Source organism: Varanus komodoensis, unplaced genomic scaffold (genome assembly GCF_004798865.1).
Source record: "Varanus komodoensis strain SLA01 unplaced genomic scaffold, ASM479886v1 scaffold44_3, whole genome shotgun sequence".
Classification (NCBI taxonomy): domain Eukaryota; kingdom Metazoa; phylum Chordata; class Lepidosauria; order Squamata; family Varanidae; genus Varanus; species Varanus komodoensis.
Window position 1 is genome coordinate 3,277,659 of NW_025336010.1, and position 68,536 is coordinate 3,346,194.

General features: G+C 54.6%; 4 protein-coding genes across 5 annotated transcripts in view; 1 reads left to right on the plus strand and 3 right to left on the minus strand.

Annotated features, from left to right (window-relative positions):
* P2RX2 (purinergic receptor P2X 2) overlaps positions 1 to 6,683 on the minus strand; it is a 12,182-nt gene extending 5,499 nt beyond the window's left edge. The window contains exons 1-7 of the mRNA XM_044444190.1: positions 6,562 to 6,683; positions 4,881 to 5,016; positions 3,804 to 3,875; positions 2,646 to 2,712; positions 2,410 to 2,503; positions 1,945 to 2,025; positions 1,580 to 1,718 (exon numbers count right to left, since the gene is read on the minus strand). Coding sequence (XP_044300125.1) covers positions 1,580 to 1,718; positions 1,945 to 2,025; positions 2,410 to 2,503; positions 2,646 to 2,712; positions 3,804 to 3,875; positions 4,881 to 5,016; positions 6,562 to 6,683 — 711 coding nt within the window. The remainder of the gene's footprint in view (positions 1 to 1,579; positions 1,719 to 1,944; positions 2,026 to 2,409; positions 2,504 to 2,645; positions 2,713 to 3,803; positions 3,876 to 4,880; positions 5,017 to 6,561) is intronic.
* A 3,242-nt stretch (positions 6,684 to 9,925) lies between these two features.
* LOC123030338 (polyubiquitin-like) lies at positions 9,926 to 12,422 on the minus strand. Its single transcript, XM_044444191.1, has 2 exons — positions 12,258 to 12,422; positions 9,926 to 10,859 (listed from the first exon to the last, which is right to left on the minus strand). The coding sequence occupies exons 1-2, from the start codon at positions 12,420 to 12,422 to the stop codon at positions 10,389 to 10,391; spliced, it is 636 nt and encodes a 211-aa protein (XP_044300126.1). The 3' UTR covers positions 9,926 to 10,388.
* A 12,774-nt stretch (positions 12,423 to 25,196) lies between these two features.
* LOC123030418 (2'-5'-oligoadenylate synthase 1-like) lies at positions 25,197 to 34,782 on the minus strand. Of its 2 annotated transcripts, XM_044444323.1 has the most exons (6): positions 34,527 to 34,780; positions 31,812 to 32,094; positions 29,514 to 29,692; positions 27,383 to 27,609; positions 26,394 to 26,541; positions 25,452 to 25,607 (listed from the first exon to the last, which is right to left on the minus strand). In XM_044444323.1, the coding sequence occupies exons 1-6, from the start codon at positions 34,746 to 34,748 to the stop codon at positions 25,563 to 25,565; spliced, it is 1,104 nt and encodes a 367-aa protein (XP_044300258.1). In that variant the 5' UTR covers positions 34,749 to 34,780; the 3' UTR covers positions 25,452 to 25,562. The 2 variants fall into 2 exon arrangements, with proteins under 2 accessions (XP_044300259.1, XP_044300258.1); XM_044444324.1 differs by lacking the exon at positions 26,394 to 26,541 and having other exon boundaries at positions 25,197 to 25,607; positions 34,527 to 34,782.
* A 26,207-nt stretch (positions 34,783 to 60,989) lies between these two features.
* Positions 60,990 to 66,845, plus strand: PLA2G3 (phospholipase A2 group III). The gene is made up of 5 exons (XM_044444354.1): positions 60,990 to 61,065; positions 62,953 to 63,085; positions 64,049 to 64,186; positions 64,475 to 64,656; positions 66,820 to 66,845. Exons 1-5 carry the CDS (start codon positions 61,008 to 61,010, stop codon positions 66,843 to 66,845), a joined length of 537 nt encoding a protein of 178 aa, XP_044300289.1. The 5' UTR covers positions 60,990 to 61,007.
* Positions 66,846 to 68,536: the final 1,691 nt, after the last annotated feature.

Genomic DNA, 68,536 nt, shown 5'->3' on the forward strand with positions numbered 1-68,536 from the left:
TGCCTCACCACTCTTCCAGAACCTCTCCCCTCCCCTCCCCTCCCCTCCCTTCCTATACCACCACATAGCCGAAGGTCTCTGGGTTGTTTACAAAAAAATGCAAGTATCATAAAACCACAGCGTTCAAATAAATTTAAAATAGCTAAAATATACAGTAAAACTGATCTGTGAAAGGGAAAGCAAAACAATCAAGGTTTGGCAATCCCCTCCAGCCCCGGGGGAGCTCAGCACATCTTTACGAGCAGTGGCATGAAGACCGAGATGAGGAATGTGCTGCCAGGAAGGCCTCAGTGGAGAGGTCTTTCCATAGACGGGGCCATCACAGAGAAGCCCCCGCCTTGGTATCATCCTCTGAGCCTTCCTCAGAGTTGGCGCTCAGAGAATGGTCCCAGAGGCTGAGTGCAGCGCCTGAGCAGATCGTGGCCGGGAGAAGCACCCCCACAGGGAGGGCACTCCCAAGCACTGTGAGGCATCTGCTGCCCCCTGGAACCACCCAGCACTCTGAACCAGCAATGCTGGGAAGGAAAGGGCAATTTTCAGCAGTAGATAAAGCACATCAAGGTTCTTTTCCTATGGAAAAGTTTCCACCCGCCTCATTGCATTGACTCCTCACAGCTGGTGGATATGCCGCTGAGCACATGCGCACACGCGTGTGCATGCACACGAGAGAAAAGCATGTGGCCCTTGCAGCAGCAGCAGCAGAAGCGGCAGCTCGCAGTCCGGCTCTCCGGGCTGTTCGAGCAAATCCCAAGAGCCCCCGGGTGTGGCTCCTGTCCGTCACGGGACTTCGGATGCCAGGACGGCAGACGGGCCCACCTGTGCTCAGTCCCTGAAGGGCTATAAAGGTGGATGGATGGGGAAAGGCAGGCACTTACGCGAGCCGACGATGCGCAACGGACACCGGCGGCCCCCGCGGCTGGGCAACGCTCAAAGTCCGACGCTGCTGACGCAATGCGGTGCCATGCAGGGGGGAAGAAACGGGCAGCCTCTGAAGCAGGGACCGGGGCCTTTCTGCACAACTTCAGCCAGAGATTTCAAACAGTGAGGGTGGACCTAGTGCTCAACTTGATGAACGCGCCAGAAGCCCCTGCCCACACCACAAGGGGGTCTCCAGAGGCCCTTCTCTGGGTGCTCCCCTGGGGTGTGGTGTCTTGCGGAGACTACGAGTCCAAGGGGCTTTTTGGTGGTAGCAGCCGATCCAGGGAACGCCCCCCCCCCCCCGCAACCGGCCTGCCTGGTGCCTGGAGTGCCCTTCTGGTGCCAAGCAGAGACCTCATTATTTCCCCATGGCTGTCAAGTCCATCTGAGCCTGGAGGTGCTTTCTGCGCCGCTCCCCATGCCCCCCTTTGCAGGGCTCATCCAAGGTGGCAGCTGCGGGGCCTGAAGGCGGCCCCCCTGGAAGCCTTTTGTGGCAGGGAGCCCCCTTAAACCTGCTAGTGTCAAGCAGTCCCACTGCAAACCCAGCTGGTTCATGCACTGGTCACGTCCTTTCTCAAAGCCATCCAAGCGCACTGCTCTGCTGCCGTGAAAGGGAAGGCAAGCAGGAGGGCTGGAGCCGGCGCTGCAGCTGAACTGTTACCTTCTCGGCCAGCGCAGAGAAGTTCTCGCCCGCCTGCGCCACAATGAAGCCCAGCTTGAAAATGGGGCAGTAGAGGTCCGTGGTCTCATTGAAGATGCAGGTCCTCAGGTACCCGTCTCTGCTGTCCTTTATGTTCCCTCTAAGTGGGTGGATGGGGGAGCAACGCAATAATTAGAAGCACACACCTGATCGCATTGGCACAGCGGAAGAGGGCGCTGGGGTCATTGGCGGGCACCACTCAGCCTGCCTCCAGGTCTTTGGCCAGATGAGGTTTCCTGACCTCTTTTGCAGCTTCCACCACAAGCGGACGACCAGTTGCTTTGGTCCAGCAATCACCCTCCCTTCGGCCTCCCCAGAGATCTTACTTGGAAAAGCGGAAGCGGGGGAAATGGATGCTGTTCTTGATCAGAATGGTGAACTCGGGTGCCATCTTCGCCAAATTCTCACTAGCAAGCAAGAAAGCCGGTGCCAAGATCAGGCTGGGCTGGAAAGGGTGCACGTGCACGCGCGCGCGCACCCCTCCCTCCCAGGATTGCGCGACCGGTTCGGCGGAGCCACGCGCTCGGCCCGCCTCCGCGCTGTCCTGCGGCGCGTGACCCCGGCGCGGTCCGGGCTGGACGGCAGGGCGCCGTGCGCGGCCGCGAGGTCGACGGCTGCCCAGGCCAACGGGCGTGCCTTTCCGCGCCGGGATCCCCTTCCTCGGGCGGCGGCGGCGCCCCCGCAAAACCGCGCGCGAGCCCGAGGAGCGCCGCGCAAGCACCGTCGCGCCCACCGCCTGCGCGGGCCGGGCGGCCTGCCCCCCCCCCCACTCCGCTGCGCGTCCCTCGCACCTGGCAGCGGCCGCCTCCTCCACCGGGCACCAGGCCACGATCTCGCAGGTCTTCCTGGTGCGGTTGTAGGGGACGCAGCGCCCGGTCTTCTCTCCTGGGGGGGGGAGCGGTCGGCGCTCAGGCCGGGCGGCCCCCCCCCCCCGCGCCCTCCCGCTGCGGCCCGAGGCCGAGGGAGCGGCGGCTGCCCCGCACCGCCGGCCGAAGCAGGCGAGCCCCGCGCGCCCCGCGGCACTCACCGTGGCCCAGCGGGTCCACCTCGCCCGCGGCACAGTCGCGCTCGGAGCGGCACAGGGCGCGCGCGTTCTGCGGAGGGCAAGCGCGCACGCTGGTTAGGCGTCCCTCCGGGCCCCGATCCCCGGGGCAGGCGGGGCTCCAAGGCGGCGGCAACGGGAGCGCCCTGGGGCGGGCAGGGCGGCTGGCTCTTGGGACCCCTGCCGTCCGCCGCCGCCCCCCCACCCCCCTTTTATTTGCATTTTAGTCTGGCTGAGGGAGCAACTCGCTCCGTTTCTTAGCCTTGTCTCGTGGCGCCCGGTGTTCAGGCGTGAGGTCTGGTGGCAGGTCACCTGATTCTAGCTGAAGAAGGCAAAGTCATCCTTGTCTTCCTCTTTGCTTATTTTGCCTATTACCCAGGAGGGCGGTTTGCAACTAGGTTTATCGGACATGTCGCAGCAGTAGCCCGACTGCCTATGGTCCTGGCAGCGAGGACTTCTCTCCCCAAGGTCTTCACACAGACGCTTGTGGGTCCCGTACACAATGCCACGAGCTGCAGGGGCTGGCCCTGAGCTTTGCCAGCATCTCCCCAGAAAGCCTGTTGTTATCTTGAGAATCGCCTTGTGGCTCCTCCATGCCGTGGCACCATGCAAGGGCTGTGAGATGGGACATGTAAAGGGGCAGCAAAGCATTCCCCTCCCCACCCCAAAACTTCTGTCCCACAAAGGATCAGAAGCCTTGGTAAAGTAATGGGTTAAACGCTTCTTGTAAGGAAGCCCTAAAGCTGCTCTCTGCTTAGGTAAGCTTCACCTCCCAAAGAGGCAAGGGGCATCAGACAAAGCACCCAGCAAGACTGGTTCTTGTGCGGACTGGCTCCACCCTGCTCTCCGCAGAGGGGAATCGCTCACACACAGACCTGGATTGGGTCTGGAACTGGGGCCGTGCAACGTCCCAGACAGGAGGGAGGCCTGAACGCCTTCTAGGCGCCTTCCGCCCTGCTCTGCAGGCACTCCCTGTGTGCAGGTGCCAGCAGCACAGCCGCTCTGCACGCCGATCCTAGAGGAGGTTGGCCGGCCGGCCGGCTGGCTGGCCAGCAGGTGCTGCTCGCCTGCTTGGGAGGGGAACTTTGGAGTGGGGTTTTACAGGCATCCAAGCAGAGAGAAAATGGGTCTCAACCTTCCTACCTCAGCACAAGTCCCCTGCGTCTGCGAGGGGGTGACTTGGACGCGAGTGATGATGCTGAAGACGCTGCCTCCCTGCAAGAGAAGGAGGCAAGAGGAGAAGGCAAGCAGCCAGCTGGCCTGGGAGTGCCCAGCTGCCGTAAGACCGAACCCTTGTACCCAGTCTCCCTAAAGCTTTGAAATGGGCTATTGCCGGAGCCAGAGCAAAGCCGCGGCTCTCGTCTCCCCAGAGAACGGACTGGCCAGAGGCACTTGCAGGATCCTCTGCCTCGGAGGTGGTGGTAGGGGTGGCCCAGTAGGGCTTCCAGACGTCTGGAAGGCCTTCTGCCCCACTCCCCTGCTGCACTGGCACTTGTTGCAATTAAGGTCCAGGGGCCCTGATGGCCTCTGCTGAATTGGAACCCCCTAGATTTGCCAGCTTTTCACCCACATGCACTGCCCCCCTGCTGCCCCCTTTCAGTCTTTCTGCCTGAGGGTTCTCCTCCTCTCCCCTGTCCACGCATCCCTTTCTATGGAGGGTTATCCGTGGGAGACGCGGTCCTTTAAAGACCCCACACACTAGCATTTGTAGAGTGGATGCAAATTTGTGCTTGCTTGCTTGCTTTGGTCCTGTGGACCTGAGCCCTGGATCTTCCCAGTTGCCTGGAGAGGAAAGGAGAGAAAGAACTTGCATTTCCCATTCTTCATTTTCAGCAGTCTAATTTGTGAGAGATTTAAGTTAGTCCTGAGCAACAGGGGTTGCTGGTCTTGAGTATTTCTTTTCCAAGGATTGGACTGTCCTCTTGTATAAGAACTCAGAGCCAGAAGTACACATTGGTCGTTCAGTCCTAGGAAAATGACCCCCCTCCCCACTTCATCCCCCTGGTGGGTTTGGGTAAAAGTCTGCGCTCAGCCCAAAGCCACCTCCCCGGCTGCTTGGCCAAGTGGGGCTTGAAGCCAGGGCTCCCCCGGCCACGTCCAGCACACTCACCTCAGCTAACCAACTGCATATCACAGAGGTGTCTACCTGGGGAGCACAACTCACAGGCTCCCCAGCCCTGCCTTCCTGTCCGCCCAGGGAAGGCACTTTCGTGTCCTCACCTCCGGCGGTTTGACGTATTCTTCCACGTCCCAGACCTTGTGCTGTGAGCGGGTGACCCCTTTCACCTTGGTGATGACGGAGCTCTCGGGGCCGGACTCACTTTCCTGGTAGCCCTTCTGAACGATGAACACGTACCTGGGGCAAAACCGAGGAAGCGTCCACAAACCTGAGTGATGGACAGAGGCACTCCAGCCTGAGGCGTCCTGGGCCCACGGCCTGCTTGGCCAGACTCAGCCAGAGATCAGGCAGGAGGCACACGGCACAGCACAGCCAAACCCCCTCGTCGGCCACTGAAGGGCCGTGGCTCAGCCCCATCAGGAGAGCAATGCCCGTTGCCCCTCCTCACAGTGCATTTCTGCTTGTTCCACTCTGAGGCTAAGGATCAGATTCAGCAAACAGTCACGAAAGCAGTCTTCATCCCAAGAAGGCATTCTGCGTGTGCCTGCAAGAACTCTCATCCAGCCAGCCTCCCAGTGCTCTCGGGATGGGCAGTTCATCCCAACAGACGCTTGCCTTGGAAGGGCAGCAGCAGAGCCCCAGGCCGGCTTCTGGAAGCAGTGCCCCAGCGTGCCAGTGGGCCAGCGTCCCCAGTGCTGCGCAGGGCTCAGTCCTCTGCTTCTGCACAGGCAGCTGCCCGGCGGCACACGGCCAGAGGGAGCCCAGGAGGACGAGCCTTTGCAAGAACCAGCCTCAGGGACAAAGTCTGCTCAGGCGTCCTGTACCTTCTGGTGGCACACACATATCCCGGGTGGAAAGGTGTGGCTGGGAAGCAGGGTTGCCGTCACCTTTCGCCCCACATTCCAAGGGGGTGCGGCACTCTCTGGGTCCAGGGAGGTCATGCAGGGCCTCAGACTGCCCTTTCAGTGGGGCGGAGGGACAGGGGCTTTGGTCCACCCCTGCTCTAGTCCTGGCATGGCTGGGAAGTGGCACTGGCTGGCTGGCACAGGCCTGGGGCCCGGGTCTCACTGCAGAGGGTGACTGTATTGCGCATTTTGGGACTGGCAGGCTTTGCAGCTCAAGCGTGTGACATCACAACATACTTTCCCTTCGGGTTGCAGGGAACTGTGGATTATTCTTTTAAATGCTATGCAAAGGGCTCACGGGGTCCCTTGCTCACAGGAAAGCAAGCGCACCCTTGGTCGGTAGCCTGCAATCCAGACTGTATTCTCCATGGGGCAGGGATTTCACTCTATTACGTATGTTTTTCTCTAGTTTGCCGGTGCTGAGGACAGGCACAGCGCAGTGGTGAGAGTGCCGGGCTGGGACTCAAGACCTGGGTTCTGGCCCAGACGTGGCCACGGAGCTCCCTGGGTGACCCCAGGCCAGTCCCTGCCCCTCAGCCTGACCTACCTCATGGGGCTGTGGCTGTGAGGACAAACTGGAAATGGGGAGAAACTTGTAGGTTGCCCTGGGTTCCTTGCAAGAGGGAGACATCCAGGATATCATGCAATGCAATGCTAATATAAATATAAACCATTAATTAAGATGAGTCCATGCTGGATATCAGCTCTGCACAACGCCTGCACACACGCACATGTTGCTTTCATGTGCAAAGTTTCCTTGTGATGTGCCTGGGTAAGGCAAACATGAGAGTTGCGGGCATTGGCCACCCCAGGGGTCTCTGGAGCCCTCCCCCCCCAGATCCCCCATATCGACTAGTACATTGGTGGCGTCACTTACCAAATGAAGTAGACCAAGATAAGGAGCTGGACCAGTCGGTAGGTGATGCCAAGGTTCCGGTTCTTCACCACCATCACTTTGGGGGTCTCATAGCTCCAGACGTAATCCCCGAAAGCCCCCATGGCCCTTCCCCGTGCTGAGAACCGCACAGGGACTGGAGGCGACTGTGGCCCACCTGGAGACCGTCGCCCTAGAGGGGTGGGAAGGGCATGGCGCTGGGGGCCAGCGGGGCTGCTCCCTCTCCCTGGCCCTGCCGCCAGCGTGGGCTCTGTCGGCTCGCTGTCCTCACAGCACTCGCACGGAGCGCTTCGCGCCGCTGCCACGCTCTGCTTCCCAAGCCAGGGGACTCCCGGAGCTGCCGGAGAAGCGCCGCCGGCCGCCTTTGCTCCCGCGGCGCGCAAGACAATAGCCGCCGGCCCTGTGGCGGCGCCGCTCCCTGCGGCCACAGGGGGGCGGTGCGCGCCGGCCCCCGCCCGGTCCCCTCCCTGCGCGCGCGGCCCTCGCCCTCGCCTGGCCCGGCCCGGCCCGGCCCGGCCCGGCTCTTCCGCCCGCGCCGAGAGTTCGCGCAGCCGGGAGGACGGGCCTGGGCCCCCCCAGTTCCCCAGGGTAGGCACCCCCCCCGGCGGGGGCCCTCCAGAAGCTTTTTCCTACAACACCTGGCAGCCTGACCATTGGCAATGCTGCCTGGGGCTGATGGGGCTTGAAGCCCAAGACATCTGGAGGCTACACTCCTGACACTACCCGGCGCCGCGGGGGGCGTCGGGCTTTATGTGTTTATTTTATCACACACACACACACACACACACACACACACACATTTTTACCCTGGTTCTTTCCGCTTTTTGCTTTTCTTGGCTGCTCCCTCAGCCAGTGATGCAAATCGTGTACACCTCACCTCCATTTTTATCCCGCCACTCCTCCCTTTATCTCACAACAACCTTTCAGTGCTGCTTAGTCCGAGAAAGGATAACTACCGATCCAAGACCACGACCGAGTGGGAGTCTGAACTGGGCATCTTGGCCCTGAGCCCCATGCCTAACCTAGCCCTACACCACACGGCCTGAGTAAGGCCAGTGTTTATATCTCTCTCTCTCTCTCTCTCTCTCTCTCTCTCTGTCTCTCTCTCTCTCTCTCTCTCTCTCTCTCACACACACACACACACACACACACACACACACACACACACACCATTTGGGGCCAGGAAAGGCTTCCCTGCCCAGCTCACCCTCCTGTGGACTCTGCCGCTTCGCAGCTTGCAGCTTGCTGTGCCTGCATGCATCTTGGAAGCCCCTTTCCAAAGCGCTCCGCTCTCTGCCCCATATACTTTGCACCCTGGATTGGGGGCAGCAGTGGCAAGTTCCCCCCGAGGCTGTGCTTGCTCTGAGAAGATCGTCTCGACCCAAGATGCACTGAACGTTCGAGAAAAGCCAAAGAAGATCCTGCGGCTCAGCCAAGGACTCCTGACCAGGCCTCTTTGCCCTGGCTCCTGTCAGCAAAGTGGCCAGCCAGCGAGAGGCTTCCAGGGATGCCCCACGCCCTCCTCGTTCTCTGCCCTGGCCTTAGTATTCGGGGCTAAACTGGGCCTGAAGACTGACCTTCCACCTCCCCAGTGCTACGGTCAGGCACCTCCCTTCCTTTCCAAAGCTGTTTCACCCCAGGATGGAGCATGCACACGCACACACCCATGCGCGTGTGCGCACGTGCGCACACGCACACACACACGGAGCTGCCGCTGCAGGCCTGGCCCTGGGAAGCAGCAGGGCCAGGCCAGGCCCCACAGCTGGGTCTGGCAGTCACGGGAGAGCCTCCACGCTGCAGGGAAGGGGCATCCCTCACGCCACGGGCTGAGGCGGGGGGGCCCGGAGAGTCGGTGAGGCCAAAGAGGCTGGCCTCGTGTCTAAGGCATGGGCCGCTGCACCTCTGGGCTCCTCTCGCAGCACGACAGCCTTGCCACTCACTCAGCTCCCGAGGACTCGCACTCCGTCGCCAGAGCATGTCACAGGCCTCTGCTCCACCCACAGGCCCGGGCCTTCGGCGAGTTGCCAGCAGCTCCCCTCGGCGCACACGCAAGGCAACGCAGCGCTGGCCTCCCCGCAGCCCAAGGCAACCCAACGCCAGCCACACACTTTCCCTGCAGCACGCAGGCCTTCTGCAAAGAGATGCTCCCAGGCCCGGCCTCCCGCCTGGGCGTTACCTGCCTGGCACCGGCTCCAGACCTGGGGATTTGCGAAGCAGCTGACAGCGGAATGATTCAGGGAGCTGTGGAGCTGGAAGAGGCCTCGGGGGTCATCTAGCCCGGCCCCACCACTTGCTCAAAGCGGAGGAAAGGGCTCTTCACGGAAGGTGTGCTCTGCATGGCGCCACTGGTGGGCAGGGTGCTCCAGGCCTCCCCCCACCCCCCATCAGGATGGGGCTGCGGGAATGGGAATTCAGGAAGTGGAGAGCAGGAGGCAGGCACAAGCGGCAGCCCCTCTACCTGGGGAACAGCTCAGCATCCCCTTTTAATGAGGGGCAAGTGCCCTTTAATAATCAAATCCACCCCCCTCAGGCATGTCTTGGGCATTTCTCGTGCTTGGCCCTGCCAGCTGCTCCAGACCCTGACCGAGCGGGATCTCCCAAGGAAGCAAACACATCAGCTTCCGCGCATGGAATGCCACATTTCGATGCTGGGCAAGGCCTTGAGTCGCTTTCTTTTTATTCCCAAAGCCATCAGGAGCAGAGGAGCCAGGCCACAAGGACATGTGGCGGCCCTATTGCTGAAGTGGGTGGGGGGCACAATTCTGCAGAGAAGTTGTGCTATTTCGCTGCCAAAACACGGGAGTGGGGAATCCAGCTATCCTCTGTTCCTTATGGCTTAAATGCCTGGAGAAGCATCAGGAGCATGGCAGGGCATGGATCCAGCAGGCTGATCAGTGAGATCGCAGGACGCCCAAGTGGCCAAGACTCCAGGTGCCTCTAGTCACTCCTCATCGGCCGGGCCTGAAATAAGCCGCAAAAAACCAGGCTCTGCAAGCTGAGTAAAATTGCAGAACACAGGTTGCAGAATCAGAACTATTTTAGCGCAGCATATTCTCTCTGGTTTGCATTTCTCCCACCCGCCAGAGAGCACAGCGCAGCACAGACAGGTCGCTGCCATTTGCCTTCACAACAATCTTGTGAAGGAGGCTAGGCTGAGGGACCCAAAGGCACCCGGAAGCATTGCAGCTGAACAAGGTTCAAGCCACATCTCACAGGCACGCGAAGCTCTGCAGCACGAGGAACCCCAACAGTCTGCCAACTGCCCCAAAGCCCCAAGATGACCCCCCGTGACAGAATTCTGCAATGCCAAACACACAGAGATGCTTTTCAGGACAAAGAGCACCAGCCAGTTTGTATTTTCTTTATTAAGCAAAGAATAATGTGTTGTATCATTTAACAATTGTCGAAAAGCATGCTAAGAATATGTAAAAGTTGAGCCAAAGACAGGCAAAACCACTAGCAGAACTACACTCTTCCACCAAAAGGTTCCTTGTGCCACAAGACTGTTCCTGCCTCCGTGCTAACACTTCAAGGAGGCAACATGCAACGACAGAAGGATGAGAAGCGGGCGGAGGCCTAGCAAAGCTCCAGATGCTAGTTGGCGTTGCAGGATTCTTCTCTCGGCCAGCTACGGGAACAGGTCAAAGAGGGGGCGATGGAATGGCTGCTCCTAGATGGATACACCGCTGTAAGACTTGTGCTGGACTGGGAGGGAATGGGGGCAGCCCCAGTTGGGTATAGGAGAAGGGACACATGCAGAAGCACTGGTCTAAGGTCAGGGGGCCCCTTGCTGATCCGTCCACCAGATCTCAGCCCCCACGGAGGTACAGGTTCAAGTAGATGGTGCCGTGGGGTGCGATGGTGTAGTCTGACAGCCTGTGGCCGTTCTCCAAAGTCCTCCCTTCATAGTTCAGGTAGAACTGCTCCGTCCGGATCTGCTCCTGTTCCTGAACCCGGGCTTTGAAGTGGTCCACCAGGTCTGAAGGCAGAACTTGGTAGGATCTGCTTCCACCTTTGGGGTTCCGCACAAAGATGGTGATGGATTCCTCCTGCTTGACTATCAGCAAGATGGTGTCCCCCGACTGCAGCCCGTACTCGGAGAGCTGCGTGCCATCTCGCAGGTCCACGTGGGCCCTGCTCTGGCAAGCCAGCTTTAGCTGGTAGGGGGACACCCCAGCCTGATGCCCGACCTGGACTTTGAAGTCCCAGACGGTCCTGCTGGCCAGGATGTCCAGGGAGTGCAGCTTCCCGGTCAGGAACTTCACGTTCAAATGCAGAGCCTGCGGAAGGAGAGGACAAAGAACCGAGTCACACACAGTGGGGAGGCGTGGCTGCCCCCTCCCCTTGCAGGGCTGCGCGGCTGCATCCCTTCAGGGGTGTTCAACCAGGGACAGAGTGTCCCAGTTAGCAGCACGCCCCTGAATGTGGATTAATGGGAGGTTGGGGTGGGGAGGCAGCCCCCCCCCTCCGATGTCATTGAATTCCAGCTCCTACCAGTCCCAGCCAAGATGCCCAATGGGAAGACTGGTCCTACAAAATTGGGAAGCCCACATCTTCCCAGTCCCTGGGATGAACCAGTTAAGACTGAAGTTTGGCTGCCTCCTCTTTCTCCTTCTAAATTGCCTTCTCCCCCAGGCACGGCCAGAGCCACACGTAGCCCTGCCTTCCCTATCCTGTGCTGTCCTGATGCCTTGGACTGCCATGATCATTATCCACCAGGATGGGCATCGTAGTGCAACAACTCCAGAGGGAACTAGCTCGAGGAGGGCTGACACTGAAGGAGCAATCCAAGCAGTTCCGGGAGCTGCCTTCTGAGGCAGCTCTGCTGCAAGCCAGCCTCAAACGCCAGGCAGCGTCTGGCGCATCCTGGGAACGGCGGTGGAGGCAGCTGCAGGGCAGCGCAGAACCACATTTCCAGAGTTGCTCGGGCAGAGAATTCAGGTGGCTCTTATTGCTATTTTAATTTCTATACTTCCTGAAGCCAGAACTCCCTGGATGGTTTAGAAGAAAGTTATCAACTGAATCCTGTCACACCCTTCCAAGAACCATACCCTCTTCTGAGGGTAGGACTGTACCATTGCAGAGATCCACACACTGGTTGCCAAAAAGGAATCCTTCGTGTGCAAAGTACTCACATTAGCATCTTTCTCTGCAGGAGGGGCTGGTTGGCAGCCCTCCCTGACCAGCTGCCCCCTTGATCTGTGGTTACTACAATGCCCATCATCCACATGGGGACATCCAGCCGGGCAGGGCTGTCAGCTACCGCATCTGGGAGAACAGATCCCAGCCGTGTCTGTACCAGGGTCAGCCCCATCTTCGGTCCCGAGCCCAGAGCCCACCGATGTCTCTTGCCCGGGTCACGGTCCAGCCTCACCCGGGAGAAAACTGCCTTCCCCCCCCCAGCACAACGGGGCGCTCCCTTCCGCGCAGGAGGGGCGAGCCGGGACCCCTTCTGGCGGCAGCCCCGACGGGCAGCAGGCTCCCCGCGCGGCGGCGCCTGCCCCGGGCGACCCAGTCCGCCCCTGACCAGAGCGGGCTGGAAGCGCCTGCCCAGCGGGCCGTCCGCGAAGCGGCTCCCCGGGCAGGGGACGCCCGGCGGGGACGGCGCGCGCGCGCGCACGCAGAGAGCAAGAGCCCGCGCACCGCCCCTGCCGAGAGCGGCCCCTCGCCAGCCTTACCATGGCAGCGTCCAGCCTCGCCCGTACCGATCCCGCAGAGTCGCGCCGTCTGCGCTCGGCGCCCTGCGCGCTCGCCCTTATAGCCGCGCTGCTGCGCACGGGTCTCCCGGAGGAGGCGCCTCGCGGGAAACAGAAGCGGTCGGCGCGCCGCCGGGCAGTTCCCATTTCCCTGCGCCGCCAAGCAAGAGGAAACCAAAACCGAAACCGAAAGCTCGCGGTGCTCGGGAAGGCGCGCCGGGAGCCGGAGCGCGGCAGACTGGCACGGCCGGCCGCGCTTTGCCGGGCCCCTGCCCATGACAGACGTATGTTTGGGGTCTGCGAGGCAGCCCTTCCCAAGCCAGCGGCCTCCAGATATCTTGGACTACAACCCCCATCACCTCGGCCAGCGTGAAAAGTCACACGCATAACGAATATACAGTGAAACGGAGGAGTTGTTTTACGTGGAGCCACACCCCTGTGCAAGCTCAAGCTTGGCTTTAGGGCTGTCCTAACCTTGCACAGGTTTGTGCCCTTGTTAAACTCCGACCCAGAATGCGCTTCCAGGCACAGTGTGGCCTGTGGAGGAAGGTTAAAATCCAGGCTGGGCCCCGCAGCAACTCTGGGTTATAAATGGAAGAGGAGGAAAGGCAAAGCTGCCGCTGGGGATCGTTCTGTCCGTTTTGGCCCATCCTTTGGGATTTCCCGGATCGCAATTCCCAGATACCTGCTCAGGGTCCCTTCTCCAGATGCGCCCACACCCTTTCTGTGGTTTCACAGTCCTAAGCATCTTTGCCCGTGTGAGAAATGAAATGTTACTAAGTGTTAAGGGTGAAAAACAGGAATAGGGCAGGATCATTGAAGTCTCTTAAGGCAAAAAAAAAAAAAAGCCTGAGAAGCAAAACATGTAAATGGCTGTTCTAAGAGTCATAATGTTTCTTATATAAAAAGTTCCAAAAAATACCAGAGAGGGTAAAAGTGGAGGGGGGGGCAGTGGTCAAACTGTCGCCTTCAGTGGAGGAGAGCAGGGAATCGATTACTGTACAACTGGAGATAATGAGCCTGGAGGAAGGCCTGTTCTCATTATCTCATCCTCCCCACAAGATTTAAGAAACATTTTGGCCTCTAGAAGAATTCTCAAGGCCAAGCTGTCCTGTTGAACTTTTAGGCACAGAGCGCAAGCGTAATAAGTTTATGAATGGTAAATGACACACCTCTCATAGGCTCATTAGCATGAACATGGGATGTATGAGCGGGAGGGGGGAACATATGAAGGAGTCGTATGATGTAGGCGGATGGGGAAGATTGTGACCTCTCAGTAACCAGCCAATGGCGAAGGGGGAGAGTGTTGAGCATGGGGAAAGGAATGCATAAAATCTCTTGTAAACAGTAAAAGATTGCTCTTTGTTTCTCAGACTACTGAGGCCTTGAGCCAGCCTTTGCCGACACTTTTTGTATGGAATAAACTGCTTGTACCCACTCGAATCCTGTCTCAAGGCGTTTTAAATCTCACACTCAGAAACAAGCCTGACCCCACTCTGCTCCTTTCTAACTCACCGTGACTGAAGCTTTTGCAGTCATTTTTTAAAGGAAGCTGGTTAATTATTGACCTTTGGGTCAATTTAGCAATCCATCAGATGTACACCAACTCTTCATATTAGCCAGGCATCAGTACAGAAACTTGTGTAGGTGTGGATTCTGTTTATTATCATGTTTATCCTATTTTGGACTACCCTGATTTTTAGCCAAGACTAACTCTCAGAGTGGCTTATAACTACTGGCCATACGAAGCAAAGGCACAGTGGAACCGGGACTCTGTTGGGAGGGGGGCAGTCCTTCGCCCTCCTTCCTGGCCGGTTTGGAATGGAATATAGTTCTGAAAAGTGACGACCCAGGAGACAAAGTAGCAAGCAGCACTGGTTCAGTAGGTTCTTGCAAGAGCGGGCGCGCACCTCGGCGCCATTTTCACAAAAGGCATAGCCTCGTATTCCCCTTCCCCATTCGCAAGTTCCCTCCTCCCCTCACCTACTGGCTGGGCTACGAGGAGGTCACAATCGTCTCCATCCACCCCTGTTCTGCTCCCTGGCATGTTCCCGACCCACTCAAGCATCCCATGTCCGTGCTAATGAGCCCATTACCTATGAGAGGCGTGTCAGTTATTATTCATAAGCCTATTAAGCGTGCGCACTGCTCACTACAAGTTCACTAGTTCATCTTGATCTTACTCAGTTTTGCCCTGTGACCCCCCCCCCCCCCGGTCTCATAAACTACTGGGAAAATGAGAAAGGAAGTGGCAAACTTTCTTCCGAGCCAATTACAGTGGTGCCTTGGCTCACGAACTTAATCCGTTCCAGGACTCTGGTCGTGACCCAAGTCAAATTTCCCCATAAGGGTCAATGTAAATGAGGTCAATCTGTTCTGCAACTGTTTTTTTTTTTTTTTTTTTTACTCACAAACATTTGAAGCAAACTGACAAAGAACAACAACGATCGCGGCCATCTCACCCCCCCCCCAGCGATCGTGCAGGGGGGGTGGAGGGAGATGGGCGTGATCGCGGGCCCACTTGGGGGGGGAGCAGGCACGCTCGGGCAGGGAAGGCGGGCGCACTCGTGATCCTCACCTGATGCAGAGTTTGCGACCTGTGGCAAACATTTTATGAAATTTCTGTTCGCAACCCAATTTAGTCGTGAACAGAGGCATTCGTGAGCCAAGGTACCACTATATCTTTTTCTCCCCTCCACATTTCTTCTTGTTTTCTTTGAGAATAGCCAGCTGCAAAAAGATAATTACCTGCCATTTTCTGCAAAAGCAGCAGTTTAACTATTTCCTACAGGAGGAAGAAGCTGAGGGTGCCCTCTGGGCTGGCTGATGGCGACCCTGAGCAGCCCGTCGCTTGGCGGCAGCCCCTTTGCCCCCGAGCCCCTTCACCTGCGGGCCAAGCCCATGCCCCGGGCTCAGAGGAGGATGGCAAATGAAACAGCGGGGCCAAGCTGCCCCGGGAGGCCTCTTCCAGCAAGCGCCGATCCAAAACCAACACTCGAGTGTGCATTTGGATGGGAAGGGTTAGCAAAGGGCAGGCAGAAGAGAAGCTGCCACGGCTGCGTTGGAGCAGCCACCGAGCCTGCAGTTTCCAGTGTCCAGGTGTGGAGTTGTGTTGCCGGCGAAGCCACACAGGTGCCACCCACACTTGAGGGGGCAGTGGCAGGCTTGGGGGGCCCTGGGCATGGCTAGAGGTCAGCCAGGGTCAGCACAAAGACCCTGGGGGGGACTCCATGCCCAGCCTGGTGAGGGCAGTGTGCTTGGGAGGTACTAGAATGCTGACAGATTCCTGGCGGTGGGGAGAGAACTGGAAATGGGGGGGGGGGGGGCTGGAATGTGGTACGGGCATCCCAGGCATCTTATCGCCACTTGTGCTCGATAATTTCTTCCCCTCCTTGGTGCAGTTCATACACAAGTCCCAGAAGAGTCCAGAAAGCAGGAAGTCTGCTGTTAAGTTGCAGACCAGTTCCTTAAAACTGGGCTCTACTGATAGACGGTGTAATCTTCTTGGGATTCCTTAGAACTCCTCGGCGAGCAGTTAAGGAATTGTGGATGAGCTTCCCTGGAATGGAGCGTGCCTGCCAGCAGCCGACCCACTGCAGCAGGTGGCCGTGAGGGTTCCTGGCACGTTCTCTGCCCGTGTGCCGGGACAGGGCGCAGGCTGCCTGGCCGGGCCCCGAATCCTCTGCGCTGGGCCAGGCATCCCCGCTAGGGCCACGGGGCTTCTGAACTGGGGTGCGGAGTTGCCAGCCGGCCCCTTCCCAGTGCTGCTAAAGACACTGTTCACAGAGCACTCGTGCGTGGGGTTCCCCCTGGAACGGAAGCTGCTGCGCCCACATTCCTGCTGGGAGGAGGCGCTTCCCCCACTGATGGTTGCTGCTGCTCACCGGCTCTTAAGCGCAGAAGCCCTGGTGGCCCGGTCAGTTGGCAGCCATGCTTGCTAAATGCAGCACGGATTCTGCAAGGGAGGTAGCCAGGCAGCAGTGGGAGGCAACCTTCCGTGTGGATGGCTGTGTGTGCATTCCCGGCCAGCCTCTCTCATTTTCAATGGGTGCTGTTTATAATACCAAACAAATCCACTGCTGGAAGACTGAGGAGTGTTGATTTCGGTTTCCATTTCGCTTTCACTTCCCCTTTTGCTGTTGTGTGTTGTCTGTGCTTTGCTATGACCAAGCAGTTCTAAACAGCCCTGCTGTAACGGGGCCTGTGTCATGATTGACTCGCCAGCGCCTCCACGCCCCCTAAATGAGCCCCAGGAGGGAGCTTGCACGGGCAAGGAAGTCAGAAGCCGAAGTGGGAAGGGCACGCGCAGCCGATCAGCTGCGACTGCCGCGTGTGACGGGGAATGGCCCACCGCCTGCCTGCCCCAGCCTGGGCTCCACAGATGTTCAGCACTCCCATCTGTGCCAGCCTGCATGGCTGACCCTCGGAAGCATAGTCCAGGACATCTGGGGGGCACCAGTTTGGGGGGAGTGGAAGTGGAGGCAGGCCCAAGCGATCCTTCTGGAGCATGCATGACTTCATGGGCTTCATCCCGCTTGCTTTACTGAAGTGTCTTTGGCTTAGTTTGCAGGAGAAAAATGCCCCCTTGGCAAGGTTTTCCCCAGGGGTTGGATTTCTCGGCCTTCCTACACACTCTGATCCATCCACAAAGAATGGGGACTGGCTACTGCTCACGAGGGCTCCTGGAGCAAAGCCCTGAAGCACCCTGCAGGTTGTCCTGGGGCTGAGGCCTGACCCAGACAGGCTTTTCCCTGGATGCATTCCATCACGCTTGTGTGGACAACAGGTTTGCCCCTCTTCTGCATAAGCCTTGTGCTCCATCAGGAGCTGGATCTTGGAACATCAGGAACAGGAACTTGGTGGGCATGTCACAAGCCGGAGTCAAGGGTTAGACTAGGTGGCCTGGGAGACCCCTTCTGACTCGCTCTGTTTCTATGGATCTGGAAGCTCGAGAAATGCTCAGCCAGCTTTGCCCCTGTACGTGGACCCACTGAGCCCAGTCCTCCATGGATGAAAGTGTTTGGAATGGAAGACGCAGGCCCTGGGCCATGTTGCCCTAGCGGCCCATTATCAGAGCACCTCAGAAGACGACGAGGGGCTGGCAAGTCCCTTTACAAGACCCATGATGTTTCCCATGGGGCTCACATTAAAATTAAAGTGAGGCAATGAGGCTCAAACCATACATTAAGCCGGGCCCAAAAGGCACTATACAACAATGTTTAATACTGTATACCTACACACATGCAGACAGATTCTCTCTCTCAGTGCCTGTAGTTACTTTATTCTTTCTGTATTATCATCATTTATTAGATTTATAGGCTGCTGAATAATCTGACAGGGTTCTCTAAGGGGCACACAATCATAAAATGTAGGCCAACATCACAATGCCTAGTGCGGTGGTCATGGGGGGACTACTGGTGGTAGAAGGCGCCCTTACAGACAATTGGTTGCTAACATCAGGTCTCAAAATGCCTGCAAAAGAGGTATTCGGTTTTCACCCAGCACGGAGTCGAAAGCAGTGGCAGCACTTGCCAGGCCTCTCTAGGAAGCCCTTTGCAAAGGTGGGCAGCAGCCACCGAGGCGGCTCTTTCCCAGACCTCAATGAGCAGGAAGGTGTGTATGGGAAAAGGTGGCCCTTCAGGTAACTGGGTCCCAAGCCATGTAGGGCTTTATATGGTGAAACAAGCACTTTAAACAGGATCCAGGCTTCCACTGGCAACCAGTGCAATTTATGGGTCATGAACTGATACGCAACAATGGATGCACAACCCCTATTTTGGACCAGTCGCAGTCTCTGGATCATCTCCAAAGGCAGCCCTATATAGAGCACCTTACTGTAACCCAGTTATTATTTTAATTACTTTTATTTATATCATTAAATTATATCAAAATCATATAACTTGTAATTATTTTAATTATTTCATTATTATTACAATTATTGTATACACTTACTACAATGCTGTATTGTGTTTAAGATGTTTTGGGGAGTATGGAAGTGTTTTTTAAGTGTTTTATATACACAGAAAAGTAAAATATATACACATACTAAGGCAAACCTTTGGCTTACTCATGTGATCCGACTTACAAACAACTTCAACTTAAGGTTTTTCTCAGGAACAGAACTCGTTCCTCACTCGGGGACCACCTGTACTTCAAAGTCACAGCAGGTGGCTGGTCAAGAGACAACTAGGTAACTAGCGCAGCCCCACCGCCTGCTGTGGGGCAGCCCCACGCCAGGGAGATGCAGGGGACGAGGCCCTCCCTCAGGGCCCCATGGGCACATAGGGCCACGCCAGGGAGGCTGGCAGGGACGGCTTTGCTCCGACTGGGCAGGCACACCGTTCGGCCCTCCGACATCCCCGGCCCTTTGCTTGAAGGCCTTGCTGCATCAAACTCGGAGCTGCTCACCCTCTGCAAAGTGGGTCCCTTTGCTAATCAAAAATTAGAACAATACTGACTAATAGAAGCAAGGCTCCTGTTTATTAGAATTGCTGTTTGTTACAGATTAGACCAAGTGCAGCGCTCAGTGACACCAAGCAAGCGCACCCGGGCTGGAGAAAGTGCAGACGAGGATCCCAGTGCTTGCCTGCAGCCCCGGCCGCCACAGCGGTGCCCCTGGAGGCAGCCGGATGAGGCCCTTCCCCACCAGAGGCCCACCTGGGGCTGTGCTCCACGCAGGGCGGGCCCTCAGGACACACAGTAGTAGGACTTCTCCGTCGGCACCTGCAGCTGAAGCACACGAGCAAGAGCCGTGAGTTGGGCGCCCAGCCAGACAACTGGCCCAGCGGACGGATTCTCACGTGAGCAGCAGGGGGCCGAGGCCTCCTCTGCACCGGGGCTCCGGGGGAGCGGAGGGCCGAGTGGGCAGCGGGTCCTGCTCCGGTCGTGGATGAACTTGTCCAGCCGCCGGGCCTCCGTGCTGGCGAGATCCATGGCCTCCGTGCTGGCGAGCGCCATGGCCGAGGCGGCACGGAGGCGCTCCGCTGGAAGGCAGCAGGTGGGCGGGCGGCGGCGGCGGCGCGCCTCACCTGTTCCGCCTCCCAGCCTCGCAGCGCTCGCTTTCGTTTCCCGCACGCCTCCTCGGCCGGCGCAGCGGGCTCCGGGCCAGCGCGGGCGCGGCGGCGCGGACAGCTGCTCCCGGGCGGGGCGGGGACTCGGGGAGCGGCCCTCCCCCGCCCCGCCCCGCCCGGCTGCAGGGGCGCCCCTGGAGGCGGCCGCGCCTTGGCGCGGGGGGCGCCGTCCCGCTCTCCCTTTCCGCAGGCGCGAGGGCCGGCCAAAGCCGCGGCTCCCTCGGTCAGTTTCGTTTCTGACCCAGCGCCAGTCCCCGCGGGAACGGCTCCCCGGCAGCTCCCGGGCACAGGAGGGGTTCTGAGCCGCCCCTCCGGTGCTCCTCTTCGCCCTCCCGGCAGCCCCGGACAAGAAACGCGCCGCGTAGGAAAACTCGGCTTTGGACGCCGCTGCGCCTGCAGAGCCACGGCTCTCCCGGGAAACCGCCCGGTTCGTGGCTTTCCAGCGCTGCCGCCGAGGGGCTGCTGGAACCCTCAACCGGGAACCCGGATCGAGACCAGAGTCCCGAGAGGGTTGCTTCCCGCTCGCCCCTGTCCTTGGCCTGGACTGACCGCACGAATGCTTGAATCCAAGGCGGGCTTGGGACAGCAGCAGCAGGAGGGCTTCCCCTCGCCCGCCGAGCCCCCTTGCGGGACTCCCCGCCGCACGCGGCTCCAAAATCTTTCTTCGGAGCTTGACCCACAGGTGTGACACCAGCGGGGAACGATCTGTTGAAAGGGGATGCAAAGTGGGAAAATGGAGCAGGGGGGTTAAAGGCAGCCCCCCCCCCACATTTCGCATGGGCGCCTCCGTAGGGGCGTGCACCACCCCATAAGAACTTTTTCCACTGGACATGAGAAAGGGAGGCATTCTCAGTGCTTTTCTCTCTAGTCAGCGGAAGATTGGAGGAAAGGACCTCAGGCTGCGGGAGAAGAGAGGGCGCCCAAAGAGGCGGCTGAGCACGAAGGGGTACTTCTGCAGGCGGGACACTCCAGCCCGCCCGGTGTGACGGAGTGGGCACGGCGTCTGGCCGCAGCCGAGCATCGCGCGCGCAATCCCTCAGCGGGAAACTGGCATGCGGCCAGGTGCCAAGGGCCGAACTCTTGGCTGTGGCCCGCTGGAGAAGTCAGAGGGCTTTATGAGAGAGACGGTTTTGTTTTATTTAGGAGACTTCTATGCTGCCCCGTTCGCCGAAGCCTCGGGGCGGCGCGCAACGTAACCCCGTGTTCGGACACTTGGGGTGCTGCCGCTCCTGCAAGCACCCCTGTGGAGTGCCATGCGCTGCCACGCCACCGAGGGCGCAATTCTGTGCTTGCTGGGACAGTGTCATGGCTTTTATGCTGGTTGCTTGCGGTTCTTTTTGTAAGCCGCCCAGAGAGCCCTCAGGCTATAGGGCGGTGTGCCAATATAATGAATAACTAAATAGGGCTACAGGTCCCAGCTAGCATGAACTTCTTAAATACAGCTGCATTGATCATTTAATGAATTTTTAAAAGGTATGGAACAGAAGCGGATTGTTTGTTTATTTATTTATTTTTCAATTTATATCCTGCCTTTTTCCTACCAAGGGCTCAAGGCAGCTTACATCATCTCTCCTCCTCCATCTTATCCCCACAACGGCAACCCTGTGAGGTAGGTTGGGCTGAGAGTCTGTGACTGGCCCAGAGTCACCCAGCTGGCTCCGTGGCCGAGTGGGGACTAGAACCCAGATCGCCTGAGCCCCAGTCCCACGCTCTTGACCACGACACCACACTGGCTCACTGGATTAAATACGGATCTCCTGGCTGGCTGAGGCCTGCTCAGACTTGCAGGCCCTTTTTCTGTCTAAACATGGTTAAGCACGGTGCTCCGCCTCACCCAATTCCTGGGCAGAGTTCCGTCAGCGGCTTTTCAGCCAACTGCCTCGTGGCAGCCAGAGCTGTCCAGTGTGGAATGAACCAGCGCTTACTTCCTTAGGCACTGCTCTTCTCAGCCTGACCTACCTCACAGGGTTGTTAGGTGAATACAGTGGAGAGGAGACGTCTCATGTAAGCTGCTTTGAGTTCCTCCCAAGAGGGAAAAGCGGAATAAATACAGTATGTACGAGATGAATAGTGTAATCTGGAAGAAGAATTTATGTCAAGGTTCCACCTGACTGTGAGGACAGCATCTCATTCCCCATAAAAATCTGAAGGTGCCCAGGTGACCTGGGCAAGGTGGTCGTCCAGGACTGCTCCAAAGTCACGCTTGGATTTGGGCGGCTAAGATGCTATCAGGTTCTCAAAGTGCTGTAGCGCCCCCTGGTGGCCTTATGCAGAGATGTGGCACGAGGGCCTCATCTTGCCGTGCACACAGTGGAGAGGGCGCGTTTTCCACCTGCGTACCTGCGGGAAGGAGCCACCGAGCATCTGGATCTCCCAGCACACGCATCTAGTCGTATGTACAATTGTCAACATGCCTTTATGCATTATTATGCAACATGCATTATGTTAGCGTGTACAAATACCTTTAGGTAAAACTGGAAAACTAAATACCCAAATACATTTGGGTAGAACTAAAAAGTCAGTCAATATAGGAACCAGGGGCCACCTTTTTTGTGCAGTTGGCTATCCCTTGTATAGAGACAAGCACTGAAAAATCCACACTATTTAAAATGCACAGGTGTTCAACGTGTTATTCACAAATAATATGATTGTGACATTTTCAGGCTGCAAGGTTGAAATGCATCTGGCTGTGGGGTGAGGACACAGCATGCATATTGGTAATTAGATTTACTATTCTGTTTTGTAAATAGTGTGTTGAAAAATATTTACTCCTGGCGAAGGCTTTGAGGAAATACTTCCAGGAGGGGGAACTGTCCCCACTCTTGGTTCGTCTGAGCTGCTTTGCCTGAAGCGGCCAAATCAGAAGGCGAGAGCTGTGGAGGGAGCCAGTAACCTTTTCCCTGAGCATCCACTCTAGGAGAGGAAAGATGTGCAGAAAGAAGTTTGTCTGTTTATTATAACTGCACCTCATCTTTCTTCCTCTTGCAAGGAACCCAGGCAGAGTGCAAGCTTCTCCTCTTCTCCATTTTATCCTCACGACAGCCCTGTGAGGCAGGCTGGGCTAAGAGTCTGCGACTGGCCAAGGTCGTCCAGTCGGCTGCATGGCCGACCGGGGACCAGAAGCCAGATCGCCCGAGTCCCAGACCTGCGCTCTTAACCACCACACCACACGGGCTCTCTGGCGCATGGTACTTTGGAAGTGTAGCTTTGGCTGGCTGGTCATCCTGGAACAATTTGGGCATATTCTTTTAAATCTTGATTGCTGTGAACAGACCAAACCCATGAGGCCTTCAGGACATTTGTCAGTGAATACTCTGTGCAGAAAGAACCCTACGGAGAAAATGGGGCCCTTTTCCAGCTGCGGCGAATTAGTCAAGGGAAAAGAGGCCAGCACTTAAGATCAGCAAGATGAAGGCCTTTTTGCAAGAATAGGAAGACTGACCATACGGTTTGGTATCAACCCTGACCTGGCAATTCCCTGGTCCATTGCAAGCAGGGAGAAAGCTGATGGCTGCCAAGGCAGCAGGGGGGAGGCGGGCGGTGCCATGTGGAACCCTGACTGGGTTAAACGGGGGGGGGGGGCATGGATGCACACCTGGTGATATCATGGCTTGTGCCTCTTTACCTGAAGAACGCTCCAGGTAGGGATGACACTTGTCTTCACACACTCACCTCCCTGTCCATCGTAACCTCACATCTCCAGCCTGCCCTTTTCCTTCTTGCGGGGAACCCAAGGCCTCTCCTTTCTGCCATTTGCCCCTCACAACCACCCCGTGAGGCTGAGCGTGAGCCAGTGGCCAAAGCGAGCTGGGGAGCTTCGTGGCCGAGCGGGGAGGAGTACTGGGGTCAGCAGGCAGGATGGCCGTCAAGTCTATCAGGCAAGGAGCACCTCCGGGAGGAGGTTGCCCGGCTGGAGAGACCTGCCGGCTCCCGTGCTTTGGTCCGGGGTGCTTTGCTGTTGTTCAGTGGCAGAGTCGTGCCCGGCCCCTCGCAGCCCCATGGACAACGTTCATTCCTCCAGGTCTGGGGTGCTGGTGAGGAGCAAAGCGGGAAGGAGCAGCCCTTTGGGAAAGGAAGGGCCTGACCTCACGATGCAAGCGAAGTTGCTGGCGTGTGTATTGTGACCTCCAAGCGAGGATTCAGTTAGCTTTGCTTATTGTCTGCTTCGTGGGCCTCCTCCGGGCAGCAAAGTCTGTTGCTAACCAGAATCTCTCAGTAGCCTTTTAACTTCATAGCAATAAGACCATTCCAAGAACAAATAATCTTATCATGTAAATTATGACAGTAATGACTCAATTATGGACTGGAGCCACTGAAGTCCTCCTGAATTCTGTGAACCTTGAGAAGATGCATTTGCCAGCAGAAAGTGTGTGCATCCTGGAGCCGGGCAGCCACGTGGGCAAGCGGAGTTGCAGAAATACTCTGTCACAGTCCCAGGACAAGTCTTGATGAGCGTCCTGCAAGTTTGCGCTTAAGTGCCAGAAGCCTTTATATAAGATCTAGTGGATTGCATGTTAAATGAAGGAGATGTGCTCAAGTTTCTACAAGCTTCATTTCATTTTAGGAAATCTCTCCCCTAATTTGCAATCCAGTAAATAAACCCTGTCCAGTGTTCACTCACACCAATCAAGGATGCAACATCTCTAAATGTCTGCAAAAGCAGAGCAAGCTTCAAATGACCTTTCAGGATACCTGCCACCAAGAAGGATCCCACGAAAACACAAAACATCTGGACGGACAGGGAAAGGGAGGGCTGTATCACTGCCACTGCGCCCCCCCCCCCCCAATGTCAGACAAACATAGCTAAAGGAATATCAGGACCTTGAGGGCTAACTGCCATCTTTGAAATCTCCAGGGCAGGGCAGCTTCCATCGCTGAATTTCAGTCTAGTCTTCTTCAGCCAGGCTGAGCTGTGGGCTGGTGGGGCAGCCTTTCCATGGATAAATCAAGCAGGCAGTAGTATTGAAATGCGGACCACCATTGCGGCTGTCCTGGTGTAGATGCGACGAGTGATGTGTTTGCATGAGCACCAGCGTTCAGACAGAAGTACGACACGGAAGTCGGAATAAGCAAGCGTGTACTGCTTCTTTGGGGGAAAAGCCCTAAACGTTCCAGCAGAACCCAGCCAGCCCCGTCTGCATGTGCACAGCGTTGCACCTTAAGAGAGTACATGGGAAGGATGCAGAGCAAATACTGCAAAATGCTGCAGGCTTCCATTTGTCTTTTATAATACAAGATGCTTCATGCACAGAGGACAGAAGGGAGGGGAATCTGGTCCCTGTTGAGGACCAGGGGTCATGACAATGCAAGGCATGGTGGCACATTAGCCCAAGCGATAACCAGAGAAGTTACTCCATCTGTAGAGTCTGATCAGCTTCTTCCAGCAGGAAACGCACGTGGAAGTGCTCCTGGATTCACCTGTGCGGCAGGTTTGGTTGAAAGGGCCAAGCTGAACACAAGTTGTGGAGAGGCAGCCAGGGCCGGGTTTTTTTTAACCCCAGGCCAGCCAACCGGCAAGAGGTGGGGCCAAAGTGCCCCATGCTCATGTGTGGCAGGGGCTGGCCTGAGTGGTTATTCTGCCGTAACAATCAGAGATCTACACATTTTGTGAGTGTCTCGTGGCTTGCCAGGCATCTTCCGCTCCACTGTCTGCTTACTGGTGGAGCCGGAAAGTTCAAGGCACGCGTGAGAATTCTCCAAATGCGCATTGGTGCCTGAAGGTGTGCTGTTGCCCAAGCACTCGCCTCCTCACATTCCTTCTCCCAAAGAAGGAAAAAGGCAGCATGCAGCTCCGTGGGAATCGCGTGACTGGGAAGACGCAAGTCCCCTGTGCTTTCTGCAGGCCAGGATCAGAGACAGGCACATGCCTTTGAATCTGCCGCCAAGCCCCTCCTGGGGACGGCGCCTTCTTGACTTGGCCTTGGTGAAGAAGCGCTCCGACTGCGCTCCCACAGGCTGGAATCTGCTGGTGCGGTCTAGTTGGAATGCGGGGGGCACAGTCCAGTCGCTGGCCCAGCGCCATTTCTGTGCTCGGCTCAAGTGTCAACTAACAGAAACCCCAGGAGATGCTTTAGGCCTTTGAGTTTAGACAGCAAAACCCTGATCTCAAGATATCCCCCCGTCCCTTTTCACAGAAATGACTTGCGAAACCAGGTAAGGGGCTCTCCCCAGAACACCCACAAAACGTAATCCGATCGTGAGGCTGAAAGGGATTCCCTCACAGGATGGCGCAGCAGGAGTCCTCTTCCCAGGGTACTTGCAGCTGAAACAGAGCACAAGAAAAAGAGGCTTGGTGGCCGCCAGCAGAGTCCTGGAACTCCGTCTCAGGCACAGCACGGGGGGATCCCCGCTGCCCCCATCCTCTGCAACCCCTTCGGAAGGCCTGCGATGGGGCACTGCACGCCCCCGGCACCATCAGCTGCACTCTCCAGCGCCACGCTCAGGGGGCCACAGGGACGAGGAATTCTTCACATGGAATTCCTCCAGGAAATGGTACTTTGTTGTCCGCATGTTTTACGGTGGGCTCAGGGGGCAGCTGATCTCCTGAGGGGAGGAGATGCGCAAGGCCAGGGGTTCGGAGATCAGGAGAAAATGGATCCAAGCTCAGCATCCCCACCCAGCTCCTTGGAAATTCCACCCACATCTCATGGACCGCCTCTGCCCTAAGCAGAACCTCCCAGAGCCCCTTTCACTGACGAGGTAGCAAGGTGCATTTAAAAAAACGCCATTACTGCTCTGGGGGCACATGTGACTGAACATCATTTGTTAAATGTCTGCAGTCCAACACAGGATCCTGCGAGTCTGCCAGGAGGCCGAGTGCAACACCCGAGCGCTTAGTCCTGTGGTCCCGGGAGAAGCCAGAGGCGCTCTCGTGTTTCGGCCTGTGGCATGAGCCCATGTGGGAGTGGCAGCCACGTGACCAGGCCGCCCTTGGGAAGAAATGGCAGGCAGGACATGCACAGGAGGCTGATCGAGCGGTCGGTCCGTCGAGCGGTCTGTGGAGCCGGCGGGGGCACAGGGCAGGCGCTGCGCCACTGGCTTCACTCACCGGCACCGGCCAGGGCTGCACCGGCGCCCCACTGGCCTTCCTGCAGCACCTCTGCTCCGTGCACAGGGCCGCACTCTCCGCCAGCAGGTCCCAGGAGCTTCCCTGTCCTACGATCCCAGTCGGGTCTGCCGGGTCGAGGATGATGGGTCTGCAAGCCAGGAAAGGAAGCAGCCAGTAAGATGCAGCCGTTGGCCCAGAAGAGCCAGACCCAGGGCAGGTGTCAGGGTCCCCCACGCCCCTCATGTATCCCTGCCTATTTGAGCTAAGAAAAACCTCATTGACTGAATGTCCTTTTATGAAAGCATTTGTTGAAGATTAATATAAATATAGAGTTGCATTGACATATGCCGTTTTAATTTTTCTCATTCACAGAATCCTAGAACAGCAGAGTTGGACGGGGCCAGCAAGGCCATCAGGTCCACCCCGCCCCCTACTCAGTGCGGGACTCCAGGTTAAACCCTCCCGCTTGGATAGCTGCCCAGCTGCAGTCTGGGTGCTGCCGAGGGAGAGGCCCTCCACCTCCCCAGGTCATGGGCTCCGTTGCTGTACAGCTCCAACAGTCAGGAAACATCGGAGCATAAGTTCTTCCTGATGTCCAGCTGGGCTCTGACCTTCTGTAACTTCAGCCCAACAAATTTCATGCCCTGTACTCTGGGATGATCAAGAAGAGATCTTGAGCTTCCGATTATTTATGTGCAAAACGGTAATTTTGTCTAATGGAAGCAGGTGAACACCCAGCACCTCACCTAAGCTTAGGGAATCTGCCCAGGAAATGAACTTCAGTCGCAACTTTGCCGCAGAAGGCCGGGGGCCCCGCACGGCTCGCCCGCTGTGTCCTCCATGAGTTCCCTCCAGCGGAAGGGCGCTACGCCTTGCGCTTGGGACCTCCCCCGCCTTCCCCCATGATCTGTTAAGGGAACTCTTCCATGGTTACGCACAAGTGTCCCTCTCAACTCTGGATCCCCAGGAGACCCACTGCAGGGACTGACCTTGATTTCCGGAGCTGGCTCTGCAAGAACTGCCTGAGCTCCCTGTTCTCGAAGTCGTAGAATCTGGTCCAGAAGATGCAGAGCTGCTTGTACTGCTGCAGGAGCCAGAGCACCGTCCGGAACCCTTCCGCCATGTCAAAATAGTTTCCGTGGCTTCCGTGCTCCCAGGCATAGACGGCCAGCAGCTCCAGCGCATACTTGGGGGGCAGCGACTTTCTGCCCGGCAGCTGCGGGGGCAACCGAGGGGCGCGCCAGTCAGCCCTCGGCGGCGTGGCGCATGGCCGCAGGATGCTACGCGGCGGAAAGCGCGTGTGCCGCAAATGTGGGCTCGTTCGGTTCCCCCCTACGAAGCCCCCCCTTCGGGGGCGACAGCTGCTTCTGCCTTGCTTCTGTGGCTTTTGGTGCTGCCACCGGTGGAAAGGGCCCCCCTCCAGGCTGGCGTCCCCTCCCAAGGGGGTCTTGCTGTCCAGACCTCCATTCTGATCCTCCTCAGAAGCTAAACCTGGAGCTGCCCCCCTCCTCTCCAGTCTGCACTTGGGAGGAGGCCCCTGGCAGCCCCCGGCTCGCCCCCCACTGCCCCGGGGGCTGCAGCCCCTGAGGGCTGCAGGCGTGCAGGACGGGGGGCCGGGGCAGTGCGGGCAGCTGAGCCTCCTCCCGGGGATACCTGCAGCCACCTCTGGCACCCGGTGCCCCCACGCACGGTCCCACCCAGGGCACCCCCCTCCTCAGTCCCGAGCGGTGCTTGAGCCGGGCCTCACGCCACCTGCCCGCACACCTTCTCCCTGGGGAGGAGGGGCAGGTGGCACGGGCCGCGGTGGGGGGGTGCTTCCCACTGAGTTTCTCGCTTTGTCTGCAGGGGAGATGGGGCTGGTGGGGCTGGTGGGGGTGCTGGGACACCTCGGGGAGGCAATGTTCCCACCTGCCTCCCCTGCAGAGTCTATGGGCAGGATCCAGCCAGCACCCCTTCCCAGGGCCTGGGCTTGGGAAGGGGGGGCTGTTGATTTGAGCCTCTGGGGCCGCTGCTCACCCGTCCTTTCCCCCATGCATCACTGGAACATGGCGCCTCAGCAAGGAGACCCTCCTGCCAAGAAGGAGAGGGGAGTTCACCTCAAGGGGGGCTGGGTCCCTGTGCGCAGGAGGGCCCCACTTCAATCCCGGGTGTCTCCAGGTGGGACAAGAAAAGACCCCTGCCTGGAACCCTGGAGGGCCACAGCTGCCGGCCTGTGCCAGCAGTCCTGTGCCTGGCGGTCGGGGCCCAACTCCTTAAGCGGCTTCTGGTGGTCCTCAGCCCTGGCCAGATGGGGCTGCCAGGTGGCGCCCCGCCTCTGCCCCCTCCCGCACTGCACCAGGAACGGGAGGAGCCTGCTGAGGCAGCATATTCTCTGCGACCCAAATACCGACGGGATCCGCGATCGCTGCATTTGACATTGTGAGCTTTTCTTTCAAGATCTGACTTGAATATCTAGCATTTGGCAACTGGTATCTCGGTGGAGGAACTGGTGCAGACTGGCAGCTAAGAGAGCAGGGTATGAAACAGAAAGTTGCTGTTTCCAGTCCGCCTCGGCCAAGAGTTTGTTTGTGATATTAATAATGCTGACTTACCTTATCGGTTGCTGTAGGAGTTCCAGCTAGACAATTCATGAGAAGCATGAAATGTCAAGTGTGACAATCAAACGGTGCTTAGCACGCGATGGACGACAAACGTACGGGGGACTTGGGGTTTGCCAGCTCACGAGATGTCTTAAGTCAGCGCCCGGCCACTGCACAAACGAGGCCCCCTAATTATCTGGGAGGAAGCTACGCTGAGTGCAGGGGCCTTAATGCACGAGAAGGCAAGGTGCCTGGAGAGAGCCATGCCAGGGAAGGTCAAAGGCGGAGGGAGAGGTGGAGACCAGCTGAGACGGGCCCGTCCCGTAAGGCAGAGCTGAGCTGAGCGGGGCTGCCAAGCGCAGGGCGTTTGGGGAGGTGCCCATCCATAGGGTCTGCGTAAGCCAAAGACACTTGAGAGCATGTAACCGAGGGGCGTAGCCGGCTCCGATGCGAATACCTTTTACGGAGCCTACAGTGTGGGGGGAGAGAAGCATGGAGCACTCCTTCCGCCCCCCCTTGGCAGGATTGTCACACCACACACCTGCTTGTACCAGTGTTTCACCAGCCGGATGAGGTTTTTCAGCTTGGGGGGGCGATCTCTGACGAAGTCCCTCTGCAGCTCCGTGAAGCAGGGGGAGAACTGGCTGCCCTGGCCGCGGCTGCTCCGGATCAGGTCGAGGTACACCTGGGGGTCGGGCCTACTGCCATTCCTATAGTGGCCTGGAAGAGGAGGCAGACAAAGACCGGCTGCATTCACACCGCATGACGCACCGCTCTGCACCGTCACGGTGCTCTACCTGACAGAGGACCAAGTAGTTTCTACTTTATTGCGGTTTCCATCTTCCCTGCTCAGCCCTGCCTCCCTCCACTGCCATACATCCCATCAGCCATTGTGCCTGAAACTAACTCCCAAGATGCACTGCTCCCTGCCTGTGTCGCCTGCGTCTTCCTCATGGGTCCACACATAGAGCCTAGATGGCTGGAGTGGCTTCTGCAGCTGCCACTCTTTCCAAAGGACTCTATGGTAGTTGCATACCAAGACTACGGAAACGACGATCCTGGCTTCAGACAACATGACAAGCCATGGTGGTACAGAGAAACCATTGAACAAACCATTGTTTCTTATCATGGTACCTAAAGATTAAACTTGCCTTGGTGAAATAGCAGAACTGGCTTCAGACAACATGGCGGAGCAGCAATGGCAAAAGACCGTCTTGGCGGGTCATTTGGCCTGAACTTCGCTCCTTGGTTCTGGGACAGCTCTTGGGGCAGGGGGCAAAAGACGAATCACGCCACACACCCTTTGATGCAGCATGAATAAGTGGGTCACTTTTATTTTGAAGGAAAGGTGCCCCCACTGAGGGCCTGCACTGCTTTTCCAGTGAAAATTTGGCTCCCTTCAGCTGCTCTTTCCCCAGAATGGTGTTGCTTGCAGTAAACAGTATCTCTGGGGGTAAATAATATTGGGGAGAGGATTTGGGGGTTGAGGAGGAATGAATGGCTCCCAATGAGAGCAGCAGCCCTTCATGTTCGCCTCGCCTCTCCCTGGTAATGCCTTGTGAAAGAACAGCACTGAAAGAAGGGGTGACCCGTCTGCTGATCAAATTCGCAGACGACACTAAAACCGGGGCAGTGGCCACAACCGAGGAGCAGGTAATCCAGATCCAGAAGGATCTGGACAGACTACGGAAGTGGGCAGGGGACAAGAAGATGGCATTCAATGTGGAGAAGTGCAAGGTCTTGCACTTGGGGCATAGGAATAGGTGTCATAAGTGCAGGTTAGGGGACAAGTGGCTGGAGAGCAGCACTTGTGAAAGGGACCTCGGGGTGCTGGTTGACTACAGGCTAAACATGAGTCAGCCGTGTGATGCGGTGGTCAAGAGGGCGAACGCCACCCTTGGTTGCATAGCCAGAAGTGTGGCTTCTAAGCCAAGAGAGGAATTACTGCCACTCCATACAACTCTGGTGCGCCTGCAACTGGAGTATTGTGCTCAGTTTTGGGCCCCTCGTTACAGGAAGGATATAGCCAGGTAGAGTCAGTGCAGAGCAGGGCCACAAGGTTGGTGGCCGGTTTGCAGGGGATGCCGTATGAGGCGAGACTGAGGGAACTGGGTCTCTTCAGCCTGGAGAAGAGGAGACTCAGAGGGGATCTGTTGGCGACATGCAGGTATGTGAGGGGGTATCACACGGAGGTGGGGAGAGACCTGTTCTCCCCTGCTGAGGAAGGCAGGACACCAGTGGAGCCAAGCTCAGGGAACCAAGGTTCAATTTGGATTCTAGGAAGTACTTCCTGACAGGACCCAAGAGCATGGAATGGGCTTCCACGGGAGGTGGCTCAAGCCCCATCAGTGAGGGTGTTCAAGGACAGGCTGGACATGCACATGGTACGCATGTCGTGAGCAGAGCTGGCTAGAGCCAGGGGTCAGACTAGATGGCCCGGGAGACCCCTTCTGACTCGCTCTGTTTCTATGCTTCTAAATGTCATTGCCATCAGCACCTTGGCACTCATGATCTGCTTCAGCAATAGCTGCAGGGGCTCCAAAGCACCCAGAGCATGGTGCACCATCTTTTTTGGACCACCAATTTTCCCACTTCTCACCTTCAGGCAACCCATTAAGGAAGCTCTGCTGGAAAGAGGGACCCAGTCACAGCCACCCACCCAGGGTGTGTTTTAAAGCGAACTTCAGGGAGAAAGAGCATGAAGCTTCCGTTCAGTGGTGCCGCCAACCCACACATCCTGCTGTTTAGGACATTTTAGGAGCTCTCCTTCCCTCTTCCTCACCACCCTTCACAGCTCTAGTGAAGAAAAAAGACACCATGCTCAGGCAGGCAGCCTCACCCAGAGCATTGAAAGCTGGCAGCACATCAAATTCAATGGAATCGTCAGAAGAGTAAGACTGAAGTTTGAAAGTGAGAACACGTGGATTTTTGTACTTTGTTCGCTCAATGCACACATCTGAATTCAAAAGCTGCTGACATTCTCTGAGCCTTCTTTCAATCTCCCGGATGATCTTGCTCCTCTCTCTTTCCTGGTCTCTGTAGCCTCTGAAGATGTCAAGAAACACCACCAGGTCGGCATCCGAACCTCCTTTCAGAGCTGTCCCTTTGCCCGAGGAGCCTCCCTGGGGAAACATTAGCAAAGGTCATGACGGCATGGGAAGAGTCCTGGTGGGTCGGACCACAAATCCTCTCCTGCCCAACCTTCAGCTCCCCCAGTGACCAGCCAGCGGCCTGAGGGAAGCCCAAGAGCAGGACATGAGGGCCACCGGGCCCCCCGGCTCATCGTAGCCGGCATTCAGGGGGGTGCTGGGAATACTCTGGAGCAAGCAAACCAGGCGGGCTGTCCTGCTGAGGCACCCTGTGCGGAAGCGAGACTCTTTGGAGAAGATGCTAATGCTGGGGAAAGCTGAAGGCAGAAGAGGAGGACCGGTTATGAGACAGGGCAATCCCACCAGAGGAGCCACAGGCGCTGAGCAGGGCGGTGGCGGAGGGGGCCTTTTGGAGGTACCCCCTCATGAGGTCACCCTAAGCCAGAGCCAGCTTGACAAGGTGCCGCCACAATAAACAAGAAAGCACAGAACCATCACGGCTAACTAGTCACAGAAATCCTAATCCTTTGTGACTTTCTTCAATCCCACTTTAATGCCATCCAACATGGTGGCATCTTTCCATCGCTCACTTGTGCCAAGAATTGAGATGCAAGTTGCCAACCCATTACAGTTTTTTAATTTTGTGTGTCTTCCTCTCTCCCGTTTCTTCTTCTCCTTCTCCTTCTCCTTCTTCTTCTGATGTCTGGAGCATCACTTGTCTGTCCACAGGTGCCAAGACCTGCTAAGGCCTTTCTGCTCGGCTGTGCCTTTCAGCAGAAGCCTCTGTGGTTGCCTCAGACATTTCCACTGCCTGGTACAAGCACTGATGTTCTTGGCCGTGGCACCTTCTTTTGGCTGCTCCAGCTGCTCTCGGAGAAGTGGGCGTTTTGTGGCTGGCCATGTCAATCCTGGCAGCCACTCTGTGAGCCAAAGAGACTCCCCAAGCTCCACCGTCCAGCCAGGAGGGGACAGTGGCACGGCAGGGCCCAGCCCAGACAGCCATCCTGGAAGGATGCCGTGGTCGATGGCCATGAAAGTGGCCGAGGGACCAGGAGGTTCAAGAGAGACACTGAAGTCCTGGCAGATGCAAAAGGTCTGCATCTTGGAAGTGCCTTGCAGACATGGCACAGCGAGCCCTGATGGATGCAGGACACTTGTAGGGCTGGTGCAAAGCAAGCCCTCGGCTACTCAGAACAGCTCTCATCGGAAGCACGTCAAAGAGTCCTCTGAGCAGCAAAAGGTGGGTCCGTCGCTGCCCACCCTGGCCCACATATCCCCACAAGTGGGCATTCCCCGCTTGCGTCCACTGCACGTGTTTCTCCACCTGCACTCAAGCTGCCCCCTCTCTCGCTTCCGGGGCACCCCATGGAGCCATGCAAGCCCTGCCGTCAGCAGCAACCGAGTCACTGGCCCCAGCCTTCTCCGCACTCCTCAGGTGGACTGGGCTTTGACAGGCACTCTGGGCATACCTGCTGGAAACCCCCGGAGCCCACTGGAAACCCCCTGGAAGGCCAGCTGCTGGTGGCTGACCCTCCTCGTAGCTCCCCTGCCCTTTCAGAGAGAAAAAGCTGCCATCAGCCCAGACTTAACAGGAGAGCTGACCCTGACACAGGGCCCGGCACGACGAAGTCGAGAGCACGCTCTGTTTCGCATCTTGGGCCAACGGTCTGTCAAGACAGCGCCAGGCCGTCAGAGGCCTTGCAGTGCTCAGCACGATGTCCCCCTGAACCAGCTGCCTGGGCAGCACCTCTGCCAGCTCAGGTGGGTAGGGAGACTTCTGGGGCGCAAGTCGGGCGGCACTCCAGCGCAATCCCCAGCCAGCCCAAGGCATCCTGCAAACGTCCCCGCCCCTGACAGGCACAAAACCTGGGGGGGAGGGGATTCTCATCAACCAGCGCCTCTCCCCTCTCCCCAGCCCCCAAGTCTCTCCTGATGTGGAATCAAGTATCCTGGGAAGCGGGGGGGGGGGGGGTTCGGCCAGCAGAGACTACCTCCTCCCTCTGTGTTTGCAGCAGCCCTTGGCCACCTCCTTTCCAGAACTGGGAGAGAATCCAGAGTAGCATTGCTGGACGGGTCGAGCAGGGGCGTCGGCTCCAACCGCCAGCCCCACGCAGGACCCCGAGTTTCCGCGCCCCTGACAAAAGGGCCGTCCAGCTGCGCCTCGGATGCCTCAGGGCGGGAGAGGCCGCGTCCCCCTGGAGTCACTGCTCGCCTTATCACACGGCTCTGGCAGGCGGGAAGCTTCTCCCGATGGCCGCTTGACAGCTACTTTGTCCGGAGGGGGGGAGGGGCTGCTGGCCAGGAACAGGCGCCCCTGTAGGAGGTCCGGGGCCGCGCATCCCAGCCATGCCGGGTCTTCCCGGGCCAAAGCCAGGGCTGCTGCTCCCACTGACTTCGGAGGCATGCTTTCTCCACCCCCGCTCCTCCAGCCATCCTTCCTCGGACCTGGAGACCCCAGTCCGTACCTTGACCACCTTCAGCACCCGGGGCCGTGGGTCGATCGGGCAGGAGGCGTCCGAGAAGCATCTCGCCTTCAGGAACTCGCAGACTATGTGGATGGCATTGCGCACCTGCCTCAGGAAGGCCTCGTCGGGCTGGAGGCGGTCGTGGATGAACTTGTCCAGCTCCCGGGCTTCGACTTCGTAAAGGTCCACGGAAGTGTCGAAGATGGAAAAGAAGATGCCCATCGCCGCGCTCCTCCCCTCGCGGCCGGGAGGAAGGAAGCCGTTCGCTCTCGCTCGGTCGCTGCCTTCTTTTTCCAGCCCTCCGAGCAGGCAGTTTCGTTTCCTGGTCGCCCAGAGCCGCGGCGCCGAGGAGGAGGAGGAGGAGGAGGAGGAGGCATGCGCGAGCCGCAGCTGGAGAAGCGGCGCAGGGGCGCGGAGGGGCGGCGCGGGTGGGCGGGGGCGGCGCGCACGAAGCGCCCTCGCCCGGGAGGAGAGGGGCCGCCGGAGGGGCTGGCCCAGCGCCGGCCCGGCTCCAAGTTGGAGCGCTTCGCTTTTGGCGCACGGTTCGCGGTAGCGTTTTCGCAGTACTGTCATTTCCCGAACATTCTGACGTTAAACAAGTCGGGGAGAGAAGCCCATGCAAGTTTAGGCAGTCTGCATCTCCAGGTACTCCCAGATCAGCCACGGGAGCCGAAGCCCCCTTTTTGGCCCTAACATGGACTGGATTGGGCCCTGAATTTCTGATTGCCTCCGAAGTCAGTGCAATGCGCTGCTGCTCTTCGCAACTGTAGAAACCGGGGGCACGTGGTACCAGGCAGCTGCCGCTTTTTGGCTCCCAAAAGGAGAGAGAAAAATCCGGGGGGCTTAAGGCACGTGTGGCTGCGTGCTTCCACAGCCTCTCCACAAGCCTGCCCCTTTCCTGCTGAGCTCAAACACCCCTCCCTACTGGTCTTTTGGGGAATCGAATCATCGAGTCCGTGGACCATTAGTGGGCGGAGCTTGTAAACATTACCCTGCCCCAGATGAGACCTGACATGAAATGCCAGTACTTTCGTAGCGTTGATGCGCTGCTGGACAAGGCGGGTGACCCAACTGAGCAGAAGGGGCCCGAAGATAAGGCGAAATAACCCTAAAAGGGGTCCAGCAAGGGAAGAGAGCAGACTGGTCAGCCAGGGGGACCAGTTAAAGAGGCGCGGATACCAGTTGGAACCCTCCTGGCGGCGCCTTTCCCGGTCCTCCAGGCAGACTTTGACTAGGTCTAGACTGCTACAGATGATGCCTGAATGATTTGCATAAAAGCAGCATTTCTCATCCAAGGCAGCACATAAGCTGCACGGGGTGAGGCCGGATTGGCAAGCAAAAAGAGTCCCATTCGGGGCTGCCAGGAGGTAGGGGCATGCTGTGGGGGTCAGGAGTAAGGTAGCAGGGTATCGTGGATCATTGCGGGGCCCACCGGGACCCGTGGCACAGGTCCCTTGACCTGAGAACTCTTCTAATGTTGTAGAGAGGTGGAGCCCCCAGGGGCAGGCACTCCCATAATTTTCCGAGTAGGAGATACACATTCACCCCTAGGACGGTTGCTACTGGCGGGGAGGCCTACCAATCAGTCTGCAATGTCCATTCCATGGTAAGTGGCTGGTGTGGGTTCAGGAGGGGACAGCCTACTGGGCGGGCGAGAAGAATCAGGAGGGCTGCTGGGAGGAGACCCTTTTTAACTTGACTCGCAGAGGGTTGTTGGTTTGGTGCACCATCCATTGTTCCGAGAGGACTGGCGAAGCAGGCTTCATCTGTGTCACGTGGAACCAGTGGGGTTTTTCGGCCAGTCTTACCGCCGTAGGAGTGGAGAGGATCACCTGGAAGGGTCCTAGCCACCGGGCACCTAGAGTGACAGGGTGAAAGTTCTTTAGCCAGACCCAATCTCCTGGGTTTTTGCGTGGGGGATGGTCGGCCGCGGGGTCCGGAGCCTCAGTAGTCTCACCCATGTTGGACCGAACCTGTCGGCGAATATCATGCCGTACGCGATCGAGGGCCTGCAAGGACTCAAGCAAGTTGTGGTTAGACAACTCGGCGTGCATCTCCTCCGTCAGGCGGGGGAGCAGAGGGGGTGGTCGCCCAAATACAATTGCTTCCTATAAGGGGAGCACTGCGTGCGTAGGAGGGCAAATGGAAGGAGGTCTGTCCAGTGACCACCAACTTCAAGAGTGCGCCCAAGTCCTTTTCCTTCTGTGAATAAGTTGGCCGTTCAGGAAGAACTCGGGGAGGCAGATGTACCGGGAGGATCTCTAGTGGCCCTACTGGTCTTAGGGCCGCCTCTCTGGCAGTTCCTTGAGAGACCGGCGACTCATCCCGCCGGTGCCCAGGGCAATGAATAATAGCCATGCGTTCTGGCAACCAGAGGGCCTCCATTATTTCTTCCTCCCGGAGGTCAACAGTCCCCTTTCCCGGTACAACGCCCCGTGGACGTGAGCCGTGGCGTACCGGCTGTCCGTTTAAGAGTCTTCCCCTTCCCCCACCGGAGGGCTTGCGCTAGGGCGATGAGCTGCGCCCTTTGGGCTGACGTGCCGTGTCCCAGTGACTGGGCCCATATTACCTCAGATCTGGTGACCACCGCTGCTCCCGCATACCGGACTCCGTCCTTGACGAAACTGCTCCCATCTGTAAATAGGTTGTGGACCGGCGGCCTTAGTGGGACATCGGACAGATCTGGTCTGGTGCCGGTGATAGTGTCGAGGGCCTCAGTGCAGTTGGGGGTGGGGCCCTCCTGTTCGTCCCCCAGCAGGAGGGTGGCCGGATTTAGGACCATCGTCTTGGAGACTTGGAGAAGGTTACCCGGGGAGGGTCCAACAGTAATACCTGATATTGCGTGGCGCAAGCATTGGAGATCCAGCGATCAGGTGGGCTTCGGAGAAGGGTCTCTACCGTGTGGGCGCCGATGATCTGGAGGTCCTGGCCCAATGTCAGTTTCTTAGCCTCCTTCACTAGGATTGCCATTGAATACTTTCTGGGCTATTTCCACTAATTCACTAAGTAACTTTCCCTCAAAGCCATCTAACTTCTGATTTTTTTTTTTTTTTTTTTTTTTTTTTTTTGATGTCTGGGGCCGACTGTGAAACAAAGGCTGTGTTAATTGACTGTGAAACAAAGGCTGTGTTAATTGACTGTGAAACAAAGGCTGTGTTAATTGCCCGCGCGTTCTCGTTCTCAGCCGCCCGAGGGTCTATAGGTGTGTATTGCCTATATGCCTCAAGTAGGCGTTCCAAGAAAGCGGAGGGGGATTCCCGGGGGCCTTGTGGTTTTTCAGAGAAAGGGGGGTTCTGCTGTTTCCAGGTATAAATCAATCCAAGCAATGCAAAAAAATGCACACCAAATAAAGCCTTTGTTGAACTGGTGTTGCACTGGTGTTGCACGAACCTGTTGCTTGCCTAGGCTAAAGAGAAATGTGCTTTCTTCTGGACAATGAGAACAGCTTTACACAATTTCTTATTGCAGAGATGACACTCTCCCACATAGATGCAAAATGCACCAACCCATTGTTAACACAAACAAACCTGAACTAATGCACATTCCATCTAACAATGCTTGCGCATTTAGATGAACATTCTTGGGCATCCTTGGGCTGGCAAATGGGCTCAGTCCCCAACAAACATTAGGCTACTGTAAGGACATCAATACCAGTTTTCTAGAGCCTCAAAGACTTTCTTTGAGAACTAGTGCAAGCCCGCCTCCAATCTGTGGCTGGAAGCAGAGCTGCTCAAACTTCCCACAGTATTTTGAACTCTGCACATGCTCAGAGGCTGTATGTGCTGCTTCTGCAGTACTCACAAAGTGGTGTTTGTGGTATCTTCCTGCCAGAGCATCCCCCCTTTTCTTGGTTCTGTGGAATAGCCAAGCCCACAGAGTCAAGAAATCCAAATTTTCCAGCACAAATCCCTCCTGAATTCAGTTGGCCAGACTAAACCCAGAGAAGAGGCTGCAGTTACTGTCTCTTTAAATAATGGGAGTGCTCTTAGCAAGGTAGACTGTTCCTCTTTTTTTTCATTTGTTTTTCTTGTCTTTACTCCAAAAGTTACACATTTCTTCCCATATTTTTTCCAGTAGAAAAAGTACCAAATCACCATTTACCAAAACTCTTAGAATTCACTCACATTCCAAACAGCTGCAAGTTCAACAGGGGAAGAAAAACCAACCAATTTGGCAGAAATTTTTATTAATGGTTAACTGCAATCTGTCTTCCCCTGATTTTACACTCTGCCCTGTTGAATTCCAGCCTGCTACTGCTCAGGCTAATTGCTAAACACAACAATTTAAATTTGCAAAACTTTACCAGCAATATGTTCCCAATATAAAACCCTTTCTTTATCTCACTGGGAATCCTTTTCAGGATTCCTACTGAGTATTCCCAACAGTATACACATTTTTTTTCCCATCTTTCCTCTGCCCATCAGCATCCCCTCCTGGAATTTCAAACACAATTATTTAATCTCACAAAAAGGAATCTTCCTACCTAGGAGGGCTGTAAGGCAGATGGAAGAGGCAGAAAACTTACATTAAAGACATTAAAACAGTGTTCCCGGTTTCTGACAAGGAAAGGACCTTCATAGAAATGTTTCTATATAACCCCTCTTGCACACAGGGCTTTCACACAGGATAAGCTTATTGAGTGTGTCCAGAAAACTGGGTAGGACCTGTGTTTGCAAGCCCAACATTTCCTTACTTCCCAGTTCTGGCTCATATACAAGGAATGGGGGAAGGAAAAATCTCGCACACACACTTCCCTGATCATCGCCTTTTTCCCAGCCGGACTCAGCCATGCTTGGGCTCAGGCCCATGACCTCATGCATCTGTACCTCAAACAAAGCCAGGTTCACACATTCTCATCTCAGGGGCAAGAACACCCATCCATGCCCTTGCTTTCAACCATGCCCTGAAGAGGACAAGATTGGTGCGGCTGCGTGGGGGGTTTCTATTTCCTGAGGAACCCCAAAACCCACTCTGGCCTATGCTTACCTCCCAGAAAGGGGAACACTTTACCATACAAACAGAAAAGACAGAAAACACAGAGATTACTCAAGACAGACAACAAGAGAGACGACGGACAATCTAAACAAACGTACAACCTAAACAGGAACTGAGGCCGGAAGCGACGTCTCGCCCCTGACCGGAAAGTAGCCCTTACGCTGCGTCCAGCAGGCTTTCCTTTCCAATATCAGATCTGCAGATACTAAGAAATGGCGGGTAACCGCCGTGTGCACTTACCGGTAATTCCTCTCTCGGCTAGTCAGACGTCCCACCGAGCCGGGGTAGAGGCATAAGATGCCTGTGGGCCCGTCCCTGGTGTCGGGGGGAGGCAAGACCGGTAGTCTCAAGATCTCGCTGGGGCCTCCAAATGTTGTATGCCGCGGTGTTACGGACGAGACCAGAGACTGGTTGGAATTATCGAGAGAGATTTATTTACCTGCCGGCAGGGACCACCACTCGTTAGAGTGCGGTCCTGAGCAGATCGAAGGCAGGATTTTTATACTCTTTTACACTTATGCTTGAATGACAGCGAACAATAGGGGAAAGCACATTTGCACATTTATCATGCTAAAGCAAGCAAGCGTGGGTACAAGGGCATAACGTCTGCGGTGATACTGGTAATGCTGGAGCGTAGCCTGCTTTGTTGTCAGCTTTGCGTAGCGTGCACATCCGTGTTCGTGTACTTGTTCTCATGTGAACAGGACACCCTGATCATGCTTTTTACTCGTGGTGAGCCATGCCCTGCCTACGTGCTTGATTATGAGGGGGGTTACAACACCAGGCAGCTGCTGCTTGTTGGCTCCCAAAAGGAGAGAGAAAAATCCGGGGGGCTTAAGGCACGTGTGGCTGCGTGCATCCACAGCCTCTCCACAAGCCTGCCCCTTTCCTGCTGAGCTCAAGCACCCCGGTAGCAGCCGGTGGCTGTCAGGCTGGGGTGCGCAGGGCACCAGCAGAGGCTCCTCCGCAGCTTGAACGCCTCTCCCCGCCTTCAGCCCGGGCACGACAACTGCGCCTGGGGGCTTCCCTCCAGCCACTGCCACCAAGGAGGCTCGGCTGGTGGCAGCAAGGAGACGGGCCTGGCGGTGGTGCCCCCCCCCCCCCCCCGTTGTGGAGCAGATTCGCTGCTGAGGCCCACCTGGCGCAACCTTGCTACCTTTCCAGCGGCCTCTGCTGCAAGGCATTCTGGCCGCCCCTGGGGCCTGCTGGCTGTTAGACAGGCCTGGGATTTTTTCTTTCTTTTTTCCTCTCTAAGGGGTGTGCGTGTTTGTTTAATACGTGCTTTTACATTTTGTATTGTAAACTTTTGACAATGTTTTAATATGCTTTTAATACAACATATCTTTTAATGGTATTTATGCGCTTTGTGAACTGCCCAGAGAGCTTCAGCTGCTGGGTGACACAGAAATCGAGTGGATAAGCACATAAATAAAATGCAGAGCATAAAGTGGCCCACCTGTCCAGCATCTGATTTTCTTAAGACATAACATGGTGCAGTGCAGCACGAAGCAGAGGAGCTTTTAAAGGAAGAAAAGTTGGCCATCCGTGCGGCAGTTGGAAACAGGAAGCCGTGGTGGCTCCGCTGAGCAAAGCGCGTTGGTTGGCCGCAGAGCAATCCTCACGCCCTGCGCAGAAGGAGCACGGCAGCTGCGTTGCCAAGGCGCGCATCATGGCGACCCCCGCATGGCGATGTGCTCCTGGCCAGGCACACCGAGCACGCAAGGCCCCTGGGGCAGCAGAGGGGCAGAGCTGCCCTTCCCTTGGGGCGGCTGTGCCACCTCATTCACACAGACGTGCGCAGGCGGAAGCGGGCTCCTCCACTGGCAGCAGCTCCCACTCCGCTTCTGTCTCAGGAGCAGAGCTCCCCAGGGTCACCCCCTGCATGCACGGCCCGCTGAAGCCAAGAAGCGAAGTTTGGCACAGAGCGGCAGGGCCCGTGCCAGACCGGCACTGGGGAAGCTGCTTCTGGTCGCCCCGTGGCATGTGTGGAAGACCCCACCCGCCCCCTATGGGTTCCTCCAGGGCTCTGCCCAGCCCCCCTCCCCATGGGGCACCTCCATCCGGAGTGGGCAACCTTGTAATTCCAAGATGGCGTCGGAACGAGACGGATGCGATTGACTGCGTTCGTTTATCACGCCGGTATTACTCGGCAGCAAGTCATGGGAGACTCATCTAAGCCCTGTCGGGGTGAAGACAGATTGCCTGGGCACGCTTTTGGCTTGATGTGAGATGGCAATCTCGTATCTGCTGAGAGCAATTCAGGTACTTCTCAACCGAGTAACATGGGGTGGTTTCAGCCCCTTCAAGTTCTTGACATCTTAGAAGATTAGCTTAGGATTTTTATTAGCTAGATAAGCATTGGAACTGCTGAGTAAATATTTTTTACTTCTTTCGCAATATTACCCATGGAAAAGCTGCATTTGTTTATAATTTGGCATTAAGAAAAGAAAAGCCCTCCAGATGTTTAGGTGGCGACTGAGATGAGAGAGTGCTGAGGCTTTTATCCCAGTTGAAGCCGAAGAAAAATACTTTTTCCTCTAACCTCTCTAAGGATATAAAATTAGTTTAAATTTTTAAGGTGCAATTACCTGATAGGAGTTCAAAGCTTTGACTGATCATTTTGGATATCTGTTTGGACTCCTGCCAAGATCAACTGGACACTCGCCAGGATATTTTTCACATTGTCGGATGCTTTCTTCTTTAATGTGACGACTGTTTGGGTGAGCGTTCCTATTTTCCTTTTGCAATACTACTTGTGGAAAAACTATTTCTGTTGTTAATTGGCATAAAAAAGAGATAAAGGATATAAAAAGAGGAAGGATATAAGAATCTCCATTTCCTCTCCTGCTTTCTGGGACCTCTGCCAAAGTATTTGGCATCTTGCCAATCTTCTGACAGCTAGTGATCTAGAGAAAAGAAAAATGGAACTGATCTTGGCTGCCACTTTGTGGCTATTGGAATTATTGCAACGATGGTAGAGCTGAAGAGATTTTTTTTGGAAATACAAGAATCTTTAACAATTTTACAAATATCCCAAGAGGTGACGTTGAGACAACAGGAAATCTTCTCAATTGTACAAAAAAAGTGCTTTGATAAGCTTGATGCTTCTTTTAAGGAGATGGTGATTGATGTAGAATCCAAAACTGAATAGACTATACAAGAAATGCAACAAGTATATGAAAAATTTGAAACTGTGGATAAAAAGAAACAAATTTGGCCACTAAAGGAAGGATTTTTTTTTTTGAAGGATGGATGGATCCTGAATTAACTAAAATTGATTCTGAGGAAGAAGAAACAGTGAAGGTTAGTTTGCAGCAAAAAACACAGTCATTGGGAATAAATATTGACCTACAACAAATGCTACAATCACTGAAGATAAAGCAAGAAAGAGTGAAGATTGAAATACAAACTTTGAAGTGGGTTGATTTTCAACAAATAACACCAAGGGGAGAAAGATGGGCTCGAGATGTAAAGTTTAAAAATATTGATTTTCAACAAACCCTATTAAAACAACAGCGGTTTGGAAGAGGTGTAAAAAAGAAATCTTAAAAAGGAATGGTATAAATGGGTTGGCATGTTTATTGTGGTATGGAAAGGCTAAGGTATATGATTTTAACTGTGGAAGCTTTTCTACATTTAAATGTGTTGAATTATGAAGAGATTATAAGATAAGATTTAAACTGAACTAAGAAGGAGAAGAATAGGAGTGGAGTCCCCCCCTTTTTCTCTCTCCTTTGTGGGTGATATAAGGGAAAATGACAGATTCTTTTCTTTTTCTTCTTTTTTTATCTTAAAAATGAATGACCAAAAGCAAAGTTGTATGACTCTTTTGTCTTTGAATTGCTATACTAGAAAATGACTATTATGGGAGTAGGAGGAGCTGTACTAAATAGATTTCTTTTTACAAGCGAGATATATTAAAGATTGTAAGGAGCGGGACTCTTATAAGGAGTTAATTGTATGTAATTAAGTGAAGTGTAAGCTAGATGAAACTTTAATAAATTAGCTTAAAGGAATTTTGTTTAAAAGATATCATAGATAATTGTTGTCGTTAAATAGATTAGATAAGATGTCCTTAAAGATGCTAAATGAATGTTAGACATGTGAACATAAATTGGGTTAAAAGTCTTTAGTTCTTTTTTAAGCTTGGAACTTTTCTTCTCTTTCACTTTCCTTTTTAGTGGATATTAGACTGGAATACTAGTAAGCAAAAAATGTATTTGATCATATTTGTAACTATTATAATGAGGAGTTTATCTGTTTAATATTAGAAAAATGAAAAGATCTGGAATTGTGTAGTGTTGGTTAGATTGAAGCTACTATCAAAGAAGAAAGAAGATATTGACTTTTATCAAATTTGGAGAGTCTTTCTTTTAATATTGGTCAAGGAAAATGGGACTCTGTAAGAAATGGATGGACTGATCTTACCGCAGAAGGAGAAAGAAGATAGTGACTTCTATCAAATTTGGAACCTTTTTTTTTTTTTTTAATTGGCTGGAGAAACGGGACTTGGTTTAGATCTAAACATGTTTTTTAAGATTCCATAAATGGATCTGAATATGATTACAGAATGTTAAAAGATAACATTAAGGGGCTGACTCAGTAGTTCCGATGTTTGTGATGATTGATGTTTTTAGTACTGTTTTAAAATTTAATTAAAAAGTCCTGCAAAAAAAAGGAGTGGGCAACCTTTGGGGTGGGCTCCCATGGAAACTTTGGGGGGGGTACAAGTGAGTGCGAATATGAATCGCATCTATCCCTCACTTAACGCGGTTTTGATTAATGTGGGTTTTGATTAACATGGTAAAATTAATTGCAACAATCCCTTGATATGCACGGCAGAGTTTTAGTTAACACACTTTTTAAGATTTGCAACAAACTACTCCTCAGACGACTCTTGATAACTTTTTCAACAAAAATTGTAATAATTAATGTAAGTATATTTAATAAAACATTTATTTTGCAATCATATTTTGTCTTTCTTCAAACAGTACCACATGATGAATTGCTAATACAGTAATCAATTATGGATGGGTTGTAATTTGTACCATTGATTATTAGATTTGATTAACATGGTTTTGATATACCCAGCAATATTGTGTGATCAATTAACAGAGTTAATTGAGGGATACCTGTACATGTTTACATAGCCACTGAGCCAAAACAGAGGGCCTTGTTGCCTCCCCATGGCCTGGCAAGCAGCTGAGAAGCCCCAGTGCCCCCTCCTCGTTTGCTTTCTGTGGGGTGGCAGGCCAGGGAGCTGAACGGCCGGGTGGCAACTACGGCAAGCCAGGCGATGCCCTTCCAGGGGCCACAGGCGGGCTGTGCATTGCCCCCACGTGGCCCTAGAAGAAGCCGCTGGGTGAAGCGCCAGGACCACGCTGACAACACCCGCCTCTAGTTCCTGGCATCCTCCGTGTGAGGGGACCGCGTGTAGTCCGCATTTGGTCGTGGGCCCACGTAAGCCAGTACGCTGAGGATGAACCCTGGCAAGCTGGACGGGTTACTGTGTGGCACAGTGGCGGCGAAGGCGGTCTGATGTGCAGGACCGGCACGTGGCACTTTGGCAGCATGGAGGCAGGCCAAGCTGGCACAGGAGCAGGAGCAGGAGCTGGAGGAGAGTTGGCAACACCACTCCATTCTTGTTCGTTGCTCTCGCATTTCCTGCACAAGGAGCCTTAGCAGAGCACTTGTGTCTGGGAAGGCGCTGTCTGTCTCTCGGATGGAGGGAGGTCTGTGCAGCCTTTCACCTTCCCTTCCTTGATGGGTTTTGTGGGAAAGAAGATGAGGAGGCCATGCAAGGAAGATGGCATTCTCAGCCTCACTCCCAAATTCTTTATGAATCAGGCAGGTAGCACAAGAAAGCTGTTGCCAGGAAGACCCCCCCCCCCCCGCTTCTCCAGGAAACTTGGATGCTTCCCAAATTGCCTTGCTTTTGGCCAAGAGCCAGGGCCGGCTGGGTTGGTGGTCCTGGACGGGTTGATCAGGACTCATGGATGAGACTGCAGCGGGACCGATGCTGAAGGTGGGGGCGGGGAAGCTGCATCTTCCGTGCAGGGTGGCATTCGTTTATTCCCACCCTCCCTTTGCTGGCAAGATAGAATTCAGGGCAACCTGTGGTTATTAATTGACAGTTTGGACACAGCAGTGCTGGCAGGAAGGGAGAGGGAAACCAGGGGCCTTTCATGGCAGAGATGTAAAGCAAGACACTTCGCTGCAGGAGGCTAACCTCAGAGCTTGTTTGCCCCAGGTGCAAGCCGGGGAACGGGCTGGAGAAGTCTCGCCTCACTCCTGGCTGAGCTGCACGTTCCCTGCCTGTTGATAAAATTGGCGCTCACACGGAGGGAGAGTGAGCAAGAGAGCGAATGCGTGCTCCTTCACTTTTCAAAGCATCCAGGCTTGCAGAAGTCAACCGGCAGAGTCTTTTGGCTTCCGTGCCAAGTCGCTGCTAAAGTTTTAGATGCTGCACTGGTGGGAAGGCGGGTGGCTGCAGAAACACACGCCGGAGGTTGTTCATTGTTTAGCAAATTTTGCAGCGATGGGCTAGCACAGTCACCCCGTCTGGAATTTGGCCGGAAGAGCTTCTGCTCTTGTTTTATGCTTATATTATTTGTTTTTTGGCACCAGGCCAAGACCTTTTTATTCAAACAATATTTTAATAATTGTTAATACTATTTATTGGTTTTAATTTTTATAGCCAGGGTGAATCCAAATTTTATATTTTATATGTATGATTTATATGATTGTTTATTTATTATGTTGGAAGCCGTCCCGAGGCTTATGTGACTGGGACGGCATATAAAAACTCCAAATAAATAAATATGCTGAGGTGGAAAATATCTGTCAGGGATTGGTTGATTTATAAGAGACGCGCACTGCCTTTCCTTTACAAGAATATTTTTGATATACACAACATCAGAAGGCAAAAGCCAATCCAATAAAACCATACAAAGACATTTGAAAGCACATTGAAGAACAGACGCCCTCACTACACTTCAGCCTTTTGTAGCTTCCTGATTATTCTTGCTGTTTGATTAAAATTAAGATTTTGGTAGCCTTTGTACTAGCAGTAGCAGTATTTTGTTTTAATGCACCAAAGAATTTTGGAAGAAGATCGGTCTGTGCTTCATAGACTACAGCAAAGCCTTCGATTGTGAGGATCATGGAAAACTATGGATGGCCCTGAAAGAAATGGGGGTGCCTGAGCACTTGATTGCCCTGATGCTTAACCCATATTGAGGACAAGAAACTCTTGCGAAGGCAGAGTATGGAGAAACACGAGGGTTTACCCACAGGCAAAGGCATCAGACAAGGGTGCATTTTATCTCCCTATCTGTTCAACATATACACAGAACATATCATATGGAAAGCTGGATCAGGGGCAGAGGAAGGACTGAAAATTAGTGGGAGACACATGAATAATTTAAGGTATGCAGATGATACTCAATTACTGACAGAAAGCAGTGATCAACTGAAACAGCTCATGATGAACATGAAAGAAAACACAGCAGTCAAACATCAATTTAACAAAATTTATGATTATAAAAGAAATATACACCTTTACTGTCAACAATGAAGAAATGGAAATTGAAAGATTTTAGTACCTTGGCTCAGTCATCAATTGAAAGGGGAGACTGTAGCCAAGAAATTAGAAGAAGATGGAAACTTGGAAGGGCAGCGCTGAAGGAACTAGAATAAACCACCAAGTGTAGGGACATTTCACTGGAGACCAAGGCCAAGACTATGCACAGTCTTGAACTCCTGAGACCACTGTTACCTCCCTGGAGGTCACGCAGCCCTTAGGAGGCACATAAACCCCGCTGGGAAAGGGCGGCCATCCTACTTCAGTTGCACAAGGCAATCATGCAATCAGAAAGGCTCCCGTGCACCTCCTCAGAGAGGCACTCGGGGATCAGCTGCAAGGGGGAGCATGCTTTTCCCTGTGGTGCTGGAGAAGGCAGCCAGGTTAAGGGAGAGCTCAAGGCCACAGATCTCTGGGCACTGATGCCATCCGCACCCACTGCAAACTGCCCTGGCAGGAGTTGCCCATGCAAGAGTAGAGCTGGCACAGAGGGGCAGCCATTGCCCTGCCTCCCCCAGGGCCAAAAAGCAGGTGACCCTGCCATTTCAGCGCATCAGGCAATCCGTTTTGGGAACTGTGTGCTCTTGAGAAGGGCGCTGGTACCATCAAAGGTTACACAGAAGGGGCAGCCTCCTTGGCTATAGCACAGCACTAGACCCATAAATTTCCCTAGGGCAGCTCTTTCCCCTCTCAGAATTGAGGATGCATGTCTTGACCCTGCTCTGTGACTGTATCAGAAGTGGGCTTGATAAATACAGAATTTTTACAAGTGTCCAATCGCAGGCAGAATCTGGCTGGAAGGATTCACAAGCCCCGCTCTCCGGGGTGTGTATCTTCTCCGGTCGCGGCCATCACAACGTTCTCCCCCTTATCGTGGTCCTGCTCTTCAGGGCCTTTAACAGCAGCCAGACACACAGAAATTAGGCAAGGGGATGATTCTGTTGCCGTGAACCTGTGCCAGATGCACGTCTCATCTGCTGCCTGTGTGGTTTGGTGCAAAAGAAGCCATTAGCAGCTCAGGCGCGGCGCCACATTGCTGCCTCCAGCAGGTGCGGGTGACCAGGACTGTGCAAAATGGGAAAAGGTTCAAGGGGGAAACTGGCTGAGAAAGCCCACTGCCCATGCATGTTGCCCGCGCCTCAGACGGCCACCTTTCGAAGCGGCTTCTGGGGCTGTACGAGCCGCAAGAATTTTCAGACGATCCTGCTCAGCCCTTTGGCTGACAAACTAATGATGCTGGAGCACAGCACAGCTGGCCACTTAAGCATCTGGATTAGGTGAACTCGCACCCCATCGTCCCATCGTCCCAAATCCCACCCGCTTTGTTTGTTGCATTTATATCTTGCTTTTCCTCCAAGAAACCCAGGATAGCTTTCCTCCTCCTGGATCCCCCCCGAGCCTTATTCCCACGCTGCCTCGTCCAGCTACAACTGAAAAACAGTTAAAACTAGCAAGAGATTGTGCAGCAGAAAATGACAGTGGCCGGCGTGGAGCCTGAAGCTACTAGAAAAAGCAAAATGGTCTTTGCTCCTCACCAGGCAGTGGAAGCTGAAAAGCGAAGGGGACAAACGTCAAAGCAGCCGCCCTGCTTGCTTGCGAGCGCTCTGGGCAAACGCGGGCCACAACGCACCCGAGGGAGCCTTCCCTCCTGTTTGCAAACACTGCCGGTGCCCTGAGCTTGGGTCCTCTTCTAGGAGGAGGTCTCAGCTGGTCAGGCAGCAGCTGACGCCCTCCTCCCGCTTCAGTGCCACGAGCAGGGCAGCCGGAGACCCTTGGGACAGCTCAGGTGAGGGGCAGGGCAGGGCCCGGGAGCCATGCCACAGCCACAGCCCCTGGCCCGGACTCTGGCTTGTCCTCGGGCACCTGCTGCGAAGAAGCTCCGATTGCAAGCACTGGTTGCAGCGCTTTGATGATACGCGCGAGGAGCAGGCAGGGGCTGCAGAGACTGTTTGCATGGAGCGGGCAGAGGTACCTCTGGGCATCCCTTCTCTGCCGCTAAAAGGCCTGTGCTGGGGGGGGGGGGCACCTACTTTGGGCACCAGGAGGGAGAAAGACGGGTGCTCACCAGGCTGCTGGCCACACAACCCCAGAGGCTCCTGTGTGCTGCCTGGCAGCCAACGGCTCTGTTCTCCACACTCGCGTCCCACCCTTGGGCACAAATCCTCCGCGCATCCATGGGCCTGGGAGCCAAAGGCCCCTGAGAGGCTGGGCTTCTGCCTTGCAGGAGGATTTCCTGACAAGTGAGGCCAGCCCTGCCCCACATGCCAGCCAGAGAGGGGGTGTGGCAGGAAGTCGGCTTCCCTCGCCCGCCCACCCACCACCCACGCAAGGGGGACGCACGCTAGAGCCACACATTGCCCAGACCAGTGGCAGCTGGAGGGGCTGGCTTCACCCTGCCTTGCCAGAAAGAACAACCTGGCAACTCTGAAACTAAGGACAGGGCCTGGTTTTGCTCCCCCGCCCCCAAATTCCTTGTGCTTTTGTGCCATGCTTTTTAGACTATAAAGCTCAAGGCCTGGACTGGTATTATCACTCTAAGATTCTCTGAAAACTGCTTTCATCTAAAGACTGGGGTAAAGGTTGCGCTGCTACAAATAGAAGCACAAAGCAATTCTTATCTCAGCAGTCCTCAAATGCAGCAGGCAGGCGCAGCAGAATACAGCCAGGCAAGCCCCAAAGGGGCAGGCGCTCCGGGCCTCTCCGCCTGCATCCCGCATCCCCAGGGCGGGGAGCCACAGAGGGGCTGGCAGCAGAGGGGACCGCTCAGCTGCAGCTGGTTGGTGCAACAGCGTGCAGGGACGGAAGCCGCAGCCGACACCTCCTGGGGGCTCCAGAGACAGCAGGGTGGCCACCCAGACAGGGACCATCCCATCCCGCTGCCTCCTCAGCACGGCTGCCACCTGTGTGGAAGCTGCTCCTTCACTGGCCTGTTCCACCACAGCGGTTTCTCATTCCCAGCAAACGCTTCTCTTTGCAAGGGCCTGAGGAACGCCTTGCCACTACAATCCCACGAGCCTCTTTGCACATGGCAGCCGCCCTCTGTGGCTTCATTGCCCACAGTGGTGCTGCAGCGTGCCTTTGCTCATCTAATTGGGCTGAATGAGTTCAAATCTCCAGGGCCCAATGAACTCCATCCCTGGGCCATAAAGGAGCTGGCAAGAGAACTCTCAGAACCACTGCCTGTTACCTCTGAGAAAACATGGAGGACAGGAAGTGCCAGGGGACTGCAGAAGGGCTGGTGTTCATCTTCGAGAAGGAAAAAAGCCAGTCTGACATCAATCCCTGGAAAAAACCTGGAGCAGGTTATAAAATACTCAGTTTGCAAACACCTTGAAAACAATTCAGCAATTACTAGAAGCCAACGTGGATTCCTCAAGAACAGATCCTGCCGGACCGATCTGATTTTGCTTTGCAATTGGTAACGTCCCTGCCAGACCATGGGAATGTTGTGGACATAATCTATCTGGACTTCAGCAAAGCTTCTGACAAACTGCCTCATGATTAGCAAACCAGCAAAAGTGAGCTAGCTGGAACAACTATCAGGTGGACCCACAGCTGGCTCCAGAATCAGACTCGAAGAGTGCTCATCAGTGGCACCTCCTCAGGCCAGGGAGAGGTAACAAGTGGGGCACCACAAGGAATGGGGTTCCTTCAGTAGGGACAAATGCCAGGTTCTGGACCCAGGAAAAAGAAACCCGAGGCATCATTGCAAGATGGGGAATGCTTGGCTCAGCAATGCTGCAAGTGAGCAGGATCTTGGAATCGACGATCACAAGCGGAATGTGAGTCAACAGCGCACTGTGGCTGCAAAAAGGGCAACTGCTATTTTGGGATGCATTAACAGAGTACGTACCACTTCCAAACCCCATGAGGTACTGGTTCACTTTTACTCAGCACTGGATAGCCTCACCTGGAGTCCCGTGTCCACCTCTGGGCACCTCGGTTGAGGAACGATGCAGACGAGCTGGAAAGGGTTTGGTGGAGGCAACGAGGATGAGCCGGGACTGGAGGCAAAGTCCTGTGGGGAGAGACGGAAAGAACTGGGCCGGCTTAGCCTTGAGAAGAGCAGGCTGGGGGGAGATAGGATGGTACCCCGCAAATGCTTGGAAGGCTGTAACAAAGAGGAAGGCCAGGATCTCTTCCTGATCATCCCAGAGCACAGGATACAGGATGACGTCAGGATGAACTTCCTGACTGTCGCAGCAGTACAGCCACAGAGCCATTACCACGGGAGTTTGTGGGCTCTCCGTCGCTGGAGGCAACTGGACAGCCATCCGGGAGGGACGGTTCAACCTGGAGTCCCGCACTGAGCAGGGCTTGGACGGGATGGCCCTCTGCCCCCTTGCAACTCTCTACTCCATGATTCTTGTGTGGGTCACACTCCGGTGGCAAGGCCTTTTGGACAGCTGCGTAGCCCTCCAAGCAGCCCTGCCTGCTGGGTTTGTGCCCCATGGCCAGCCGGATGCCCACAGTCGCCCTACGAAAATGGCACCCACAGGCGCCAGCACAGCAGAACAGCCCCCAGGGGGCATTCAGCCACAGCACATTCTCCTGCCACGTGAACCAGGTTGCTGGCGCAGAGGCAGCTTTTTCTGGTGCTGTCAGTTCTCCTGGGATGCATCAAAACTTCCTGGTTGCCTGTTGCAGGAGGCTGAGGTGTGAGACGGGCTCCACGGAAGAGGAAGATGGACTTTTCCAAAGGCTGGCTCATTTATGGGATGTTCCGTCCTTAAGGGATCACTGATATTTGCTTTGGGGTTTTCTAAAGGCTGCATAGTGACATGTCTTAAGAACTTAAGAGAGATTGTTGCTGCTTCTGCAAACCATGTAATGACTCCTTTCAGCTCCGGCCAAACTCCCAAAACCTCCACCTCTGCCAAACACACGCAGAGCAGAGTCTGCTCCCGGGCGCACTCTTCCTTGGCCTCCCAAAGCTGTGCCGCTGCCTTCTGCCTCTGCCGGCGGCTTGCTCAGTGCCTGCGCATGTGACCTCCCTCTGGCAAGGACTTAGGGCCGCCTTTGAGCGTCGCGCACCCGCCTGCTCTCCGCTCCTGCTTCACCAGCCCCATGTGGTTTATCTCGCAGAGAAGGGACAGCTCAGGAATGGCCTTGGCCGGCCGTTTTCTCCCAGCCCTTCCATTTTCCTGCTTGCCAACCAGCAGACCCGCCTGGAGACTCCCTGGATCCGTACCTCAGCTGCCACTTTCCAAGCACGTTTCCACGGAGCAAGAACCCCAGTCTACTGGAACTCGAACTCCCCGATCCAGACCCTGCCTAAATGATTACAAGCAATTGTCTCCTGCACCGTTCAGACCGTCCCCAAAGCAGCTGCCACCCAAAGCGCCTCCAACCTGGTGCCCGCCCTCAGCCTCCGGCTCTCGGAGGGCACAGCCTCCAGGGGACCTGTACTGCGCACACCCATCTTTTCCTCGCACAGCTTCCAACACTCCCCTCTTCTTCCGCACAAAATGCTGCATCGCCTGATGTTTTCCTTCCTAGCCTCTGCTGATAGCGGTACCTTGGCTCACGAACTTAATCCATTCCAGGACTCCGGCCGTGACCCAAAATGGTCATGAGCCAAGTTAAATTTCCCCATAAGGTTCAGTGTTAATAAGGTTAATCCATTCTGTAACTATATTTTTTAATCAGAAAAATGTGAAGCCAAGTGACAAAGAACAACAAAGATCGCCGCCATCTCCACCCCCCCAGCACGACTGCGATTGAGCCCGTCATCCCTACCCATCATCCCTGCACACACCCATCACCCCGATGTGCTGGGGGGAAAGATGGCACAAGGGGAGCGACAGGCACCAAAAGGGGCGTGCTCGGGAGGGGGAGATGGGCACGATCGTGCTGCGGGGGGGAGATGGCCGAGGTCGCGGCTGCACTCGCGCAAGAAAGTTGGGAGCAATCGCGGGCGCGGTGGTGCAGGAGAGACAGGCGTGATCTCAGCCATCTCCCCCCTGCCCTCAGCACAATCCAGGCCATCTCCCAACTCTGGAGGGTGTGGGGTGTGGCCGCGATTGCTGTTGCCACCCAATGTGGCGTTTGCAACCTGAGTTAAAATGTTCGTGAAATTTTTGTTCATGACTCAGTTTGGTCGTGAACCAAAGCGTTCGTGAGCCGAGGTACCACTGTGTTCTTCTGGTGGTGCAGCTGTCAGAGGAGGGATGAAGCATCTCAGACCAGGGGCCAGATCCAGGCTGCCAGGGTCCTCCTCACGGCCATACTCCCTTCTAGGGGCCGCTCCTCCTTTCTCCAACCACCACTCACCGGGTGCTTCCTGGCCATTCTGCACTTCCCCCTCCCCCTTTTTAAAGTTTGAAGTGCCTCTCCCAGGGTGGATTCTTAGCAAGAAGAGCTTGGCCTAAGATCAACTGGAACGTTTGGTGCTTGGGGCACCAGCCCCACCCCGCTGCCTTCGGCCTTGTCCATCGCTGGAGCTGGGCCCCGAGAACATCGCCTGATCTGAACATGGTCCTCAGGCTGAACAAGGGCTCTAAAGGAGCAAGGGCAAACTATGCCCATAGAAGCAATGGCAATGGCAATATATTAATTAATAATTGTGATTATTATGAGTGATAATAATATTGCTATTATTACTGCAGAAGTGCAGAGTAATACTGTACATTTTGAATAGGATAATAGGATGGGTACACACAGGGACCTGGTGGGGATGAGAGCGGGAAAGTCTTGGTTTGCTCTATTTTCTGCTTCAGTGGCAGACTGAAAAAGTGGAGGGGATCTCTGGGTAGCAACCCCACATCCTGGCCCCTCCCCCACTAGGCACCTGAGAAGCACCTGAGGTCTGCCTGGCTACTTCCAGCCAACACAAATCTTTTTGCACTTATCTCCCGCTGCGCCACATCACCGGGTGGCTGAGCACAGAGCAGCCGCCCCTGCAAAGGAAGGCGGGAAGGAAGGGACACGTAAGCACATGCAGCGTCCAGGCAGGATCCCCCTTTGCAGAAGAGAGGCCCGGCTCCATCAATGCAGTGTCTGGCTGGCTGGCTGCCTGGACCCCTGCTCCTTATTCCACAGAGGGGCAGAGGGGTCTGGCTGTGGAAGTGAAATCCCCCCACCCGCCACCTGCCCCCCAGCAAGCCTGCAGCAACTTGGCCCATATATTGCAGCCACAGGAAAGGGAGGACGTAGATGAGGCGATGGGGCTCCTGACACTCAACTACCAGAAAGCAGCGTCAGTAAAAAAGTTCTCTCCCCATAAACAGGGCTGCAGAAAAAGAACGCCCGGGGGAAAGCCAGGATGGGGTGTTGGCGAGAAAGGCCCTATGGGGGGGGGGTCAAATTGCCTCCCCGCGCCCCCCTGCCCATGACAGTTTCCAAGGTGTTCATTTGTAAGTGCACTTTGCCGATTCTCAACTCAAAAATTTGGGGATCTGCAAAAACAGAAGGATCTGTAACTAAGTCCAGGAAATGCAAATCAGTTAAAAATACAGACCCAACCACCTCAGCACAAGGATCCCTCCAAGGAAATTTTGTGGCCTTGCTTCAGGTACAGAGCACAGGTCCTGAGGCTGAGAGGCACCCTGTGCCTTAACGCTTCACCAGAGTGCCTGCCTGCCTGAGCCATTAGCTTGCAGTTTGTGGTAGATCTCAGGACTCCAAAGCAATCCAAGCAGATCCTGAAAGTCTGACCTCTGCTCTGTGTGACACTCCAGCACCTCTTCTTTTTGCACAAGGTGCCTACTGTCCCTATTCAGGTGGTGGGGTTTACTTTGGGGTGCAAATCCCCCAGTTGCAGCTGCATCGGCAAGCAAAACTGCAAATTGACTAACGTGGAAGAGTTCCTTGCAGGAAAACAGAGCGTTGAACTTGTCCCAATGTCACCGAGTGTAGTCGTTTACCCACAGCTGATTCAGCCTGCCCAAAATGACAAAGTACCCATGGTGCAATGAGGTCACTGGCTTTAAGGGGGGGCTATAGGGTATCCCGCCCCCCAGCACTGTCACACCTATGGGGAAACTTCTTTGGTGACCAAGAGGGGACTCCGAGGGGACCTGTTAGCGACATACAGGTATGTGAGGGGGTGTCTCACGGAGGTGGGCAGAGACCTGTTGTCCCCTGCAGAGGAAGGCAGAACGCGCTCCAACGGAGCAAAGCTCAGGGAGCCAAGGTTCCGTTTGGGTGCCAGGAAGCGCTTCCTGACAGTCAGGACCCTGAGGGTGTGCAATGGGCTTCCCCGGGAGGTGGTTGAGGCCCCATTGGCGCGGGTGTTCAAGGATAGGCTGGACGTGCACATGGTGGGCATGTTGTGAGCACAGTCGGCTGGTGCCGGAGGTCAGACTAGATGGCCCGGGAGGCCCCTTTTGACTCGCTCTGTTTCTATGTTTCTAAGACCACCTAAGGGCTTTCTTTTTTCTTTTTCTTTTAGCAAACACATGTATTTCAGGGTCTGCCTCTGTAACTCACAGGTTGACAAGCTGACTCTTTTCTGCTGCCACCGGTTCTCTTGGCATACCTTAAAACCTTCCAGAACCCTCATGCAAGAGGCTTAAGCATAAGATGGCCACCAACATGACAGGCAAGAGAAATTATCACCAAATAATGTGATATTTGCTACATTAGCGATTACTAATATTTACCTTGGTATTTGGATTGAAGAGCATATTTATCCATATTGCTGCTACCACAATGTCCTCTATTCAAGCCACTGCTACTGTTTCAGGAAGCCTCGTTATACAAATAAGAAAGCTCAGCAGAGCCCTTTCCCCTTTCCTCCTTGGGTTGGAGGAAGATTCTGGCTTGCTTCTACCCACTGGATGAACCTGTTGAGCTGTTTTATGCACCAGATTCTTTCCTTTCGGAACGCACTTCTTCAGTACCATTTTCTTCCATTCACTTATTTATTTATTTATTTATTTACAGTATTTCCATACTGCTCCACAGTGCTTTTTTCGTAAAAAAAAAAAAAGTGCCGGAACTCACGTCGCTGCCGGCAGTAAGCACTCGGCGCACGACCACACACAGCAATCCCAAGCGGAGCAGAGGGGAGCAGCTGTGTCCCACTATCAGGCACAACAGCGGCCTGCAGGCACTATGTTAATGATGTTTGCTGCTGATCTGCTACCCATTCAAAATCACTTCGTAAAATCCATTGGAAAAAGGGGGCCGGAACAGCAGTTCTGGTGCGTTCCAGGACAAAAAAGGCCCGGCTGCGCCACATCCAAACAGAGTCGGGAGCAATGAACATTGTGGAGGTAAAGCAAATACAATAACAGAAACAGCACATCAGGAAGATTTTAAAACACAGCAACTTTAAGACTGTGACTGGTCAGCCAGAAAAGTCTTCCCAGGACAAGACTGTCCTTTCGGGTGCCAGAATGGCACAGTGCGGGTGCCTGAGCTCCTGAGGTCTATGTTGTAAGCCGCCCCGAGGCTTCGGCGAATGGGGCGGCATAAAAATGTTTTAATAAATAAATAAATAAATAAATTCCCCAGCAAGGGGCCACCACCCAGCGGGCTGGTCTCCTGGCGGCCTCCGGTGGGCCGTGGGCCTGTGGGGACCCGCTGGGAGGGGAGAATGCCCTCCAGTGGCCTCGGTGCCCAGGCAGGTGGATAAGGGAGGGGGTCCTCTCCCGGGAAGCCTGGTCTACGCTGGCACCGAACTCTGTAGCCTGCGCGGCTCCTTCAGCTCAGGAGCTGCCCGCTGAGAAGCGGCAGTGCCTGCCAACGGCTGCTATTTCCGCACCAACCCTGCTTCTGGAGCAGGTGAAAAAGCAGCCCTACATGGGGCGCGCTGCAGCAACCCAGCCCCGGGGTCTCCAGCACCTGCCTCGCTGTGGCCAGGCCATCCCTGACCACGGAGGCCACAGCTGGGGAAAGGCCCGGAGCTACCCAGTTGCCTGCGAGTAGGGTCTGAGGCAGCAGTGATGCGCCGGGGAGGCCCTCAGGTGGCAAACGGCCCATGGGATGCCGGACAGGATGGCTCCCTGCCGAAGCCCGTGGCTGAATTGCCAGGGAGTTGAGGAACGGGTCCACAGACGAGTCTGGAACCACTGCAGCTCCAGGGCTGCAGCGTTAGCCCAAGGAGCCGATCCAGGGGGACGCCACAGTCCATGACACAGAAAGCCACTGCGAAACGGAGCAGACAAGCAGGGTCACCTCCCCACCTCCTTCCCAATAGCAGTCATCCACTTGGGGGGCCAAGACTGGTTCCATCCCACAGCTGAAACTCCACCTGAAATGGGCCTAGTGAATCCGCATCCCCAGGAGCACCACCGTGCTCGCAAGCACCTTCCCTGAGAAGGTGTGTTGCCAAGGACCATCGGGTCCAGAGCGCAGGCTTTTCAGGACTGCTGGCACCTTGAGGACTGGCCCCCCATCAGGACCCGGGAAGGCAGACCCCCTCCTTTAGCGTTATCAGCCAGGAAGGGCAAGGGCGGAGATAGCTCACGGTCAGTGGCTCTACTGCAAGCGCCTTGCCTGAGTCATCCAGTCATAAATGATCCCACAGAATTGGGCCCCAGACCCCGCAACGGAAGGCGTGCCAGCAGCAGCCTCAGGTTCAGCCCTCAACGGGGGAGTCCTGAGGGGGACCCAAAGCACAAGGAAAGGAGGCTGAGGCTTTGCCAGGAGCCTGTCTGCCCAGCAGAGCTGCTCTCCTCCCCTCTCTGCCCCCAACAACCCATCCAAGATCATTCTTACCAGCTTGTGGTGGCAGCCACAGAGCTAGGCACTACTGAGATTGGTGTCCTAGGTCTGAGTTCAGAGCAAGCTTCCAAGATCAGAGCTGGGACCCTGAATAATCCGACACCTCTCCAAACTCCGCAGAGCAGGCACCCTGGATGAGGTTTCCATCTTTCATTTTGTGGATTTGTCTTATCAGAATGCTGGACAAATTTGGATTAAAACATACTTCCTTCACATCATTTACATTTGAGGGGAAACAAAACAACGATACTGAAATCTGTTGACAGACCAACATACTTTACTAGCCTGACGCAATGTGTGTGATACGCTGAGCAGACACTCCTGCGTCTTGGATCTGTCCATAATTAAATACATTTTACGTATCTCAATGACATGTTTGCTCTCTCACATGCTTGCTAGAGATGATCCAGCAGGTAACGAATCAGTATTTGGTGATCAATTACCTGCAGTTGGCATCCACTCTTTGTTACTAAGGAACTTATGAATAGAGCACAGTTGGCAGGTCCAGAAAAACCTCTGCCCCACGTCACTGCCTCTGTTGCTTCTTCTTCAAGAGCTCACCTGGAAGGCAGAAGAGGCCTCTGACAAGCCACTTGGACTCTCTCCTAACACTGGATCGTGGGTTGTTGAGACACAAGTTACGTTGCCATGGCTTATTAACCATGAACAACCCACGAAAAGCCAAGCTTTGTTTTTGGATTGGTTCCTCGCCATGATTCTTTATTGCAGCTGTGTTCAGACAACGCATGTTTCAGCAACCCAAGTCAAACTCAGCCCATACTTAACAATGGAGTGTGGACTGACATGGCCTCTGAACCCAGTCACTGATACGCATCCACAACCGTGGTCTCCATTCCTTCAACAGGGCTGGTGTGGGAGGAATTCCCAGGGGGTTCTCTCCATGACACCCAGAAATTGGAAGATGCCTTCTTCCAGGCCTGCGTTGCCTTCTCAGAAAGCAGCACCCCCCACAGCGGCCTTCACCAAGTTTCCCCCTCCAGGTGCGATGGGCTGCAACTTCCAGCTGGTGTGGCTACAGAGAAGGCTCTTTCAGGGCCTCTCCCATCCCATCCCCGGACCCCTTTGGCTGGAGCTGCCAGGGACACAACCTGCATCCCCCCACAGGGGGTGTACTGATACGGTTTGTGCAGCAGCCCCCACAGCCCTGCCTCCACAGGGCATGCCAGCTCAGGCAGCTCTTTCATCTGCACCAGGAGCGTGTCTTTTGTAAAGTGTGCAATTCTCAGTTGCCCACACAAGGCCAAGCACTCCCCAAAAGCAACAGTATATTGTGGCCAGGAAAAGCTGTGCTGACTTCCTCCAACACACAGCTACTGCGAGGAAGCTACAGGTGAGGTACACGTGCTACCCATTAAGCAAAGCGTTCCATGCTCCACCCCATGAGCTCCAGCTGCACTGCCCCGCTGGGTACCACTGCACCACAACCTTTCCTCCAGCCCAGTATTTGCCTGGCCAAGCACCACCAGTTTCCCACCAGATGTGCTCCAGATCGCAGGTAAAGCTTCCTGACAGAACAGGGACACGTCTTGTGTCCACAGTGTTCTTTTGCTTCCGACGCCAAAGCCCCGTGTGCTGAGGCTCTCCCCAGACAGGAGTCAGCAGCAGCGCAGCAGAGGCAGGTCTGGCCCTCTTCACCTGCACTGCCAGGTTCTGCATTTTGCCGCGTGTATCTTCTCCCTGGCTTCACCACCCTGGGGATAAGTTGCAGCCAGCCTGCTCTGAGCAGGAAGGAAAGGAAAAGGAAGCCAGGTTTAGACCCAGAACTTGAATGAACCAGGTGCCAGATGGAGGGGGCAGCTGTCCAGGGAGTGGGGGATTCTTTGGGCTCCCTGGGGGACTTTGAGGCCCAAAAAAACCCTCTGTGTCTTTCAGCAAACCACAAATGTGATTTTTAAAAAGCTTGTCAGGGGCTGATACCTCTTGTGCTCCCCTTTGAAACTGGGGAAAGCATTGCTTTGCTGCTGCAGAATTGTGGGAGAAAAAACTGCCCCTTTCTTTAAGAAACCTGCAAAGAGATGCTCTGTATGGCTGCATTAGATCAACACCTGCATAAGTTGCAGCATAATGTATGTTTTTTAAACAAACCACTACTCGCTCCAAGCCATTTGGGCTTCTGGGCTTCATGGCAGCCTCCACCTGGCTCTGCAGGCAGAACAGGGCAGAGCCTTGGCTTTGATCGGCCACGCCAGGAACAAGACCTCCTGGTACCCCCAGACGCCAGACCGTGGGAGGCTGTTGCCGTGCCAGAGCCACCTGCTGCTTGGAAGCAGAATGGACCCCGGCCTGATCCCCCCGGCCTTTGCCCATTGTAGGCAGGAGTCCGGCCTCACCGTTACGGGGCAGTCCACCTCTGCAGAGCGCCAGGTGCCACGCGGGGAAGGAGGACCGCGGGGACCTGTGCGTAAGTGTCAGAAGCTGGACTGCTCGGGCTCCAGACCCGCAACTTGCTTGTGTGGAAGGCGCCCAGGGACAGGTCTCCCAGCCCTCTGCGCCCGACGGAGGGATCGCCGGGCCCTGCCGGGACCGAAGGACACTCCCCTGGAGGGACTTTGCCCCAGGCGGCTTTCCCACGCCAGGCGGCGCCGGCCACGGGGGCAGGGTTCCGCGGGGGGCCGCCCAAGGGCCGCCTCGGCGGCTAATCCCTGCCCTACCAAAAGCTCCGCGGCAGAGGGAAAGCGGCACTGACTCGCCGGCCGTCGGAGGGAGCGCGACAGGTCGCGATGGCGCCCGCACGGCCCGTGCCGCTGCCGCTGCTGCTGCTGCTGCTGCCGCTGCCGCCCTGCGCCCGCGCCTCCCTCGCCTGGGGCGGAGGCACCGCCTTCTGCCTCGCGGGGGACACCGCGGGGGGCGGCGCGGGCCCCGGCCGGGCGCTGCGGTTCCTGTGGCAGAGCCCCCGCTGGCCGGACCCGGTGCTGGTCTCGAGCGTCTGGGACGCGGGCGCCGGCGAGCGCCTGCTGGGGTGCTCCGTGACGCGCGCCCCGGACGAGTCCGGCTGGTCCGCGGAGCGGTGCCCCGCGCTGCGGGCCGAGCTGGGCGCGCCCCTGCGGGACGACTCGGCGCCGGGCGTGCAGCGCAGCCTGGCCGTCCTGGCGGCGCGCATCGTCGAGTGCCCCGTGCTCAGCCTGCGGGACGCGGCCGCGTTTGCGCCGACCGTGCGGGCGCTCGAGGCGGCGGCGCGGGCGGCCCGGGAGCGCGTCCGACGCGGCGTGACGATGCCCGGCACGGTGTGGTGCGGAGCGGGCGACTCGGCCAGCGACTTCTCCGACCTGGGTGAGGAGGGGCGGCCCGAGGGGCGCGCACGCCTCGGTCCTCGACCCCGCGCGGATCTGCCCGACGGCGGCCGCTGGGCACGGAGGCAGCGCCGGCCGCGGAGTCCGTGGGAGGGAGGGCTCGCGCGGCCCGACAACCCGCGCCCGAGGCTGGATGCGCGCTGCCGCGGGTGTTGGGTTGCTGCCTGTGCAAAATCCGGCCCCGCTAAGCAGCCATGGCTTCTGCACTGGACGCAACTCAGAGTTTGCTCTTGGGGGTAGGAAAAAGGACAAGCCCTGGTAGGGAAAGGTACGAGGGACCTCACCTTCTCATAAGGAGGGCTCAGCCAAGCCGCCCCCCGCAGCTGGTCTCCACTGCCAGCGACTGGCCTTGGAATGTAGCGTGCGAAGACGTCTGAGCATATGCGGAGTGTTTTGTTCCTGCTATTTTCACCTGCCAGCCCACAGAAATCAAGGGTTATGGGGAGGAAGGAGGAACTTGACCTGATGCCCAGGTGGGCTTGGGAGGGAGACCCTCTGCTCTGAAGATGCTGCCTCTGCGGCAGATGCCTCCAGGCTGGACATCAAGCTTGCCCCAGAAAAGTGTTCTTATGCCTGAAAGTGTTGTGAGCACACCTGTGCAGGAAGGTGGTGTGAACCACTCCACATGCAACCACAAAGAGGTTTCTTCCCTCAGCACGTCGATCGCTCATGGACCTCCTCGCCACTGGATGTGGTGCAGGGCCTGAGCTGGAAAGGGCAGGTCAGTCTCTGATGATGAGCCCAGGCAGGTAAGCAAGAGCTGCTCCGTCTCTGCTTGCCAGATGCTGGCCTGCAAGCGACAGGGCCCAGTTCTGCTGATGCGCCAGCCCCTTTCCTTGGAGTTTCGCCAAGAGCGCAGCTTGCCTTGCCAGCGTCCTTGGCAGGGGCTTGCCGTCCCGTGCAGATCAGCCTCCAGTGTTCTGGTACCCCCAGGCTGCTGTGGTGAGCAAAAGGCATTTGCCCGTTTAGCATCCAGTCCTTCATTCATGAACTACACAATGTCCCGAGAAATAAACTGATACAAACTGTGAATTTTTTTGTCTTTTTCTATGATTCAATGAAGCGGGCAGCTCAGACAAAAGCCAGTAGGACAGAAGGCTTGAGCTGCAGTTACCTGGAGAAAAACGGTTTTATTCGTTGTAATAGCATTGCATTTATTTATGGCATTCACATTCATTCATTTATTTCATTTGCATTTGTTCAGTTCTGTGCAAGATGGGGAAAAGGGACATTTTGCAGAACTTCCCAGAGGTGTGGAGGGCTTTGGCAGTTGCTTTGTCAATGGCAGTAAAAACCAATTAAAACATAAAACTGCTTAGTGCAGGCTAATAGGACAATTCCTTGCTCCTTGCTCGATTGAGATCCATAGTCAAGGATTGTTTGCTGTCCAGATTAACCCTTCTTTTCCTATTCTGCGAGAAACTGCTTAGAGAGGACACCTCTGCTCCAGCAAGCCCAGGCTACTTGCTGGTAGGCTATTCACACAGCCTTCCTGCCAGCGGCACCTGAGATCCGTTTAACTGGGCCTTTCAGTGAGGCTTGCGTACATGGCCAAGTATCTCTTGGCCAGCTGCAGGTTTGCCCCGAATTTTCTGATGCAAGGGTCTGAGGTTGGGTGGGATTTCAATGCACTATGTCACGGGCTTTGGTTAAATCTGGGCAAAAGATTACAGCGTGAAATTACCGGCCAACGTGAAAGCGATATTGGTATCTGCCCGCCTGACGCATACGCCCTTCGGGTAGGGAGACGGGTAGTTTCCGCAGCAGGGGCAGCGTTGCAGGGGCTCCTGGGTCAGATCCACCCTTTCTTGCAGTCCCTGTTCCTTTGTACAGAAACTAACCAGCCCTGGCTGACCTTCTGTTGCAGGAGCTTTCCAGGGCCCGGACAGCTGCTGCCGAGAGCACGACCAGTGCAGTGTTCAGATCACTGCCCTGCAGCGCAAGCATGGGATCTTTAATTTACGCCCGTACACCATCTCCCACTGCGACTGCGACACCCGGTGAGTAAAGAGCGGCGAGACTGCCTGGGTCCCAAGTTTGGGTCCTCAGATGTTGTCAGACTGCAGCTCCCATAAGCCCAGGCAGAAGGGCCAAAGGGAGGGATAGTGGAAGGGATTGGGACCTTCATGCCATAGTCACGGTGAAAGGCCACCCTGCAAGCCGTTCTTTGCTCTCTTGGAAGCGTGGCCCCAATGCAGACTCTGACTAAAGCACAAAGCAAAATGGCCGAGAAAGAAACCTTTGGTTGCCTCTGCTCTTTCCTCTGGGGAAGAAGAAGAAGACGGGGAAGCGCACGTGCTTGCAAACGCCCGGGAGAGCCAAGCTTGCCTGGGTCAAGAGTCTGTGCTGTAACTTTGTGAGCTACCAGCTCTAACAGGGAAGCCCGGCACAGTGCGCTCGGGGTTTTCTGCGTGTAAGAAATGAAGGAAGGGCAGCTGCCTGGATTAGCCCTGCTTCCCGTTTAGGCTTGGTGAGCCCACAGCGGTTCTGCAGGCTGAATGCTTTGGGCAGCTGCTTTTATATAAATGGGTGTTTCCAATGAGTGCTGCTAGCTGGTTCCTGGAAGGGCCGCAGTCCAGTATGTCCATCCTCATCGTCCTGTTGAAATGATAATCAGAAATAATACGCTTTGGAGGCGTCGGTGTGGGGAATACCGAGTTTAGGATGGCGGCGCCTGGCTCCATTTCCCGTGTCACACAAGCGCAGGTGGGTGAGGGCTGGCCTGTCTCCGCTGGGCCTTCCTCTCAGAGCTGCAGTGAGGCTAAGCCACCCCGGTCTGAGCCGCTTGGAGGTGGATGGGATGCCGCTGCGGTGCGCAAGTCGAGCTTCACCACAGCCCTGTGAGGGAGACCCACCTGTGGCGAAGTGGCTTGCTGGGGCTGCTCCCCGTCTCCTGGGCTCTAGGCTCTCTGCAGCTGCTAATGTGCCCCGCGAGGACGTGACTCCCTTGTCTCTCCTGGCAGGTTCAGGACTTGTCTGATGGATCTCAATGACACCATCGCGGACTTCATTGGCACGACCTACTTCTCAGTTCTGCAAATCCCGTGCTTCTACCTGGAGGAGAGCGACGAGGCCTGCCTCGAGTGGGCATGGTGGGGCGGGTGAGTGGTCAGCCTGCGCAGCGCTTCTGCTGGGGCCGCCCAGGCAGAGCCCGGTTCCCCGCCGAATTCAGAGTAGTGTATTAAAGGGAGTCCCGTCTTCCTATCGAAGATAAGAGTGCAGATAAGGGCACCGAGAGCGACAGGCGCCCTCGTGCGTGGAACCACACGTGCACTAAGTGCGGAGAGAAAGGCCCGTCTGCACTGGCCCGTCTCTGCCTCAGGGTCTGCTGGTGTTTGCTTGGCCAACGTGGGAGCTGCTGCCTGGCCACCTTCTCCTCCCCTTCCTAGGTGTAATAAGCGGGGCCGAATGCTTATGGCTCACACGGTGCCACCGAGCGCATACGGATCCGTGCCATCGGTTACCACCCTGCCCCAACCAGGAACGGAGACCACCAAGGACAGGAAGCACAGGAAGCGGAAGCTGCAGGGGCCAGAACACCCGGGTGTCCCTTGGCAGAGAGGCAGGCCTGGTGAGTGAGCGGCTGTTTCAGGGCGGTGTGGGGGGGGGGGTGACGGGTTGGTGCTGAGAGGGGGAACCCTTGGTCACCTCCCAGTGTTTGAGTCCCAGTGACTGGTTCCAAAATGATGGCCCAAAGGCATACTTAATTTGACACTGCCTTCCTCTCCCAACCTTTCACTTCCTTAAAACCTTTTTTTAGTGTAAAATTTCAATGAGAGAAACAACCACATAGATCTGAATGTTTTGATGCTAATGCATACATGAGAAACGTGATGTATGAAAGTGCAGCTTTGTCCAGATTACACGTAAGATTCAACAAACATGGACCAAACATCTGAGCAAGCATCCATGTGCAGGTGGCACCTCAACCCCATTCCTTCCAGTGTTGGAAGCACCAGAAGGTTCCCTTGTAAGGCCACTTTGTCAGGCTATGTTCAAATGTGCTCTCCATGCTGCGTACTAATAAATACAGTGATTGCGGTCATGTTGCTATAGCTTGCAGATCGTGTTAAACATGCAGGCTAAAAAATGGTAAATTCATTATCAGCACCCACCTCTTGATCCACAGCAGAAATCTCCTTACCTGCCCACGTCCACAACAAAAACACCTTCTTAAACCTCTGAAAACAGTATCAGATCCAGATTGCCCCATGGAGTCAATTTAGCACAAGAAAACAGGCTGAAATGCAGTTGACATAACATTATTGGCCGTGCATTTCTGACGATTCTGGCCATTATCCTGGGGGACCCTGGTCATTCTAGAAAGCTCAGAACTGAATTTCAAGAGATAATTCAGGCACTAAGATCCATAACTGGTGAAGCTTGAAAGTCCAATGAAATAGAAAAGGGAAAACACTGAGTACAAACCTATAAATGGTCCTGATGATACAGAGCAAGATTTGGAGAACTTAATCCACTTTCTTTAATTGGAAGTTACATGATTATAATTGTGGTGGAGAGGAATCCCCTTAAAGCTTATGAAAAATGCATTGATATTTTGAAAATAAAAGTAGAAGAAACCCGTGTATAACATAAAGAATCCAAGATATTTATCCTGAGTTCATTTACCTTATGACAGAAACTCAGCTTTGAAAATATTCATCCATCTAAATTCCAAATCATAGATCAGTTTGATAAGATGAAGCATGATTATTTATTTATTTATTTATTTATACCATTTTTATTTATAGACATATTTGAGATATGTCTCAGGGAATAAATATTCCCAAATAAGTAATAAAACCGGGGTGCCACCTAAATTGCCTGTCAGCTAATATGCTATTAGATATAGTATCTCCAGTCAGCATCAGTTGGGATTTTGATAAGTTAATTGAACAGCCAAATAAATTACTGAAAGTATTAATCAACTGCATCAAAGCTGCCGCATGTGACTGGAGTTCCACGGAAGATAATAAAAGGCCTTCAGCATGAAGAATAACATTAAAATTCTAAACTCCCATGCCCAGAGCCATGACTGCTACTGTGCAACCAATGGCATAAGCTAAGAGGCTTCAAGCATGAATCAAATGGCAAAAAAGCAAGTGTACTTCCACATCTGGTACCTCTCCTCGAGAAAAGCTCTCTCCCACCCCCACCCCCACCCCAGCTGCGGGAAAAATTGTCATGCCCTTAGCCCTTGGAATTGAGTTTAAAGCTCTGATCCACTTCAGGAATAGTGCTGGAAAACCTAATTTAATCAACATTTGAAAAACAAATAGCCAGTTAATGTTATCAAAAGCTTTTTCAGAATCCAAAGAAACCATGGCAGTCTGGTTTGTTCTATCAGTGTTTAGTGCCATCAAATCAGTGTCTAACCTGAGATTATCCATCCCCTGTCTATATTACTAAATACCACATGGCCTGCTGGAATCATTGTTGAATCATAAAAACTTTATGAAGTTTTATCACGGAAATAGCAGGTAATATTTTACTATTTACATTTCATGAGACAGGCCAAAAATTAGAGCAATAAGTATGATTCTTGCCCGGCTTAGGAATTACAGGAGTATCAGCGTTATTTACTGAAGAGGAAAGGGAGCCAGATTTTTTTGATGATTAGGAAGATGGTGAAGTTTTGGAACCATTGGAAGATGTTTTTGTAAACCCATCCTGGGCAGGTGATTTCCCAGAATTCATACTCCTAATCGCTTTCATGACTTCTTCCATATGCAAGGGAGCCGAAGGAAATTGCTGTTGTGAAGAATCTAGACATGGAAGAGCAACATGAGAGAGAAAAAGCACCCAGGACTGCTCCAATAGTTCAAAATCCATGCTAAGCAAATCAGAATAAAACACTAAATTTATGTCTGTTGCAAAGATGTATATCCCAGTGCACTCATTTTAATACCTGTGAAGTAAAATGTTTGTGTTTTCACTGCTTGAGATGATATGCCAGAATGTTACCTAGAAGCTATCAATTTCCCAATATATCTGTTGCCAGCAGATTAAGGCAAATTTCATCTGTTGTGGAAAAATATTATTCAATTCATATTTAACATTCCACAAATCCTGATAATGGTGTGGTGTTGGGCATGTGACAAATTGGATTTTAAAAGTTTCCATTTGTTCTTCAGAGATATTGTTTTGATTTTTCTTTTTTCCTATGAGATGCATAGGCAATAATTTGACTTCATCTAAAAGCTTTACATGTCTCCCATTAATTGGCACAAATCTATCTTTTCCTTCATTAATTGCAAAACACTTTACTGCCTGGGCAGAGGTCTATGATTTAAACACTTCATCATTAAGAAGAGAAACATTAAAGCATCAATAACTGGAACTTGAGCAAGTCTGAAAACTGCAATTGCAGACAAAATTAGATGTGGTCTGAAACTACTAGTGAATTGATTCGATAAGCATTCATTTGTTGAAGTCTCTTCACACGATGGATAGACAATGGAATTCATTTCTACAAGACGGAGTGACAGATACAAATTTGAATGGGTTTAAAATGGAGTTTGGACCAATTCATGGAGGATCCTAGTTCTGTAGGCTATAAGCCACCTCCAGTATCAGAGGCAATATCATAGAATCATAGAATAGTAGAGCTGGAAGGGGCCAAGAAGGCCATCAGGTCAAACCCCTGCTGTGGCAGGACACCACATTACGCCATCCTACTCCAATGACTGTCCAGTTTCATTTTCAATGTTTCTAGTGTGGGAGAGCCCACAACCTCTCTAGACAATTGGTTCCACTGTCATGTTGCTTTGACAGTGAGAAAGCTTTTACTGATATCTAGCCCAAACCTGGGTTGGTTCAAGTTGACTTGATTATTCCCTGTCCTACACTCTGGCAGCAGCAAGAGGAGATCCTTGACCTCCCCCTTTGTGACAGTCTTTGATGTACTTACAGAGGGATCTCATGTCCCCCCTCAGTCTTCTCTTCTCGAGGCTGAACATGCCCAGTTCTCCCAGTCTCTCCTCACGGGGCAGTCTTTCCAAGCCCTGGATCATTTTTGTTGCCCTCCGCTGGACCCTTTCAATATGCCTATAATGCTGGGGAACATGGGTCAGAGGGTGCTCTTGCACTCATGCCCTGCTTGTGGGTTTCCTCCGGGATATATGCTTGGCCACCGTGCAGAGAGACTGCTAGGCTAGATGGTCCCTTGGTCTGATCCAGCATAGCCAATTTTATATTGTTGGGAAGCTTGACAACGAAAACTAATCTAGCAAAAAAGTGATGATGGACAAATAGTAATAAAAGAACAGTATCTTTTAACAGGATGCAGAATTCATAAGGCATCAATTAAATGAAACCATACAGTGGTACCTCGGCTCACGAACTTAATTCGTTCCACAACTCTGGTCATAACCCAAATTGGTCATGAGCCGAGTCACATTTCCCCATAAGGTTGAATGTAAATAAGGTTAATCTGTTTTGTAACTATTTTT

What these genes read in the sequence shown, in the direction of transcription:
- LOC123030418 (XM_044444323.1), bottom strand. Translation starts at nt 34,748, where the DNA reads ATGGGCATCTTCTTTTCCATCTTCGACACTTCCGTGGACCTTTACGAA. An exon ending in GCCAGCTTTCAATGCTCTGG is followed by an intron (nt 29,693 to 31,811) that starts GTGAGGCTGCCT and finishes CTCCTCTTCCAG; the next exon opens with GCCACTATAGGAATGGCAGT. An exon ending in TGCAGCCCTGGCCGGTGCCG is followed by an intron (nt 25,608 to 26,393) that starts GTGAGTGAAGCC and finishes GCTCTGTTTCAG; the next exon opens with CTGCAAGTACCCTGGGAAGA.
- PLA2G3 (XM_044444354.1), top strand. Translation starts at nt 61,008, where the DNA reads ATGCCCGGCACGGTGTGGTGCGGAGCGGGCGACTCGGCCAGCGACTTC. An exon ending in GAGTGGGCATGGTGGGGCGG is followed by an intron (nt 64,187 to 64,474) that starts GTGAGTGGTCAG and finishes TCCCCTTCCTAG; the next exon opens with GTGTAATAAGCGGGGCCGAA. An exon ending in TTGGCAGAGAGGCAGGCCTG is followed by an intron (nt 64,657 to 66,819) that starts GTGAGTGAGCGG and finishes TCCATATGCAAG; the next exon opens with GGAGCCGAAGGAAATTGCTG.
- LOC123030338 (XM_044444191.1), bottom strand. Translation starts at nt 12,422, where the DNA reads ATGGGAACTGCCCGGCGGCGCGCCGACCGCTTCTGTTTCCCGCGAGGC. An exon ending in CGAGGCTGGACGCTGCCATG is followed by an intron (nt 10,860 to 12,257) that starts GTAAGGCTGGCG and finishes CTCCTTCCGCAG; the next exon opens with GCTCTGCATTTGAACGTGAA.